Genomic DNA, 67,364 nt, shown 5'->3' with positions numbered 1-67,364 from the left:
CCTAAATTTGTTTGTGTGTGTGTATGTGTGTCTGTGGGTGTATATAAGCCTGTTATGGGATGTAGTTGTTAGTGAGAGTGGGCCGCCGCCACAGCGCCTCACCAGCCCTGACCGCAGGCAGACAAGAACCCCAGCAGCCAGGGCACCCTGCAACCTTCCCAGAGTGCAAAGGACTCGAGACCACATACCCCAGGGACAGACTCGCCCCGCCCAAAAGGAGAACAGCAGAGAGCCTCCAGGGGCAGAAAATGGGGCCAATGAGACCCCCCTCACCCTCAACCCCTCTGCCCACCCGTGTAAATGTATTGAATTGTGTTGGATGCATGTAATGGTTTGTGTTGTATGGTGGAGTGGAGATAAGGTGTGTGTTAACTAAATCCTACTTTAATGAAGGTCATAATGATCACTTTGATTTTAAACAGTTAGAGGTGTAGATTCAACTCAATAATAATATTGGATGCTATGTTATTTATTGCTAGTAATGCAAAAGTACAGCTCAAATCTGTCAAAATGAATCATCAACTCAAACTACCTTGATTATCTATTGTTTAGAGACATAATTGTCTCTGTGATTATTTGTCATTGAGAAACTGATCAGCATAGAATTTTAAATGGTGCTTTAAAGTAGGGACAACCCAGCAAGCTAAATTATTTTTTCCTGTTCTAATACACATTTATCGGTGTATTAGGTATAGATAAAATCGAATGCAGTTAAATAAGACAGTGCTGCCATTTAAAAAACTCCTTTCACTGAGGTTACAACAGAGGTGTGGACTCGAGTCACAAAAATGATGACTTTATCAAAGAAGACTTGCGACCATACAGTCCATGCTTGCGACTAGACTTTGAATTTAACACCAATGACTCGCGACTTCACTTGGACTTGAGCGTTTTGACTTGAGCTGACTTGACACTCCCCACGCCCAAAAATAAATTATGATATTAACTTGCGCAGCGCATCAACATAGCTGTGTTCAATTAGACTGGAGCGTGTGGCTCCCTCCAGCAAGAGGGAACAATTGCCGGCTGCCGCTCCGCGATCTCCTGTCCCAGGCCCTGTACGCCCCAGTGACCCACTCCCTCTCCGGTGCCTACAATGGGTTGTGTAGTAGGCCTACTACCGGCGCGCTGTGAACCGTTCCTGATCGGACCCTATGGCTGGATGAATTTTACGCATAATTCATGCACAACAGCTGGGGGCATTTCTAAACTTTCTAAATTCCTCCATCTCACGGAGAAAAGAAAAGAAAGGTCAGGTCGAAACAGAGAGATTGCCAAAACTGTTGCATGAAGCTGCTTCCACCAATTATAAAAAAAATTAATTAAGATAAAACGATAATAGCGCCGGGTGCTGTTTCACAACGACACTCGTTTTGTTTTATAAATCCAGCGCACCTCTTTCCTTTACAGCTGGGCTGCTCGTCCCTGTCTAAAAGGTGTGTTCAGTGTTGCTTTACCTGATCGGTGCTTGTAAAATATCCACGGTGTCTGCGTCTTCTAACGTCATAGCGATTTCTACACAAACATACACACAGAGACCCCTCAGTGACCCATCCGTCACCCAAAGCTGTCAACTTGGGGGAAACTGTGCTGCTGTCGTTCTCTTGCACCATAGATGCTGCTTAAAGTTAACAATGTTGGATTATTGTTTCTTATTTCATGGGCTATATGAGATTTTGGAGTAATGCATATATAATAGTTTTTAAAAAGAAAGTATTACATTTTAGAAGTTCAATAGTTTGTTTCCTAAGGCAATGAGTAATCCTGTTAAATAACTGTGATCTCAATATTGACCAAAATAATTAGCAGCCCTACATGAACATTTACTTTAAGTCATGAAATTTGTGGTGTGAAACTGCACCTCTGCCTTCTTTCTGTACAAGCTAATGCTTCATTCAATAAAATTTTTTATTTTGAACTTTTGAAATGGTTTTACATTTGTTGAACAGCACATTATGACTTGTTTAGGACTTGAAACTCAAAGTTTAAGACTTGGACTTGACTTGGACTTGTTGGTCCTTGACTTGAGACTTGACTCGGACTCGGACCAGTCATGATCGGTCTGGACTTGGGACTCGACTTGGGACTTGATTGCTAAGACTTGAGACTTGACTCGGACTTGTAAAACGATGACTTGGTCCCACTTCTGGGTTACAATGTTCTGTCTTTGTTGAAGCTGTTTTACAGAGGTGCTGAGGTGTTAAATCCTTTCATGTAGGTTATAAATGTGATGAATGTGCAGTAATTAATGATGTACCGTATATTGAATCAAGACAAACCAATTTAATTGGCTAGCTGTCACATCTTTAGCCATTAATACCTCTGAGTTATCACTCCACCCAAAAAAGCACCATAGATCCATACTGATCAGTCTCTAAGTGACAATGGATGACAGGCAATATGGGCAAATTATGTCATTATCTACATGACACACAGTAATTATCAAGGAGTTGAGTTAATAATTAATCTCACCTTATTTGAGTTGGCTGTACTTTGCCTCATAAAAGCAAATTTCCATATAACTTTACCCTGTTTGTTTCACTTTCAGTTTGAGTTTAATGGGTCTGTCCAGTATTCTCCCCCTTCATCTGATTCAACTCCCCACCAGCTTAAGGTCTATTAAGACTTATGACCACAGATCTGATGATATGACATGCCTGAAAGCAGTATGCAAAGCCAGGGGTCAGCACACTGAGATCCCCGTCTCTGCCTTGTTGCCCAGCTGGCAATACATCTGACCACAATGCCTAAGTGGGCCCACGGGGTAGCAGCTCCATATAGCTTTTTTGGACTGTTCCCGACTGGGCCCCATGGATTTAGACTTGGCCACAAGATGCTCACTGTTACCTTCCATTCCAGGTCTGGCTCCACGAGCAAGGCCACAGTTTTCCTGTTGCAGGTGACATGCAGCACCTCCTTCTTGGCCAATTCATGGGGTCTGTGAATTGCTCTTAGCCTGGCCCGTCCCCTGGGGCAGCAACGACTCATAAAACATTAAAGTACAGGTATATAATAAATACTAAAAAATCTAAATGAGTTTAGGTTTGTACAGCCGAGGAATAGGAGAGCTAAACATGTAATCCAGACCTTATTTCAGTGGCCTTTTCTTACAAAATCAATTTCAAATAAATTTCAGAAAAGCTATGTTTCATTAATTGGTTGAGAAATCAATGAGATGCCAGTCACAGACCCTCAGTGGTCACTAGACTCCAATCTGAAATCCTCTTAGTTAAGGATACTGCTTATAAGAAACATAGAATATTGTTTCTACAAAACACACAGAACTATCATTGCATCACTTAAATTCACCTCCCTATGCATCCCTATGGAAGCTCATTTTTAAGTTTACAACTCTTGTAGGGCAATTCTGATTTACATTGTTTATGCATATTATCCGGATTAACGTGAGACAGATCATAGTTTTTCGGTCTGTATCTCTCATTTTATGCATTTTTAGTGAGCCAAGCTGTAGAAAGGTAGCTAGAGTGTTCTCTTCAACCAAACACAGTGCTTCGCCCACTGCCTGGTTTGAAGCCCAGCTCCATTGTATTTTGACAATGTCCTTACAATGTTGATAACCCACATAGTTCGCAAAATATTTTTTGACAAAGAGCTTAATTTTGTGCTTAAAGTTGCAAAAGTTGTCTACTTGCTAAAACGGGGTAGTGACGTATGACTAGTAATTCCACAAGTCATATGTCCTCCATTAAATATTGAACTAGTCAGTAGTGTTGTAGTACTCGAGACCGGTCTTAAGACCACTTCTTGATGGTCTTGGTCTTAACTGCATTTGTACTCGGTCTTAACTGCATTTGTACTCGGTCTTGTCTCTGTCTCGGACATTGAGGACTCGGGATTTTATTTCAAGACTAGTCAAGACCATAACTTTGGGAATATCAATAAATTGCTTTTGCATTGTCTGATTTATTAACATCCTAACTTTGATTGGAAGTAAAACAAATTGCTTCAAATGCAACCAATAACCCTAATTAATGACTGTCACCCCTCCCTGCGATGCTTACGTTAATTTCAGCTCTTAGTGTTTGTATGTAGGTGTTTTAATGGGAATGTGGATCTTTCAGATCAATTTGAGAAGTACCTATGATCTCGTTCCACATTTTATTGCGTGCCATGCAATGCAGGGAACTGGTCTTGGTCTTGACTCGGTCTCGCCCTCCTTCGGTCTTGGTCTCGACTGCTCTCAGCCCCTAAAATGCTTGGTCTTGTCTCGATCTCGATAAACTCCGGTCTTGGCCTTGACTTGGTCTCCGTTTGGGTGGTCTTGACTACAACACTACTAGTCAGTCACATCACTGGTCTTGTGCTCTGAAGCAGCTGTGCCAAGGTAAACATTGCTATCGGAAAAGAGGTAGTCCAGAATAGTTTTGGATCCAAAACCATGCTGCACTACCTCTTTTCTGATAGCAACAAATTGACAGCTAGTGCACCAGGTATTTTATAGGCCTTAGTGTTCCTGTGTTACCTGTTCTGTTAAAATATTTAAACACTTTGGGCTACTGAGTTGTTTTCTGTTCTTTGGGCTACTAGTAGAGGTGTTGTGATTTATTTCTGAGATGTGTCACTTATACTCAAGTCTCCTAGTATGCACAGTAACTGGGATAGGGGGATGTTGTATCCAAAGAACAGTGCTAGCTTAGTGTTTTTTTATTTCCAAAAGTGTTGTTGTACTGGTGAACAGAGCCTGAGTGCATGGTAGTAATGGTCAGTCGTGGTAAAGGTGCAGTGAGTGCATATGTGTGAACCGGTAAGTCCCATTATATCCATCTTGTGTTGTGTAATATGTGTTCTGTGAATGACTTTGTATTGACACAGTCTTGTATTGGTGTTCTTGGACATGCTAAAGGTGTTTTTGCATATTTCAGTCCAGAATTCATTATTAGTGCTGATGTTAACATCTTTTTGGAAGAGGTATGGTGGATTCAATGGAAGATAAAAGTTTACATACCGTAAAACTTTTATTAATAGCCCGGGCTATAATTTGCAGGATGAGAGAAGTGTGGCAGAAGTTAGCAGACAGAGGGTGATGGACTTCACATGACATTATTCACAACTTGGATTAATTTTTATGAAAAGTTGTTTTGATTGTTTTGATCGGTGGACCCTTACAGACTAAAGGAATACAAACAGTCAAGGAAGGGACACATTTGGACTTAACAATTGCTTCAAAGGTAACAGGAGTCAGCACTTTTTTTTTTTTCATCTCTTGTACCATGCTGGTTACACCAATAAATCTATATGAATTAGACTGTGGCTCATTTCCGTTAAATTAACTGAACTGAATTGTGGAGAATCTAACGATGTGTAGCATGTTCATATTGACATATTGATCATAAGTTTAAACATTAATATTTGTATTAATGATCTAAGCAGCTTAGAAGCAGCTAAAGTGGGCAACCCGGCAGCATTTTATGGTTTTATACATCCAAAGAACTTCTATAAAAACCAAACCAGGCGTTTAATGGAGACCTGCATTTATTTGTCAGAATGTGTTCCCAAACCAGGCCAGTAAACGGGGTAGATGTCATATTTGGGACTCAGTTATTAATTGAAGTTTTATGGTAATTTTGACTGAGGTTTGTTTGAGAAACAGTTTGATGTTGTTAAATAGGGGTGATGGTTGAAGGTTGCTATTGGATGTGTTTTTTCATCACTTTTTAAGTAGAGTTTTAAGCATTCTTAGGTGCACCTGTCCTGCATTAGATTATACTGATAATTATACTATTGGATGAACTGGCTCAGTTTGGTTGCTTTGTTCACTTTCTTATGGTCCAACATTAGCTAAATCGTTAACCACAGATACAGACACTTAAGAGTCACAATCTACCTCACTAACATGTTTTGCACACACACAAATGTAGAAAGAACAAGAAAACTGCACATGTGCATGTGCACCTTTAATTATTTTTACTTAAAGCTACTTAAAACAGCAAAAGTTAAAGATAGAATTTCTGAAACTCCGGTGCCAATTATATTTTTGAGAAAACTACAAACACTAGGACAGCTGAAATAAACAAATAATAACCCTGAGGACATAGGACTGACATTTCCAAACAATTCCAGGGTAAAGGTGAAATAAGGACATCATGTGAATACACTTTTTGCCAAAAAAAGAATGCACATTTAATAAAACACAATCACTCTTTGGGGAACAAATGACCTGAAGGTCTGAAACTGTTACTTTGTTGGACGGAAGTAGAGCTTCTTAGTGAGCATTGAAGCAAAGCAAGGTACTTGCTTCTTCCCAATGGCATTACGGTCCCTACTGTTCCCAACACTCCTCATCGACACTTTCCTGTTGACCAGCGTGAGTAATTCTGTGAATTCAAGAGAGTCCCCATGCTTTTTAAGCAGCTCGCACAGATCCTGGACATACCAGGAGCCGTTGATGGGGTCACGGTGAGAAAAGTAACCTTAACAAACAAAAGAGGGGACAGTGCAGGATAGTTATTGACTGAACAGCAAAAACAAAAGGACATTTACAGTGACTTCTATTTCTAAAATAATTCACTATAGTTTCGAATTACTGTTGCACTGTATTAATGAATAAAATGAAGTATGAATCTAACCATCATGCTGGAACAAGAGCACATTAAGAGTTCACCTTCAGCCACAGAGTAGCACATGATGAAATCAGCCCCAGCAGGGAGGGTGTGTACAGCGCTGGCGTCCACCACCACCTCATTCTCCTCAGTCACCAACCCACCGCCCCCGGCTACACAGGCAGTCACTGGGTCATCATGCTTGTCTCCACGGCATGCCTAGTGGCGGACACAGCCACACACATTCACTTTTACTTATTTTTAAGAGCCATGAATTTCCAAGTAAAACATAAAAAAACAGGTAATACTGTACATTCCCATATTCTACCTATCATAGTATTATTTTGATTGAGCTTTGGCTTTTGTTTGTATCTACCTGTAATATGAAGATCTTTGGCTTTCCCACAAGGCTCCTACACTTGTTTCCTTTGAACAGGGATGTGATATCCTGAATGCTGATCTTGCCATCGTAGGTGTAGACGTGATCATTCTCGCCGTGGCTCAGGAAGACGAGCAAAAAGCAGTCTGAGTCTGAATGGTCCGCCTCTGCGGCTGATGGGACATCAGGTATTTGTTAAACTTGCTACTGAACAAGTAAAAGTGACCTGTACTACAGCCTTTCACATGTTGGATCTGTTGTTTAGGACAACAAGGAAACAGCTAATTACAGTAACAATGTTGTAGTGCTACCTCCTGAATATATATTTAGTCATGTATGTGTTATAAGTTATCCTGCACATGCTTACCTTGCCTAATTTTATCGAAGACTTTCTCCTGTTTGTAGTCATTGTAAGTCTTCACTTCAAAATTTAGCTTATTCAATCTAAAAGAGAGGTGATAAAAAGTTCTGCATGTCATGAAATACACAGGATATTCTTAGAAAATCTTACCACAATGTTACAGTCACTGTACAAGTACCGACAAGTTCTTAATCACTAAGTTATCCCAAATACAGTTTTCCCTCACCAGCAGCTGGCTGGGAAGTGATACCTTTTCTCCAAGTTATCCCGGTCAGCATTGGTTCCACGTCTGTCCTTCAACTGTGTGCGCCAGGAGAAGCTCTCCTGATTAAAGATAAGTGCAAGGCCTCGTCGTTTGTTGTCCATTTTGTACTCCTCTGCAGGATCCAAAGGTAAAGAACTGTATAATGAAAAAGAGCACAGGAACAAAGACAATATTATGTGGAGTGCTGGACCAGAGAGAAGTGAGATTTTTCAGCTTTTACAACAACACAAACAAGAAGGAACAGTTTACCTGGCATAATTGTCTGTCAGGTTCTCCGTGCATGCTACAAAAAAAATACACTCAAAAGTCAGGCTTTGCTGTTTTTTTATATCAAAAATAGTCTGAACATGTGATTGAAGTTGCCAAAATGCAAAGGGTGGTTAAGCTTTTCAAGATTTTCCTTCTTTGTTAAGCAGTACAACTACAGGTACATAAAATGCTCCACTGCTGCTCAAGCAGCCACTGTTCCACAAGCATAGAGTCCTCATGGTCTTCAGTAGCTGGGTGACAGGTGGAGAAAGATGGCAATGGCTGCTAAAAGAACAGATGCCAAAAGTGGTACCTCCATACTCCACCAGATACAACAACAACTTAGGGTGTTTGATGACTAGGTATCTGACCTTTAAAAAACATTTGGTTTCTGGTTAAGTAGGTACACTTAGCTAAAACTAATTTAATTCAATTCACAACAAAAGTTATCTCATTGCACTTTTCATATACGCAGTACGTCAATACGTCATACGACGTATTGACGTACTGCTGACGTATTGCGGTAAGCGTGTCGACTCATTTCCGTTTCCGGTGCTTGTGTGTTGGTACCGTGTTGTGCTGCTCTCGCTAAATAACAGTTACATTTGTTTGATTACAGCGGCCAACTGTTCGCTAAACACTTATTCTTTACAGTAATTTTGCCTAAGCACTCACAGTTCTTTCCATCTTTTAGTGACTGCTGTTCAATCTCATAGTTGCTCTAAAGTTTTGGTAACTGACGCTACAGTACTTTAGCTTAGCCGTTAGCGACTTTAGCTTAGCAGCTAGCGATGGCTTCTCCTTCTCCCTCTCTCTCTCCTACTTTCTCCTGCTCGGTGTGTCAGATGTTCAGTTACTCCTCTGCCTCCTTTAGCGGTAATGGTACATGTAATAAGTGTAGTTTATTTATAGACATGGAGGCGAGGCTCAGTGATTTAGAAGTCCGGCTCCGCACCTTGGTAGATCAGTCTTTAGCTACTGTAGCTAGCCAGTCCCCGGTAGTCGGTGCGGAACGGCCTGAGTTAGCCTCTGGTAGCCGTCCTCCGGCATCCCCTGTGCAGCCAGGAAAGGGGGGGGGGCTGGGTGACTGTCCGAAGGAGGAATAGTCGTAAGCATTCAAAGTCCACGGGGCACCATCAACCTGTTCACGTTTCTAACAGATTTTCCCCACTCAGCGACACACCCGCTGAGAAACCAACTCTGATCATTGGCAGCTCCATTTTGAGAAACGTGAATTTAGCGAAGCCAGCGGCCATAGTTAAGTGCATCCCTGGGGCCAGAGCGGGCGACATTGAGTCTTATTTGAAACTGCTGGCTAAGGATAAACGTAAATACAGTAAGATTGTTATTCACGTCGGCGGTAATGACTCCCGGTTACGCCAATCGGAGGTCACTAAGATTAATGTTGAGTCGGTGTGTACATATGCAAAAACAATGTCGGACACCGTAGTTTTCTCTGGACCCCTGCCAAATCTGACCAGTGATGACATGTATAGCCGCATGTCGTCATTCCGCCGCTGGTTGTCGAGGTGGTGTCCAGCAAACGATGTGGGCTTTGTTGATCATTGGCAGACCTTCTAGGGAAGACCTGATCTGATTCGGAGAGACGGCATCCATCCCACTTGGGAAGGAGCAGCTCTCATTTCTAGAAATCTGGCCAAGTTTATTAGTGGACCAAATCCATGACAACCCAGAGTTGAGACCAGGAGGCAGAGTCGCAGTTTAACACACTTCTCTGCCCTTCTTTTTCAGCAGTTACCCACCCAAAACCCTACGCAGAGTCGCAGTCTAACAACTTCTCTGCTCCTCCATTTCAGGAGTTACTTAGTGAAAATCCTATAGTGACGGTGTCTGCCCCCGACCATCGAAATTATTTAAAAAGGTAAACAGAAGAGGAGCTGTGCATAAAAACCTCATAAAAATTAAAACCACAAGAGCAATAGTGCAAACGAATAGGAGAGTTAAATGTGGACTCTTAAACATCAGATCTCTCTCTTCTAAAGGTGTACTAGTAAATGAACTAATATCAGATTATGATATTGATTTATTTTGTCTTACTGAAACCTGGCTGGGTGATGGAGAATATGTTAGCCTAAATGAATCCACCCCTCCCAGTCATATTAATACTCACATTCCTCGAGGCACAGGCCGAGGAGGTGGAGTTGCAGCTATCTTCGACTCTAGCCTATTAATCAGCTCTAAACCTAAACCAAACTATAACTCATTTGAAAGTGTTGTTCTTAGTCTTTCGCACCCAAGTTGGAAATCACTGCAACCAATTCTTTTTGTTATAGTGTACCGAGCACCTGGCCCGTACTCTGAATTCTTATCTGAATTTGCAGAGTTTTTGTCAACTTTAGTCCTTAAAACGGACAAAGTTATTATTGTAGGAGATTTTAATATTCATGTGGATGTTGAGAATGACAGCTTTAGTACTGCGTTTATCTCTTTGTTAGATTCCATCGGCTTCTCTCAGAGTGTTCATGAACCGACTCACTGTTTTAACCACACCCTCGACCTTGTTTTGGTGTATGGTATTGAAATTGAACATTTAGTGGTGTTCCCACAGAATCCCTCTTTATCCGACCACTGTTTGATAACTTTTGAGTTTGTATTGCTGAACTACTCGCCATTGGGCAAAAATTTCTATACAAGATGTCTGTCTGATAGTGCCATAGCTAAATTTAAGGATGCGATTCCATCAGCTCTAAATACATTATCTAGTCACAAAGTAACGGAGCTAATTTCAGTCCCTCCCAAATCGATCATCTTGTTGATAGTGCTGCAGGCTCGCTGCGAATGACACTCGACTCTGTAGCCCCTCTAAAAAAGAAAATACTAAAACAAAGATGGTTAGCTCCATGGTATAATACTGAAACTCGCAAATTAAAGCAAATATCACGGAAACTTGAGAGGAATTGGCGTTCCACCAAAGTGGAAAATTCTCGTTTAATTTGGCAAGATAGTCTTAAAACTTATAGGAAGGCCCTCCATAATGCTAGAGCAGCGTACTACTCGTCATTAATAGAGGAAAATAGGAACAACCCCAGGTTTCTTTTCAGCACTGTAGCCAGGCTGACAGAGAGTCACAGCTCTATTGAGCCAAGTATTCCCATAGCTCTCAGTAGTTACGATTTCATGAGCTTCTTTAATGATAAAATTCTAGCTATTAGAGACAAAATTCACCAAGACCTGCCCTCAATTGGCACCGACTTATCTCTTAACTCAGGAACCTTAGAAACAGCTGTAGAACCAGATACATGTTTAGACTGTTTTGCTTCCCTCAATCTTTACCAACTAACTTCAATAATTTCTTCATCTAAACCATCAACCTGCCTCTTAGACCCCATCCCGACTAGGCTGCTTAAAGATGTTTACCCTTAGTCAGCACCTCTATACTAGATATGATCAATCTATCTTTATCAACAGGCTATGTACCACAGTACTTTAAAGTAGCTGTAATTAAACCTCTTCTGAAAAAGCCCAAACTTGATCCGGATGTTTTATCAAACTATAGACCTATATCTAACCTTCCATTTCTCTCTAAGGTTCTGGAGAAAGCAGTTGCTAAACAGCTGTGTGACTTTCTACAGAGCAATAGTTTATTTGAGGATTTTCAGTCAGGATTTAGAGTCATCATAGCACAGAGACAGCACTGGTGAAAATTACTAATGACCTCCTTATTGCATCAGACAAAGGACTTGTCTCTGTACTGGTTTTATTAGATCTTAGTGCTGCATTTGATACCATTGACCATCAGATCCTATTGCAGAGACTGGAATATTTCATTGGCATTAAAGGAACCGCTCTAAGCTGGTTTAAGTCCTATTTATCAGATCGATTTCAGTTTGTACATGTTAACGATGAGTCCTCCATGCACGCCAAAGTTACTCATGGAGTTCCTCAAGGATCTGTCCTTGGACCAATCCTCTTCACTTTATATATGCTTCCTTTAGGCAATATTATCAGGAAACATTCCATAAGCTTTCATTGTTATGCAGATGATACTCAGTTATATCTATCGATCAAGCCAGATGAAACTCATCAGTTAGCTAAACTTCAAATGTGCCTTCAGGATGTTAAAACCTGGATGACCTGTAATTTTCTAATGTTAAACTCAGATAAAACTGAAGTTATTGCTCTGGGGCCTAAGCACCTCCGTGACGCATTATCTAAAGATATAGTTTCCCTGGATGGCATCGCCTTGGCCTCCAGCACCACTGTGAGGAATCTTGGAGTTATCTTTGATCAGGACATGTCGTTTAAGTCTCACATTAAGCAAATTTCAAGGACCGCCTTTTTTCACCTACGTAATATTGCGAAAATCAGGAACATCCTGTCTAAAAATGATGCAGAAAAACTAGTCCATGCATTTGTTACTTCTAGGCTGGATTACTGCAATTCCTTATTATCAGGCTGCTCGAAAAAGTCCATTAAGACTCTTCAGCTGATCCAGAATGCTGCAGCACGTGTTCTGACAGGAACCAGGAAAAGAGAACATTTCTCCTGTTGAGCTTCTTTGCATTGGCTTCCAGTAAAATCCAGAATAGAATTTAAAATCATTCTTCTTACCTACAAAGCTCTTAATGGTCAGGCACCATCTTATCTTAAAGAGCTCATAGTACCTTACTACCCCACCAGAGCACTGCGCTCCCAGAATGCAGGGTTACTTGTGGTTCCTAGAGTCTCCAAAAGTAGACTAGGAGCCAGAGCGTTCAGCTATCAAGCTCCTCTCCTGTGGAACCAGGTTCCAGTTTGGGTTCAGGAGGCAGACACCATCTCCACATTTAAGAGTAGGCTTAAGACTTTCCTCTTTGATAAAGCTTATAGTTAGGGCTGGCTCAGGTAGTCCTGAACCATCCCTTAGTTATGCTGCTATAGGCCTAGACTGCCGGGGGATTTCCCATGATGCACTGAGCTCCTCTCTCCTCTACTTTCTCTCCCTCTGTATGCAATCTTATCCCATTATTGCATGTTACTAACACAACTTCTCCCCTTTCTGGTAGTCTTGTGCTTTCTCGTCTCTCTCCTTCTCCTATCACTTCCTGCAGGTTTTCTGGCTCTGGAGCTGTGGAGTCTGGAGCTGTGGCTGCGGGTCACCTGCTGCCCCTGTGTTCCTGCTCGACACCTCTACTGCAACGACTATTGTTGCTAGTCTTATTGTTATTATTGTTATTATAATCATTAACATTACGATGGTTACCATTAACACTATTATAAATATCTGTACCATTTTTCATTTAGTCTATAGCAACATTACCTTCACTGTCTGTACCTCTGTGTGTATATTGTGTAGGCTGCCTCCCTCCCCTCTCTCTCTCTTACATCTCTCTCTCTCTCTCTCTCTCTCTCCCCCAACCGGTCGAGGCAGATGGCCGCCCACCCTGAGCCATGGTTCTGCTCGAGGTTTCTGCCTCTTAAAAGGAAGTTTTTCCTTGCCTCTGTCGCCTAGTGCTTGCTCTTGGTGGGAACTGTTGGGCTTCTGTAAACAACATCACAGAGTACGGTCTAGACCTGCTCTTTTATGAAAAGCGCTGTGAGATAACTGTTGTTGTGATTTGGCGCTATATAAATAAAATTGAATTGAATTGAAATTGAATATAGAGCAGGTCTAGATCCTACTGTTTGTGATTTTATCTACAGAGACCCAAGACCCAACAATTCCCACCATGAGCAAGCACTTGGTGACACAGGCGAGAAAAAACTTCCTTTTAAGAGACAGAAACCTTGAGCAGAACCATGGCTCAGGGTGGGCGGCCATCTGCCTCGACCAGTTGGGGGTGAGGGAGAGAGAGAGAGGGCTGGTGGGGAAGGGGGGGAACAGCCAACACAATATCCACATAGAAATACAAACAGTAAAGATAGGAGTGGTACAGACCAGTAGTGCTCTAGAGCTGTTTGTGCAAATAGGAACAAACAACAGTCATAGTTCCTCTCAGCATCTCGTAGTTACACAAAGGTGACCCTCTCATTCTCCGGGGAAAACACAGTTTCTACAAACATGTCTATGATGACAACTGACACAGAGAACTATCAACAAAAGCTTGTTTATTATTTTTATGACAGTTTAACACAACGAGAGAGAGCTGGTGGGGTAGGGGGGAGCAGCCAACACAATATCCACACAGAAATACAAACAGTAAAGGTAGGAGTGGTACAGACCGAAAAGGAACAATGTTACAGATAATTATAGTAGGCTTACTAATAATAATAATACTAATAAGACTTGTAATAATAATTGTAACAAAAGGTGTTGAGCAGGAACATGGTAGCAGCAGGTGACTCATAACCACAGATCCAGACTCCACAGCTCCAGAGCCATAAACACATGCAGAAATCGAGAGAGGAGAGGGATGAGAAAGCACAAGACAATAGGAAAGGAAAATAGTTGGGTTGGTAACGTGCATTAATGGGATAAGGTTGCATACAGATGAGGAGAGAGGAGCTCAGTGCATCATGAGAAGTCCCCGGCAGTCTAAGCCTTATGCAATACAATTATCACAGTCCAGAAATAATCCTACTTTAACAAAGTTTGTAATGTTCAGCTTCCTTCAGTTTCATAGAGGTTTAGATTAAACTTGTCATTTTGGACAATTTATGATTTTTTTGCCAAAGAAGCCAAATTACAGTCAGCAGTCATCAACTCAAACTGCAGTGATTATTTCTGTCAATCATGTGGACAGGGTATAATTTCCCAATCAAGGAAGTTGATCCACTGGTAACAAGGCCCTGTTTGTTTTACTTTTGATAAGAACAAACACTTCTCCTCTCAAATTTGAAACTTTTATAGAAGTACACAAGCTTTAAAAATAGTATGTAACTTAGTGTACAGCAGCTACCAGTCCGGTCTGTTGCTGTTCTGCTGTTTTTAGCACCTCTTCCTGGGAAAGGTAAGACAAAGAGACAAAGTCCTGACATTAAGAATGGTTTAATGATAATAAAAACCTGCCTCACATGTTAGCTTATGATAACTTGGTGACTAACGCAAGAGAAAGAAGACTTACAGTAAAGGCGTGACAGCACTTGTGTAAGAACATAAACGAAAGTAAACAGCGTCACAGGTGATACAGACTTTAACTTTGGACATTTAAAATCATTGCATTTATTTTTCTAATGTTTAAAATGCCAAACACAGTATTCTACAACTTCTCCCTACTTTTCATTAAAAACACATAGTCAATGTTACGTTTTTACCTCCGCAGCGGTCTGTAGTCGACATGTTCGCAGGTTGTCTTCACACCAATGACAAATGAATTTGCTCTGCCAGCCAGCTTTGCAATAAAACAGGATTTACCGGAAGGTTACTCAATGTCTGTGACTGTTTTATTAAACTTGGCCTATTTATAGTAATTATTTGTATTTGATTGATGGTACTATGTAGGGCTATTATTAAACTTGTAAAAGGTATTTAAATTAAAATGACTGATTAATCAACTGAACAGGGAGCAGGCTAAGCAATGTAGTCCAGACGTTCTCTGCCAAGCAATGTTGAGACGCCGCGGTGGAGGCAGTGAGCTGAAGGTAATGTTTTTAACCAGTTGACTACAGCTCATGTAAAAAGCAGAAAAAGTAGAAAAGCAACAGGGCCTACCTATTTTCACCTTCTTTGTCCACTTTTTTTGTATGACTTAACCACGGCACACTCGTTAAGTGAATTGTTACAATTGTCTGTATTTACCCTGTTTGCCTTAGTTTGCCATGTATTTTATAATTTGTCATATTCATGAAATCTTAGCACAGCAAACTATAGGAAAACCCCATAATGTGTTTATGATTCAACTTCATTCTTAAAGATCAACCTCTAATTTTTTTTTCTCAGAAAGGAGGCCTACAACAGACTGATCCATTTCATTTTAAAATGTAAAAACATTTCTCCTGGGGGAGAATGTCCCCGGACACCCCAGAGGGTCCGAAGTCCACCCTCCACAATCTCACAAAATCCTGTGGGAAACACTGGTCACCCCCGCCATCTGATCCAACGCACCACCAAGCGGTGATCAGGATAGCTCTGCTGCTCTCTTCACCCAAGTGTCCAAGACTTACGGCCACCGATTCGATGACTTGACCACAAAGCCGATCATCCATTGTTAACCTATAGCCTCCACTTGACCATGGTGTTTCTTATGGCCAATTCCATGTAGTGCTCTAGAGCTGTTTGTGCAAATAGGAACAAACAGTCATAGTTCCTCTCAGCATCTCGTAGTTACACAAAGGTGACCCTCTCATTCTCCGGGGAGAACACAGTTTCTACAAACATGTCTATGATGACAACTGACACACAGGACTATCAACAAAAGCTTGTTTATTATTTTTATGACAGTTTAACACAAGTTTCTTTCCCCACGGTGTTAGCTTACTACAGTTGGATCACTTGAGTTCACCAGTACATTCATTTGATATCTTACAAATATTTCACACATTTTATAAAGAGAAGACCACAAATCTTTTAGATGCTTTAGAAACAGACATTGTTGACTTTGTTATTTATCACGCCAGTGATGGGGGGGTCATCCATCCATCGTCAACCGCTTATCCTGCGTACAGGGTCGCTGGAGCCAATCAGGCGAAAGACAGGTCACCAGTCCATCACAGGGCCACACATAGACAATTTAGGGTCACCAATCAACCTAGGCCGCACGTCTTTGGGCGGTGGGACGAAGCCGGAGCACCCAGAGAGAACCCACACAGACATGGGGAGAAGAGGCCTGGGCAACCGGGGGTTTGAACCCACAACCTTGTTGCTGTGTGGCCACAGTGGTGCCCATTATATCATAATCATTTCTTTAAAGTTTCCTGGAAAGACCTTATGTAAATTTGGTGCTGTTTACAGGGAAAAGTCCTCAAAAGAAGAACTCCATTTACACACAAGCAAATAGCTACTCATCATTCATTTATTATTAGAAACATTATGATTTGTTTGCCTGTGGACAAATCTCACATTTTTGGCTAACCTAACAAAATAAAAGCAACTCCTGGTTTAGCTAGTTTAGCATTTCATTTGATTTAATCAATTTAAGAGTACAAAATAAACACTCTCTTTTACCTATAATCAGTGCCAAATTCCTTTTTTTTCATGAAACGTCTTAAGACATTATTAGGAATTTAAAAACCTATAAAATAAAGTAATGGGTGCTACCCAAGCATCCAAAAACAAGGGAAACCCTGAAAACCGTTTCCAGTCCATCACAGGACAAACACATTACATAGTATTAACAAAATATAAATAATTAACTGCATAGAAAATATATTAATTGTCCACTCTAAAACTATTTTCACTATTTTTTCTAATAATTTCAAAACTCCAATAAAGGGAGGCAACGGACACAAGTCAGTGCAGGGCAAAGAGGCTCTGTCCCTGAGAAAATCTACAAGTCTAAAAGAAAAGTTTATTGCTGGCATCCTTCTGTCAGTGTTGTGCTTTTTGAATCAGTCCGTTCCACAATCTTGATCGTCACAGTTCCCTCTTCACTTCATACTGACACACACAAGAATCTCTCTGGCTGTCCAAGTATGGTTTACATCCCAAGTGCATAACAGCGTCAAACAGCAGAGTCACTGCTGACTCACAAGCTGCCAAGGAGAGAAAAAACAAGAGGACGAACGTGAGCAAATACACAACAGGGGAAAGGTGAGTTGGTTTGAAAACGGGTACCTGCTATCACGTTACTGGAAGTGAATCAAAAATGTTTTTATGTGAATCTAAATACAGCTTAGTGAGCGATACCGATTTTTCATTGTAGATTAAAATCTCATTTAGGGTTTACTTTTGTTTTAAGAATGAAATTATAAAACACCTCACAGCAATATTCACAGGTAGAGCATCATAGAGAACCAGGTGGCAAGACAGGTTTGATTAAAGTCTAAATCTCGATTCTCAAATATAGAACATGGAACATTTTCAAAACCTTAAACAAGATTAGAACAATACATATATTCTTAATTCACTTATTACAGTGAATTAAGAGTTAACAGTGTGGTAATGAGTCAGTCTTGATGAACAACTGTTAGTTTTTGAATCCGACAACAATATTCAGATTCACAGTGTTTAAAAATTTACATTATCTTGCCCTCTGCTGGACATATTGTGTTTTACACTTATTTACTTACATGCACAAGCGTGCTCTATAACTTTCCTTATTTATCCTTTAAGTACAGCAGAGATTAATATGTTCATTTTATTAGATGTAAATGTAAACTGTTTTACAAGCATAGCTTCTTGCCTACATTTTGTGGTAAAAATGTTCAGTGCATCACTTTTTAAGAAGAGTGCATTGTCAGGCGCACACAAAACATGAGATTACATTGTACGCTATTGTGGAACACTAACTGTAAATATACAGTATTGAAATACACAGTAGTACTTCGGAAACTGGTCCTGCTGAGTGACTGCTAACCCTGACTCAGTATACACATCTCAAGGGAGGGCCACGGTATACAGAGTACAAGTAAAAGGCTTTCTTCACAGCAGACATCTTGACTTGTCATGACAAGAAAAGTGTTATTATTCAAATGTCATGAAAGTGATCCAGCATTCCACAGAAACAGGGCCCTGAAACTGGAGCAGCCAATGTAATTCAGCCACCAGTGTCTTCTTATTTACACCTGTGCTTCCTCACCTACTGTGATGTGTAAATCTCTTCATTTCCATTATGGGTCACCACTAGGAATGAAGTGCTGTATATACCCACACAGTAATAAAACATCACACAGTATTAACAAAATATAAATAATTAACTACATAGAAAATATATTATGATTTTTCTAGTGATTATTGATTGATATTAAACAGATTTTTGTATTTTTTAGTATTTTGAATACTAAATGAATCTCCATCTCATCCTCAGCCTCTCACCTTGGACACTCTGGGCCAATCCCAGAGTCCTTTGCACATTCCTGCAGATGGTCTCAAGACAATCCTGGAACTGCTCATCGCAGTCGTGTTTCTCACGGCCGCAGGTATCATAGCAGCGGTCATGTTGGTTACAACACTTGGTCATGGACGGGATGCCTATGTCAAACTGCAAAAAAAACCAACAAAAAAAACAGGTTTGTCACTCTTTATAATGGATTTTCAACTGACATTCAAATTATACTGCCTGCAGGAGACGTGGATTATATTAAATATTATGATAAAATGACGTGATAATGGTCCAGCGAAATATAACAATGAGTCACAAAAAGAGAGCCCTTCATGTTCTACTTTATATCACATGATCAAATGTGTGGAAAAAATCTGTATCTAGCTAATTTGGGTCTAGCATTTAGTATTTTTTACTGAAGCCCGATTGCAATAACAATGTATTGGCTGATATCAGTTTTTTTTATGTTAATGCATAAGATAACTAAACATTTTTAAAAATGATCCCTTAAATTTGGTTATTAAAGAGGTGTGTTCATCTCATAGTTGAAAATAAACTTAAAAACACTCGTGGGTGGACAATGGTATGGTAAATGATCTATTAAATCCAGATGCTTCCTTGCACTCACTGAATGGTATGTTGTATGAAAATGATGTAAATAAAATGCTATAGCCTTTACAGCCTGACCGCTTAGGTCATCCTCACAACAACTAGTACCCTACTCACCTCTTACAACCAAAGGAGCCTTTTCTGTTGCTGCCCCAGACTTAGGAATAGTCTCTTGTCCGACATTAAGCCCCCACCATTGAGAATTTCAAATCTAATTTAAAGACCTTCCTTTTTTCTCCAGCTTTTACCTCATTCTGACTCAATGGTTTTTGTCAGGCTCACTTTTGAATTATTTCGTTTCATTAAACGTACTCTCACAGTGTTTTAATCTGACGTGGGTCATATTGATTTCCTTTTAGTTTTTCTTGAATTTGATTTTAACCGAGTACTCCTTATTCTGTTTAATAATGTGTACATTTGTACACATACACTAGTGTTTGTGTATACTGTGTACCTGGACACACAATTGTATATACTCTTTATTCCTTTTATTCGTGTATACTTGTATTTGTGTATATTGGATTTGGAAAGCACTTTGGGTCAACTCCTGTTGTTTTTAAATGTGCTATATAAATAAAGTGACTTGAATTGACTTTACAGTTACCATATCTCAAACCAGTTTCACACCTATGGATGATTTTGGACCAACATGTAAGACAAAGTTAGGAAGCAATGTTAAAGTCAAGCCTTATGTTGAAAAGAATGATTCCCAGTCTCTTCCTCACAGTGAGAAATACAGCTTATTCATTTTACACTCGTATCCGATCAGTACTCAGCATCAGCCGATACCCAAAGTATCATTGAATTGGTGCATCCTTACTATAGATGAGGTAATATCTTGTAGAGGAACTGTGTTCATCCCTCCAACAGAGTTCCATGAAGTTGGCTAGGAGCACAGAAGCTGTTCTGGAGGCTCGTGGTGGCCTGGCTCCATAGTAAAACACTTAATGTTGATTTTTACTTTATTTCAACACCCATCTGTATATCTGGCATGACTGTATTACACTAATACCAACCTGGACCAATATAACAGCGAGGCTCTATTTTATTTTGTTGTAATATGGACTAAACTTGTGTTTTGAATGTGTTTACACATACAGTACATTCACAACGTAAAAAATCTTCACATCCTACTTTAAAAGACAAAATATTAGGAAACATTCAGTGCACAAGGATACTGCAGTTTGCATTGTTCTCTACGTCAGGAATCACATGGTAAACCAATTTTGCTTGTCTCAGACATGTAAAAAACCTCCACCCTCTCAAACTATGTTAGATTACCTGAAATCCAAACAGCGGGGAGCCACATCCGTTGGGTGGTGGTTGCTTGTACCCGGGACGAGGCACCGGCTTGTAACCTGTGAGAGAGGAGCAAAGATGAAGATGTTTCTTGTTCTGGCACAGTCAGTTATCTTACTGTCAGAGATAACCAGACAGATCACAGAAGACTTAATGGTTTACGGTGTTCACTCAAGGGGCGTAATGTTTATCTTCTGGCTCCCAAGTTTAGCAAAAGCTCTACTTTTATTTTGACTTGACACAGCAAGGAAAAGCACAGGTATGAATACTATCCTTGGTGTTTAGGTGTGCTATCTTAACATAGCATGCTGCATGATGGTACAAGGGGTCCTGACACACTCACTAAATAAAACACAAACACTATTAGAGTTATTAGTTACACATGTGTCTGACAAATCAGTTGCTCACTGTGAGAAAGGACCTGAAAGAAGAAATAAAGAAGCTAGCTTACCATCACTGCACCTATAATGACAAAGTCCGTCATCGCCACCAAACAAATCCAGTGCTGCATTCAGGTACGTGTCAATCTTGTGTATTCCGTTACGGATAGTTTTCAAAGTCATCCTCCAGTCTGGAGTCTCTGGCTCATGTTTGCAGGCAGAGACACATGGGAGACATCCCCAAGAATACAAACCCAACAGGAAAACACAGATGTAGCTGTGGTAGTGCATAGTCCACTTAACGTCGAAGCCAGAAAACAGCGTTTACCGGCACAGTGGTTTGATTTAGGCGGATTTAGTCCTCAAAATGTTGTCGCGATGGCATCTCAAGTTTCACTTCTGCTTGTTTTCATTTCACTACCTGGACACATAGGAGGCAAGAGCCTACCTGCCGCAGCTGTGGCTATAGCTTCCGGGTTTCACTCTGTCATGTGACCCCTGATAAACCAATGAAGATGATGTCACAGGATGCGACAAAAGTAAAGAAAAATGGGTTGTTGACGTGACCTGGCAATTTCACTGTCACAGAGGATTAAAATTACTAAAAATTATTTTGTCGTGATTTAAAGTGCAGTAAATGGTTAAAGTTTTATTTGTTTCGCAAGGACCAGCTTTGTTACATTTTTGAGCAAAACCTCAACATTGTCCAGTGGTGTGACTGTCTCAAGTATGGTTCAATAAATTACAACTTTTATAAAATAAAATGACACGCATAAAAATGTTGATAAATACCTCAGCAGGCATAATGTTACAAGTGTCTATTTTAGTAAATGGCATTCATTTATGTCATGTATATGTAGAAATATGTATATTTTCTTAAAAATCTGATTTTACACAACATATGTTTTTCTCTTTAAAAATGGTGTTTTAGAAGAAAATGTTTTTTTACTCCATGTTTTTTCAACTACCCAAATACAAGTCCGTGATATTTAAAAAATGTATTTCATCCCTACACAAAAACGCAGTTTCGATGTATTTTGCCAGTTTACCTTTCTTGTTAATAAAACAGCAACATTATGTCATTTATTCAACATTGCTTAACTCCACAGCTCACCTCTGGCCTCATTTCCAACAGTTCAAGGCACAGATGAATACCACCATCCTGGAGTGTAGCACAAAATTCTGGGACCTATACAGAAGCAGTCTCTGTGGGCCCCCTTCCTCTCTTGGTCCATGCCTCTAACTTTTTTGAAAAATGTTTACAAATAATAACCTAAAAAACTTTCATTCCAGGCTTTTCAAAGGCCCTCCCCCCATTGGGGCCCTGGGTAATCAGCCCACTTTCCCCCGCTGCCACCATCAGTCCCAAAATTAAGTTTAGCATACAGACACTTTTTAAATACAATTTAAAAATAGTTCTGATAAATCACATTTTGTGTATATGGCTGAAATTAAAATGTTACAATTAACTGTAATCGGGTCCACATTTTGGAGCTGAGCAGTAATAGCCTTTCAGTAGGCTAAGAACTACAGCTACAGACATTTCCATCTGCAGCTTGTTTTTTTTGAGTATTATATTTTATGCTACTTTACACTTGCACTCCACTACATTAAAGTTATATAATTATACCACCACCCTGACCAGGTGCAACATTAGGGCACCTGTAAGCTATTACGAAAACAAGAATTTAGCATTCTTTGTGGAGTCAACTTCCAGGTTGAGCACAACGCCCGTCACATGGGCTGTGTCCGAAATCACTCACTAGTCCTCCCTAGATAGGGAGACAAGATTTTCAGACGCAGCCATGTCGTCACATGTATTATATCAGTAATTTTGGTCAGCACCAGTTGCTTTGGCCTACATTTTTTAAGGGCAGAAGTACAATACTGTCCTAATTTACCTTATGTCCCAATATATCTGAATTCCACCACACAAGTGAGAAAAGGGTTCTTTTTTTCATTTTGATCATTAGACATCTGAATCAGAGACACAACTACATCCAGTCTATGGTAATAATTTTACTTTATTTAAATGATTACGCGAGCATTGAAGAAAAATGTTATTTCTTCTATAGTTACTTAAATAACTGCATAAACTTCAAACATTCAAAATGAAAATGTACAACCATTTATGAATAACAGTTTCAATGTCCTGCCATCTTTAGTCCCAACAAACTTCACATCTTGAAGTGTCATGTCAAGTAAATTTTTTATATATACCCCAATGTCACAAATTTACCTCAGGGGGTTTTGAACGACATAAAATGTTCTCTAGTAGCAAAATTACATGTATCTCTTCATGATCCGCCGATGTTCACTCATACTTGGAAGTGAAAGCTAAAAGAAGCATTAATGTCATTTTATTTCCATCTTTTGTTCCGGTGTTCTTCCAGAAATGGATCTGGCTGGAGGACAGCTCCTCCAGATGAACCTACGAAGTCTCCCATCTTAGACGTCAAGCATGATGATGCCAAAAGCCGTGATTTGTTTGTGCAGAATGCCTCGAGTTCTCACTATTTGAGGTACATGCCTTTACAATCAAGCGTCCTTGTCCTTCTTGTTTCCACGAAAACACATGAAAAGCAGAGTAAAAAAAAAGTAACATAAAAAACTGTCTGGGGCTTTCTACAGTGCGTGTAGATTGGTTCATTTAGACGTAACAAGGCGATTCCTGGGGTTAGGTTGTAGCGAGGAAGGAGAGGAGTTGGTGTTGGTGAGGGATTGAGGACATTTTAAAACTTCAACAATAGAGCTAATTTATTTCAGCAAGTTTTTTGCTCCTAGTGTAAAGACTTTCTTTTTTAAAAAAAACATGAACATACACATCTATTCAGACATTTACATGATCTAAGAAGCATCCAGCTCATCCGCCTCTGAATAGGTTATTTAGTCTGTCCAGCTCCCTGCAGTTATCCATGGTCATGAGTTCTGCCTTCTTGCGCATTCGGTCATCCCTGTATACCTTAGCAGCATACAGCAGGTCTGTTTCTGGATGAGACAAGCAGAAAAACAATGTGACTGAGAAAAGCAAAGACTCCAGGAAACAAGAGTGCAAAGCAGAAAATAATTACTCAATTCAGTTAGCTAGCTCTGAGGGTGTATTAAATACCATGGTTACTCACTTGTCTGTCTCTCCTTCCAACAGTTATTTCGGACATTAGATACGTAGTCCTCCTCCACATTTTTCTCAATCTGCTGCAGCGCTGAGCCCTTAAACTCTGACTTGAAATCTCTGGAGACGTAGTAGTCGACATGCAGGTTTTCTGTCTGCCGTTTTACAGTCTGACCTGTGGACCTGCAAGAGATGGAGGAAGTACAAGCTGTGAAAATGGTGACGAACTGTAGTAATTTCCCCACATACGTTGAATCCTGAATGTATTTTATATAATTGAAATTGTAGGTGACATGGAGAACTACTGTGAAAAGACCACATTGTCAGTGAATACAAATGTTAGAAAGGTGGAATAAAACCACCACCAGGGATCCCAGAGATCCCAGGTCAACATTTCATAGTACATGTCAACAAGGTAGGAGGAGGACAAAATACTTTCTAGTTGTCAACCAGCCTCTTTGACATGCACTAAATTCTTAAGTGAATGGAACAGAAAAGTTGTGATTAGCTACCTAAAAGTTTTCCTCAGCGATGAAAAACAGAAAAATGTGTGTGCACATACGGTCTAGTGTACAGGCTGTAGGGTGGAGGGGACACCATCATCTGGCTCAAAATTGACACTAAAATCAGGACCACGATGGGCATCAGCTGGATAAAATTGAGAAACCACCCTAGAGGAAAACACAGTACAATGACATATGTCATATAAAGTAACACAAACTTATGGTAATGTACAGTCAAAGAATGTTGTTTCTATGGCTGCACATCAATTGAAATTATAACGTATATTTGCTCGAATAAAAAAATATTAATTTAATTAACATAATGATGCAAAATCTGAACTCATCTACGTACATCTCCCCTTTCTTCTGTTCTCTCTTGTCGATAATCCGTCTGATGGCTGTAGCTTGTTCTGCTGTTGGTGAAGGTGTGTGCACTTGCTGTAGACAAAAATATTATGACTGAGGTCAGATATGATGCACCAGTCATCCTTTAGAGCCACATTCAAGTGCATTTGATGAGTGAATTCTTTGTACCACATGATGTAGTCCATTGACTGAACCCATAAAAGTTATTATCTGAGGATCTAAAGATTCACCAAAAAGCCTAAATAACATGGTTATATTTCTGACTGACAAAATCATTAACTACTAAATTGATAAGATAAATCATCACTGTAATATATGAATAAAATCAATACATTTTGATGATAAAACACAAAATCTGGGTATTGAGGAGTCACGTTAACTTATCAGTAACCTTGAACCTTGTGTGTTTGAATCTATATGCACACAAGTGCTCACTTACAGGAGGGGAAGCCACCTCCAAAGAACATGTTGAAGAGGTCCTCAGGAGTAATGTCAGCCTCAAAGCCCCTGTGGAAGTCAAAGCCTCCTCCGTGTGAGTGACCCGGGCTGCTCGGCTCCTCCCCTCCTGTCAGGTCATACTGCCGCCTTTTGTCTGGGTTGCTCAGCACTGCATATGCATTACCAATCTCTGGAGGAGGACACAGTTGATGTATCAAAGAGGGGAATAAGCTATGGACATAAACTATTTCAGACAGACTTTTGTTTTTTTGAAATACCATGCTTAAATATTCAAAGTTTGTGTTATACACAGTATTTGTATATCACATGTGAGGTAAGTTCCAACAAGCTTAGAATAGATATTATCTTATTTGTTACTTTTAAAGGCCTCTGTTGCTCCAGGTGCATGATTTTTGTCTGGGTGGAACTTGAGCGCCAATTTCCTGTAGGCTTTCTTTAGCTCCTCCTCATTGACTTCTTTACTGACGCCCAGTACTTCATAGTAGTCCTTACACCGCTTTATTCTGAAAGACAGGGACAGAGAGTGAAGTAGGTGAAAACAATCCAGTGGCTCATTTTTGACCTATCCTACTGTGAAAGGCACGTGGGGAAGTTCTCCTCGAGTTTACCTTTTAGTAGTGATGGCAGTGCGACACTGAAGCTTCGATACATGCTTCAAACCCCTGGACTACAATCCTATTGAACCACTGCTTCAAAGTTTGCTTTGGTGTGAAAAAAAATAAAAATAAAAAATAAAAATCACGTGACATCCAAAGCAGCAACTGCTTAAATTACTGAATGAATCACCACTGGTTCGCGGTCCAGTCACATGATTCACTGGCACTGCCTCGATCGTCTCGAAAGTGAGTGTTGTGCACCCCATCGAACACATTCACCCCCTGTCATAGTTACACAAGCACATCCAACCTGTGCCATATTTCCCAGCACTCTCCCCTCAATAACAAAATACATGCATTCATCAATCTTTATTTGAACATGATGTTCATCTTAATGTGTGTGTATCAAAGAATTTTCAAAGTAAATATACTTTAAATCCAAGGGTGATTAAAGCAAAGGTTCTTTATAACTAATGGTGTTTTCTACAAAAGTAAAGTAGTTTCTCCAGCACTGCTCATCGAGGGGCGTGCGGGTATGTAATTAAAAGCCTCCTGTCCAGCAGCTAGCCTGTCTAATTTGCCTGCAGCCTTGAACTTCGCCAGGAGAGGTCACTGTAACTGAAGCTTCGAGTAATGAACCCATTTTTGAAACAATTTGCTCAGGTGGTTCAGTGCTTCACAAAAGCTTCATTTGCCCATCACTACCTTTTAGTGTTAGATTCTCTTTCCCTGTCACCTTCTGATCCACAACAGGTGCTTGAACTGATTATCATGAAAAAGTAACTTGTTGATGGCCCTGGCCTCACACAAGTAACTGACATTCAAGCACAACGTTCGAGCAGATCCCCCAGAGAAAATTAGTTAATAGTTTAACGAGCTGACCAATCGTTACATACCCTGTGGTTTGCTAATCTGAAGTTTATACTCACAGAAAATACTAAGCATTCAGAAAATCACGTACTGTATATGTATCTAGCAAGACCCAGATAGATTCTGAAGACTGTACACACTGTATATAGGATATTTTATTTCTAGCACTTGACATTATTCAAAAAAGGAAGACAAAAAACAGGAGAGTCTCTATTTCTGCGTTTCTTCCAGAGCAATGTTGACTCCATAAAAAGGTCACATACAGGAAGGAGGGAATCAAGCATCTATACTTTATTACGTACGGTAGATCTGCACATACACTGGCCTGTGATGTATATTCCAGTCAGTCATTAGGGCTGGGCTATATGGTTGAAATCAATATTACAAAAATTAATCTCAGTATTTTTCATGTATTGATATGCATTACAAGATCACAAGTAGAATAATTAAACTGATGTTCAATTACATGAATTCTAAATCAACATTTGAATATTGCTCATACTGTAAAAAAAAAAAAACATCACAACATTGCTGCCTCCAGCAGACCAAGTAGTAGGAGTGGTGGATCACAATAATCAGCTTACAAGACAAGACACAATATAGCACAACCATGTAACTACACTAAACAAAACCAAAAAAAGCAGCTATTAAGGCAGTGTTAACACTGTGAAAATAAGAAATAAAAATAGCAACAGGTCAGTAATTACACTCTAATAATGCTATATAACATTAGCTATGTTTATAGGAAGTAATGTTAAATAGCCTCATGTCATTACTACCTACTTGGTTGGATCATTACAAACATTTTGCATTAAACGTTCCAAGTAGTCACACAATGAGAAAAATAAATCTTTATCCTAATCATTTTACAAACGCATTGTAGCCCTCATAATTGTAAGGTGCCTAGAGAGTACCCACCCCTAGAGGTGATGCACCGTGATCGTTGACAGGATAATCGTATTCAAATCGAATCGTGAGTACTATAGGACACGCCGTCTAAATGGTCGCAGTTTGGTTAGGTTTAGGCACCATAACTACTTTGTTAGGTTTAGGAAATGATCATGGGTTAGATTAAAATAAGTACACTAACCCCTAGAAGTTATCTTAAGGGGGAACGGGTGATCTTTAATGTAAACATAACACAACCCGTCTTACTTTTTCCTTAGAAGAAGATGCCATTTTTAACCCACTGAAGCTTCCCCAAAAGATTTAGTATAAAAACACCAAGGAATAGACTGACTGCCTACATTTAGTGCAATATACTGGTAGGATTGCGTAATAACAAGCAGCATGTTTATCCTATAAATTAACTCAAGGCACCATCTGTGGCTTTCTGATTGGAGACTGTATGCTGTGGACAAAATGCACGGATTGCCTCCCTCTCTCTCTCGTGGTATAAAATTAGAGCATGTAGTGGTTACCTGGCATCTAGTTCACACCGCTAAATGTCTCTCACTTTCTCCCCTCATTGGTATGTCACCAAGCTGAAGAGGTTCCCATGGCAATAGCTGTATGCACAACACTGTGGCCACAGATGAAAGGTCTAATCAAGATGAATAGAAACAGTGCTGCTGTCACAGGGCCAATTATCAGAGAGCACCAAAAGAGCCCACTGAAGTGGGACAGATACAGTAACAAATGGTGGATAAAGAAATGCAGCATGAAAAGGAAGACCTAGTCAGTGGTAAAATTCTTACCTTTGCACACCTTCGACCTGCTCTTTGTTGAAGCCTTTAGAAGAGTCGCCTCCTCCTGACTCTTGGCTGTCCCTTTCTGGCTGGGCACCGGTGCTTTCTGAGCTTTCTGCTGGTCTCCTACGATATGCCCCGTTACCCGCTGAGCTCCCATTCTTCGTTAATGCGTCCAACAAAGCTGAAGAGGAGAAGAAGATGCTTAAGATAAATTAACTGACCAATTATTACTTTCACTGTCTTACAAGTGTCCAAGCTTTTGACAACTTCCTTATGTGAAAAATTGTCACTTAAGATGTTAGATGAGTCTAACATGAGACGCAAAGAGCAATCAGATGGTTTGTTTACACAAATTTACGTTGAATAAAATCGGTGGTAATGACACCGTTTGATTACGATTTTAGATTTTAAGATTGTGATTCAATACAATTGATACACTGCTCTAGATTTTATAACATGTGTCTGCTCAGAAAAACACAAGGTACTACAGTTAATTACATTTGAAAGATTTTCAAGTAACCCAAGGTAGAAAGAGAGCACACAGGTAAAGTGTCATGACTTGTTAGGGGCACTTTTACCCCCACTCAGACCTTTAAATAGCTCTTAGTCGACCTCCCTACCAAACACCTCTGCTGAAACAAATAGTTTTATCATCCTAATGCAGATGAAAGTACCGTGTACAGTGTTTTTTTTTGTTTGTTTAAAAAACAGACCCAGTTTTGCCTTCCATAATCAAAATCACTTAAATCCAGTTGCCAACTGCTAAACTAGCAGGAAGTTAGCTGACCATAACAAAAGTTGTCAATGATCAATATCAATGCTGTTAAACATTAACTTCTTGATTAAACTTCTTTTCTTCAAGTCTTCATATTTACTAATTTAAACCATTCGCAGTACCCCTCCAGTAGTCTTAAATCCAAGTCTCAAGATCACTATCCCTGTAGGAAATATGACCAGTGATGCAAAAATATACACTCAAGGACAGCAACAGTAGAGCGGCCCAATGATCTCTGACTTGGCAGCAGAAATGTTGTAATGTTCCTTATCATTTATCAATGCATTATTCATCATTATAGAGTTTGTTCTCATGTAACATAAGCACAAAACTATTGCCTCTTGCACACCATAATCCATCTTTCCCACAGCATTCTAGGGTACTCAACATGTTGTGATATAGGTACAGCCTCTATGTGGCTGCTGGGAGTAATGCTGGTGTATAGGTGCTGCCTTGGCCTGCCTCTTTCTGTCAACCCTTTGTGTTGACAACGCTCAATCCTCTCTGCAACCATGATCGCAGATTCAGAGACTTGCTGACTTAAGTGACAGAACTGTCAAGCATTACATAGCTGCAAAGGTAGATATACAATGTACTGATGGAACCGGTGATAATGTCCCGTTCTTGTTTCACTTCCACTGTTTTTTAATTAGTCATTTAGCTATTGCTATACATGTCAGAAGTCGCACCCCTCTGGACCAACTAGGGGTTATGTGTCTTGCTCAGGGACACACTGGTGGATTTCACAGGGGGAATCAAACCCAAGTCTTCCACAGCAAAGGCACGTATATTATCCATCGCCAGCCCCCATTTTCACTGCTTATTTACTTACTCATGTTTTTATCCTCATTATTTTTTATATATATATATATATATATATATATATATATATACACACACACACACATACACACAATTACTTCTGCCAATGAGGTTATTTTTCTGTTATTATGTCTGTTCGCAAGATATCTGCAATATTATGAATAGTTACAAACTCCCCTTGCTCTCACACCAGCACACAAAGACACAGAAAGAGCTTATCTTGCCAGGGGAACCAATAATGGGAACCCACACTCCCTGTACGCCTCTGCTCCTTTCAATACACACTTAATGTACATATTTTTCTTATATTGTATTTTTCCCCTCCCACTGTATAGCCCCCTTCCTCTTAGCTATGTACTTTAAAACAGTTTAATGGACATTCTTGTAATGCCACTTTACATGTCAGTTCATCAAAGATTTGCTGAAATATCTGAAACCGATAAGTGGCTTATCTTAACTGCAAATTGGTGGCCATATGTGATGTTGAGCTCCAGCCTTAGAAAGCCATTTATCTACTAAACCAGTTTAACAACTGAGAAGATTCGGGTCATCAAAGTGCAAGTTTATCTAACGTTATTCCTTAAACTGTATAAGAGCCTTTTATAACTAACATTACAAACCAAAACACTTTTCAGTCCCACCCTTGCTTAACACCGGTTTAGAGTCATCTCACAGACGCTTGTGTATCCAGGATTAGCCTACACTTCGAGGCTCTCTCCGGGTCAATCATTCAATTAAAGGATTGGACTAGAAAGGACTATAGCTCCTACTAGCGCCACGTTCCTCTACTCCACTTGTCTGTTCGGTCCTCACTGAAATCCCTACACAGCAGCATTATTAATAACGTAGGCCCAAGTCTATCAAGTTTCTTGAAGTGAAAATAAATGCTTTAAAAAGGTCTTAGTGAAGTTGTTACAGCGAGTGACAGCTAGCATGAACTACTCAATGAAGATGCTCGATCATAGATTGACGTTTACTAGTATTCTGAAGCACTACAACACTTCACACTTCACTGAGAGTCATCTAAAGGAAAGACTAAGAGTAAAGACACGTATTCACGTAACATCGCCCCAACTTACTGAGTACTAACGTTACTACAGCGCTAGCGAGGTTGGTTAACATGACGCGGGGCCCACAACTTAGCTGACGCTAACTCGGATCTGTGTTGCTTAATTTCCTGTCTTTAAGTCATAGTTTACACTTGACTAACATTAACTAATCATACAAATATTTGTAACCATTATACAACAGTGAACAGGTGACCTGCTGTGAGCTCAAACCGTGAGTGATGTTAACAAACGTCAGTTACTAGCTAGCTTAACACTTGGCTAGGTTAGCCCTGGTCGGCTAAACAGACAAGCCAGTCACACACGGTCTTACCTTTTGCTCTGCCTGTTGGGTACAGCTTCTCTGCTTTGTTGAGAAACTTCACAGCTTTGTCTTTATCTCCGGCTTCGAGGGCTTTCGTCGCTATATTTATACATTTTTCTGCTTCGTCCCTGTTCCCTTCCATCTTCATTCCTCTTCCTCCTCCGGCAGTCAGCTGATCATCTCACACACCACGTGGTCACCAGCACTGACAACAGCATATTTAAACCCCTCTAGCTACTGAGGATTTGTGGGATTTATAATTTAATTTCCTGGCATTATGTTTCCCCTTCTTTTTGCTATAGACTGCATGTTACTCTGTATGTGTTTGATTATTTTAACCATTGGTGAAAGAATCCTCAGATCCTTTATTCAATGTAACACAATGTAAAAAATACATTACATTAAGTCCTTAATTTAAAAACGTGATTAAGTAAGCATACGGAAGTATTACCACTAAAACGTTTTACATCTCAAATGATAAAGTACATTTCATGATGAGAATGGTAGCATATATTAGTACATATTAAATTGAAATACTGATGCTTCCATGTGTAGGATTCTACTGTTTTGCTAGTCAGTGCAGAGCTACTTTGACCTACTTGACATAAAGTAAGGTAGTTTGGTTCTCAACCTATGGGTTAATTAATGCAATAGTAAAGACAAAAAAACAAAGTTGTGCTACACACATCTGTATTCATTCTTTGGACTTTTCTCTAATATTTTTTGTGAAATCTTGGATTATAAAAAAAGTTTGTGACTCCAACAGTTTAGAGGGGGAAATCACACTTTGGTGGAACTCAAACAACTTGAACTGGTAAAGGGGTCCCAACTAGCTGCAGAATGCTCTGTATTTTACAAGCTTTATGTTTTTTTAATGTAAGCTGTTATTCTGAAAGTAACTATAGATGTCAAATAAACTACTAAATAGACTACTTCTGTGACCTGTTCTAAGAACTAAGTTTATTATCTGGATTGCTGTGCCAATTAAAACATGGATCCCTCTAAAATCTGGAATATGGACTGTAAAAATATTTCCTCCAGGTTTTACCTTTTGTCTCTTATCCTCAGGTGTTCATCCCAAAATAAACATAGCACTATGGAATTTCAACAAGTTGCACACCTTCAACCAGAGAGGAAAGAACTAATAAGTGACACTAGCAAGACCTCCACCGTTGCATTTTCCTGTGTACATTGTCATTATCAAGAACATACAGCGATGGACACTGGGCAAGATGAAAGTCAGTCACGATTCAATCAAAACACAGTAGGGATGTTTTGTTTTGTGCATCAGTGGTAGTCAAAGAATCAACTCATAATCAAAATTATATAATTCCCATGGTGCTGAGGCAAATATTAACTTCTTGTATTTTACAGATTTACCCTTACACAATTTTCATAAAAACAAAAAGGGATAATTACTATCCCTTATATGTGTAAATCTGCTAATAAACAGGATGAATTTTGAATCAGGGCTTTTATGTAACTGCTTGAAGAACATACATTTATCTTACAGTACTGATGAGCCTTCTCAGAAAGCTGTTGAGGAATCTGTATTTGATCAAAGTTTATTTCAAATTCAGTGATCAAATGTACTACAAATACACCAACAACATGCATACCTTACATTTTGTGTCACCATTAAAAATAACACATCATTTGATAACTTATTTATTAAGTAAATAACATTTAAGCATACTGATTCATTCTGCACAGAAAGAAGATGACGCAAATATTGTTACATGTAAAACATAACTGAACTGCAGGCCATGTTCAACGTCTTTTTAAATATTACAACAACTTAATCTCATGAACAAAAGCAAACAAGTGAAGTCTCAAACTGGATATTAAATTATTTGAGACTTCAAAAGAGCAAAAGGTGTTAAGTCCAATGAAACCAAGAATTTTTCTTTCTTGACTAATGCATTTAATTTATGTCCTGTTTATAACGTCTTCCTGGGTTTATGTTGCCCTGGTTCTGACAAGCTATAGTTTAATTCAGTGGAAATTACCAAGCCACTCAAACCAAGTAGTCGACAGAGTTTACTTCTCTGTTCTTGCTTAAATTCAGAATTAAGTATGGATGTATTGTATACCATTAAGAAAGGGCTGTCAGCAAGATGGTCCATCTGGAGGATTTCAAGTACAGTCACAGAGTTTAAAGCAGCAAACAGGGTTGAGGTCAGGTTAGGTCAGGTTTACCGCTATGCTTTTTGTAGAGCTGCCTGTCTTTGGGTTTTTTAAGCTGGCGTACGTGAAGGGGGAAGTTTGGCTGAAAAAGAGCCCATGGTGTTGAGTGCTGCATGGATGCGGAAGTGTAGCCTCGACTCCATGCTGTAGCCTTTGTAGTTCACCCTACAAATACAGATCACTTATTAGCTCTTAGTGTAATATTGTAGTAAAAAAGCAGAATGTTAAATTTACACATCAATTTAAGTTTTTTTAGGCAGCATTTGCAATACTGGAGCTACAGCATCCAACCTACGCAACAATCTTGTTGCAATTTTCTGGCTCATGTCACTTGGAAGAACTTTTAGAACTCATTTAGAGAATTTCTGCCTCAGTTTAAGGGAAGACAACATCCAGAAGCAAACACCCCCACCCCCAGATACAAAATGTGAAACCAAATGTAACCCAGGTCTGTGTATGGGCTAAAAACACTTACTTGACATTTTCTATCATGGTGATGGCCGTGTTGATGTCACCTTTCTGTCTATGCAACAGGCCCAGCTCCAACATGGTAAACGGCACCAGGTAGTTGTCATGCTTGATATCATTTTCACTGCAAAACAACAACAAAATTAAAGTCACTTCAGTTGAGAAACTACTACCTACACACTTCAGTTGTTGACCAACTTAAGTTGAGGTACACACACACACACACACACACACACACACACACACGAAATAATTTCATTTGTAGATAGTTTTGGCTCACATCCATCAGGCAAGAGTGTATTCTGCATTTTATGAATTTAAAGAGCAGAAAACTGTTGGATTTATATAAACATCATGGAGTCTGTTTTGCTCAAGGTCTCTGCCTGTTAAAAAAGTTTCCTTGCCACTGTCACAAACTGTAACTGCAACCTGTAGCCACAGGGAAGATAACTGAGGAGGATGGGGGTGAGGGGTGATCCTGCCAGAAACTCTGCAAGATAACTAAATAAAATGGACATACACTCCTGAAAGTGGAGTTAACACATCTGTTTTGAGATTATCAAGTGTTTAGCACATGAGATTCAATCAGTGTGGCATAGATGTTAGAAACACAAATATCAAGTATTTCACAACTACAAATAACATGGCAGGGCCAAGCATTAAGAATATCCTTTATTGAGTTTAGGTTTTCCTTCTTTGAAATGTACAATAAAACATTTAAACGCATAACAGAATTGGTACTGCATTCTTCAAACGCCGCGTCAAACAGATGTTGACTGCTCCTTGTCTTAGCCTCTCAGCAGCTTAGGGTAGTTGCAAGAAGTTGCAACACTTTCTACTGAAATTCTCTTTATGATAACACTATTCCAGTTGATTGTTGTAGCTGAATAACTTCCTACTGATAGCAATCAAATTATTACCATAATAAAGTAATTTTATGATGCCAACTGAGTGCTTTTATTGAATTTGTGCATGCTCTGTGTTTGTGTGTGTGTTGCAGTAGTGTTAAGATGGCCACACCTGGAAATGACATGATTGAAGCAGAGCTCAGCCTGGACCAGACGCCCCAAATGTCGTAGACACAGGCCCTTCAGCAGCTGGACAACACACTGGTCATCTATGTGATACTCTGATGGGTCTACACGTTCAATGAAATGCTGTTAGTTTTATGCTGGTGCTAAAAAAACAAACATGTCATGTCAGTGCTCTTAAGTTCTCCTGTTTCGCTCACTCGGATCATCTCTGAGCTGCTCATCTGCTTTCTCCAAGATGGTCAAGATGTTTTCAGTCAACTCGGGTCTTTGGCCAACTATTGTGAAGCCATTCCACACGTACATCATTTCCTGCGGAAAAGAGATAGTTGTTTGAAAAGGACTACTAGCTTGATAACAATGTTGATTCATTGAAAGTAGTAGAATATGTGCATCCTCACCAAAGCAGGGACGACTAGTTTCACAGGGTTAGATGACTGGTATCGCTGCGCCTTCTTCGCCGCAAACTTCTCCGTTGGAATCGACTTCCCAGCGATCCTCAGTCTGAGACCATCCACCTGCCTACAAGCCACACATTTATAATTATTACAGAACTTACCACAGAGTTGCATACACACATGTATGTACAAATCATGGTTCTCTCTAGCACACCTGAATAATTCAACCACATTTTCTCCCAGTTCAGTCACTTCTTCCTCTGGTAGCATGGTCAAGATGGCTGCTTTCTGGAATACATAGACGGCCTGCAGGAGAAGAGCAATCAGCTTGTCATAAGAATCTCAACACATCAGCAGTTTAACAACAGGGTAAAGACAGAAATGGTTACACCGGTTACCTGCGACCACTTGCTCTCTTTGCAGAGCAGGTCAGCGTATCGATACGCCTTCCTCCAATTTAGTTCGAAGGAGTAAGCCCACATTAGCTCCCAGTAACACAGGTGGTGAATCTGACGCCACTCTTCCTGTGCTGCAATACATGCCAGGAACTTCTCCTGGGCCTGCAGAGAAACACTCATGGGCTTTCGTTCTCCTTCTCCTACTCCTGACTGCTACTACTGTATGAGCTGAGATTGCATTTTAAAAACATTGGGCTATTGTAGGCACGTTACTAGTACTCACAAATGTGAAGTTTCCTTGGAGCAAAGCAATTCTCGCAGTGTAAAAAAGAATAAGGGCTCCCTGTGGACAATATACAAACACATTCATTCAAAATCATTTCACTAAGAGGGGCACTAAAACAGTTACATCTGCAATCAGTTAGAATCAACAAAAAGCACTGCTCACATTAGGGAACTTTTCAACGTAGGGCTTCAGCAGAGCTTCCGCCTCAGTAAGGTTTCCTTCACCAGTACCTGGGGAAGAAGATGAGAGTGCAGAAGAATTTTCTGACTAAATTGAGTGATTTAATATAATTTCGCAGTAGACCCAACCCAAAGGTGTTCTCACCCAAAATCACTGTAATGTAGAGATGAAATGTCAGCAGAGTCACGGTGCTGAGGAAAGAGCGCAGGTTGTTGTTTGCTGCTCCCTCTCTCAACTCCGACAAACCCATTTCCTGTAAGATTATTAGCAAATTATACTTTTTATTGGATTAAAAAAAACATTTATTATAGAAACACTGTTAGTATATCATGAGTTTTACTGAAGAAAAAAGAAAGACATGGGCTTCATCTTTGCATGTGGACTCATGGCACCTACCCGGTCTCCTGAGAAACCCAACCACTCCATCAGTCTGAGGACTCTGGATGGAAGCAGTGACAGCATCTGATAACAAAAAAGTAGGTAAAAATGTAAACAAAGGCTACTGACATGTTTCAAGTGCAAAGATTTGTTCAGGAAATAAAGCACATACATACTACATGGCTCTACGATTTGGCATGAATATTTTTTTTTTTATGAGGCCTGTTGTATGACTGTCTATCTCGCTCACCAGATTAAATGATCCAATACCCATGTTGACGCCGCCCCTAAAATGAATGTACGTGCTCTTATGTTGTTCCATGTCTTTTGTGATGTTTACCAAGGCCTGGCAGTCCCTGGTTTGGAAGACAACATATCATTTTAAAATAAACTTAAATATGGTGACTCACTGTCTGGCTGAGAAATATAATGTCATATTATGTCCCCAACAAAAGCCCCCTTCAAGCTTCTTACTTGTAAATCTGGTAACTGTTTCGGATTCTCATTCCTCCTTTGATGAAGCAGAGTATACTCTCATCCAGGAATGTGAGAGCAGCTTTCTGCAGCAGAACTTCAGCATAGCACAGCTCTGCATGCATCTCTTCTGTTAAGGGTTAAACGTCACAGTTTTTTTTTCCACCAGACATTAATTCTGGTCATTTCTGTCTAAATTTGTACATCACTGCTTAACTATCCAAATTTTCTTGAGATTCATGTCAACATGGTGATCGCCACTCAAACAGGATAAAGTGTGTATATTTACTAAAGATGTATAGTCTGGAGATAGTGGAAGCTTGTCACTTACCTTCTGTCAGGTTGTCAACTGGTTGTCTATACAATAGGCTGGTTAAAGTCTCCACTATTCCAGTTTTCTTCCGAAAACTAAGTTAAGGAACACAGGTATAATATACAGGAAAAAATAATGTTAGCAATACAGTATCTCGACTGATAATTCATCTGTATACAGTATTTGACTGTGTCTTCCTTACTTTTGTCCCAATATTGAAGTGGGAACTTAAAAACAACATCCTAAACTGTTAAGCCATACCTTTGGCATGTCTGCAGGGATTCTTTCAGTGATGTCATTGCAACATCCATGTCCTTTGGGTCAAAGGTCATGCCTGCCTGCATCACCAAGATGCTACTGTAGCCGACTGCGTGGTATATGCTTTGACTCTTCCTGAAGGGGACAGATGCAAAAAAAAAAAAAAATAGTGTTTTAAACAAAATGCAAATAACTAAAAGTTTTAATACAACCAGTAGTGTGAAACAGCTGTACACCACAATGCAGAATCAGCTACAGATTGTTATTAGAGTCTTTGTGACTTACCAGGGTTTTAAGAGGGCCAAAGAATCAGCAAACCTGTTGTTCAGAAAAAGACCAAGGGCGGTGGAGCACCCATCCAGTGCGGTCCCTAAATCCATTTTAGGTGACCTGAATGAAAAACTGGAAAATTTATTTAAGCATCTACACCCCAAGAGACATGCAATGCATCTGACAAGTTATACATATATATATCTGGGAGCACAAGAGTGTCAACGCAAACACGCCTAGACAAGTGTAAGACTATTCTATTACTAACAGTCTTGATTTCCTAACGTTAACCCCGATGAGATTTAAAATGTACAGCACCTGTTTGAAGAATGAACAAGTAGTGTCAGTAAGATGCTGACCTCTAGTGTGCAAATACTGTATTGCAATGAGTAGCTTTTATCATGTGAGATACCATTTGCAGTGATAATGAATATAGTGGTATGATTCGCTGTAATTTACAACTATGCCTGAATAGTAATTTCAATAAGTGCTAATCACTGACATTACATGCACAAATTTACTGTAAAACAGATAAAATAAAGAATTTCACTTACTCTTCATCCTCACTGTGACAGCTTAGGTCCACCTGAGAAGAGGAGGGGGGGATGGATATAACTTTAAGCCAGGTTTTCAAGTCAAACAGGATGCTTGTGATCTTTCAAATGTGTGGTGAGAGTAATTTAACCTGCCGAACCCTATTTTATTCAGCTTATTTTTATTATTTTTTGGATCTGATCCGCCAAGTACTCAGATCTTTAACTTTGGTCAACGTACCGATACAACGATGTAAAAATGGTCCAACACAAGCAAAAGTCCTGCATTCAAAATTGTACATATAGAGTCCAGAAGTATTATCTGCAAAATGGCCAACATATTATGTGCCCAGTAACATGAAGCGATGCATCGATGTGATAACACATTTGAACAACTTAACGTCCTTCCTCTGACACTTGAATGGTAAGATGAAAGTGTAGAGACAGAAACAGCATTGAACATTTGTTGAAATTAATTAAACAAGGTTGTTAGAAAACTCTGGTCAATTAAAGAAGTTGCAGTAAAACATGACGTAGCCTACCTGTTGTAAGGAATTGTCTTTCGTCTCCATTTGATCTTGGAATTTCAAAACAAGAGACTTGATGTCCTTCCTTGTCAGAAATTAAGCAGTCTCTGTAAGAGAAGCGCTCGTTTCTCTTGCAGGCAAATCGATATTTGGCCTCGATCGGCTATATTTATAAGGTAAGAAGCCGGGAGTGGCCTATTTGCAAATCTAGCTCACAAACTTCTCCCTTCATCTCATAGGACGTCATTGGATGGCTATATAAATATATGTTGTCATTTGAAGTCAGCAGTGCCTTTAGGGTAGTTTACGAGCAACCTTACAAGCTGGTGCAATTGCTAGAGCTTGAAACCAATGTATGTGTGTAAATTACACACAGCTAATTTAATAGGGATAAACAAAGTATAGGCCTGATGGTAGTTCAGTAGCCTAAATCTCATTGTCTTGTCAAGAAAGTTCAAAAGGAAATTTCATAGAATTGAAAATGCAAGACAATGCTCCAACAAAGACAACTCATATGTTTATCTTTATCTTATCTTTAGCTACATTATGGTAGTTATGATTATGAAGAGTTTTGCCTGCCTGCCGAGAATTGCATGCACCTCCAAATACTGCTTTTAAACGCTAATAATATTCTTTGTGGGGTCGAAGTATATATTTTATGAACGTTTAGAGTCTTTAATATTTTAATACACTTAGTAGAAGTACCATTCCTTGACATTCACTAAATATATGTGGTGATAACGCCGTTTGATCAATGAGCACAGCAAAGTGTCTGAAAAGGACCTAAAGAGGTGGATGCAAATCTCGGCAGGTAGCCTACAAAATTTGATCTGCCGAATTATGCATAAATGACCGTTAACACCTGCGAGGTGTATGCAATTCTCGGCAGGCAGGCAGAATTCGGCACAACGCCAGCACCCCTCCAAAGGGTCACAAGATACATCTGGGGGGAGATACTTTACATAGTGACAAATCCCTCAAGCTGCTACATTTCCTGTCAATAATTGTTTACGGTTTAGACATTAATGGCTGTGTGATGTGTTATTTTGAGGGGACAGCAAATTTACAAGCTGTCCACTCACTACTTTACATTGTAGCAAAGTGTCATATATTCAGTGTTTTCACATGAAAAGATATTATGTGAGGGGTCTACTCACTTTTGTGAGATTATCACAATGTATTTGTAATTGTGATTTCTTGCTGTTCTAAATCAAGTGCATTTTGTAAAAATCAAGAGGGGAAAAAAAGTTGAAAGAAATTTTCTCTTTTCTCTCCCTGTCCTGGACCCAACAATGACCTAAAAACTACATTACCCATGAGACAGCGCAGTTCGGGAAAACATGGCGGCGTCCAAGCTCTCGACAGACCCCAACACAAACATCCCAGATTATGAATATACTGGTGTGAACACCAATCCATTTCACGTTGGCTCTTTTAAAAGCGAGTGGCTGAACAGACTGAAGCCGAGTGACTACTCCTACCAGCCGGAAGACGAGGACAGGTTTGACGCTAACTTCGCGAAACAGATGGGGATCGGTGCGGAGACCATGACTGCACTGAAAACCGTCTGCAGGTAAGTTCAGTCACACCACTTTCACGTTCACGACGTTCAGCATAGCTAAGGGGGAAAAAAAGAATTAGTAGAAACCAATCGACTAAAGCTAAGAAATCATGAGCAAACGTAAAAGCTTCTATGTATATGTACAACACCGGTGGATTTATGGATAGAGGTAACGTTAGTTATTGCACAATGTGTACATTTGACTGTGATATAGGTATGTAAGAAGCGTAGATGTTGTGGTATTGCAGGGTTATTGCCCAGATCTCGTGACGTAGAGCTGGTTTCCTCCTCTGTTGATGAAGACAGAGCATGTTGACACTAGTACAACTTTTATGCATCTTATATTGTTTTACAGTTATTTATAGTATGATTGTATAATGTTACAGTGTCATAACAACGATAATGATCTTTAGCTCATCTGTTATTTGTTCCTTTGCCCAGTTAAACCATGTTTGCAAACTAAAAAAGTCTTTGTTATCATTTTTTCCCCCCCTTTCAAGTCTTGATTCACTCCGATGCCATCCTGAGGACCAGCAGCCTGATCCAGACGTTGTACCTCCAGACCCAACGCTGAAAACACTGGTGTATGACTCCTCCTCATTTTGAATTGTGTCTTGGGTAAACCAACAGCGTGTAAACAAATTAAAATTCAATGATCTGCGATTTGTTTTTAACAGACAAAGAAAAAAGAGGCAAGATCACAAAGCTTCTCTAAAAATCACCAAGAACAGACACGACCTCTATGCGGATGAACTGGTGGGTCCATTGGAGTCTTGCTGAAATGTTGTCAGTCAGTATGATCATAGGACTGGAATAGTACAGTAGATCTGAGCAATCATGTAGGCTTGTGAATAAATATGTGTTCTGTTTGATAGAGGATGCGCCAGACATGTGTAACCTTTCATGCACCTTTTAATAATACACTACCATTCAAAAGTTTGGGGTCACTTAGAAACATTTTTTGTGTCATTAAAAACACATCAAGTTGATCAAAAATACAGTGTAGACATTGTTAATGTTGGGAATGACTATTGTAGCTGGAGACGGCGGATTTGTAATGGATTATCTACAGAGACCCATTATCAGCACCCATCAGCTCTGTGTTCCAACGGCACGTTGTGTTCGCTAATTCAAGTTTATCATTTTAAAAGATTAATTGAACACGCTAAAAATGGTTGTGTTGATTAAAGAAGCAATAAAACTGGCCTTCTTCAGACTAGTTAAGTATCTGGAGCATCAGCATTTGGTGGTTCCGTTACAGGCTCAAAATGGCCAGAAACAACAAACTTTCTTCTGAAACTCATCAGTCTGTTCTTGTTCTGAGAAATGAAGGCTATTCTGTACGAGAAATTTCCCAGAGACTGAAGATCTCGTACAATGCTGTGTACGACTCACAGAACAGAACAGCTTAAACCGGCTCTAACCAGAACAGAAAGATGTGTGGGAGGCCGCGGTGCACAACTGAGCAAGAGGACAAATACATTAGAGGGTCTAGTTTGTGAAACAGACACTTCACAGGTCCTCAACTGGCAGCTGTGCAACCATGATTTCAAACGGGTTTTGTAATGATCGATTAGCTTTTTAAAATGATAAACTCGGATTAGCAAACACAACGTGCCAACACAGGCCGATGGTTAATGATAATGGGTCTTTGTATACCTGGGTACATATTCCATTACACTTTAGCCATTTCCTGCTGCAATAGTCATTTACAACATTAACAATGTCTACACTGTATTTCTGATCAATTTAAGGAAATTTCCAAGTGACCCCAAACTTTTGAACGGTAGTGTGTAAAGTTTGGTTCTCTGTGGGATTTCCAGGAGCGCTTAACTGTCTCTAGGAAACCAGAAGCAGTGGCTAACATGATCCCTGAAGGAGAAGTCATTCTAACCATCAACGTCTACTACCCGGCTGTTATTGAGAAAGTGAGTTTTCACTTTTCTCAGTGTGCCAGAAGCCCTCCAAATCCAGGCAATTATTTCTTAAATGTTATTCTCCATGGTACTGACATCCCCCCTCCCCCCCTTCAGTTTAACTACATCAGACCCCACATGACTCTGCTGATGACGGGCTCCCACAGCTTGGCAGAGCTCAAGGACGCCATCTGCTGCGTCAACGACCTGCAAGTGTGCGGAGAGTTCAGCCACACGCCAGACATAGCTCCAGACTTCATCAGCAAAGTAAGCGCACATACAGTTCATCTGTAATTCCAAGCTCTCTGCAAGATCTGAACAGGTTTATTTTGTGACTGTGTTATCCACAAGTGACCTCTGTGCATTTACTGCGAGTGAACCTCTCAGTTTAAGAATTTTATATTAAAAGTTTCTGTTGTGTGTAGGGCTGGGCGATATGGCCAAAAATGTTATCACGATAAAAAGCTTCATATCTTTCGATATCGCTAATTATTATGATAAGTATCAAATCGTTATTTCTTTCAAATTTAAGGCTGATTTCTGCTCCTGAGTGAAAGTTGAAGAAACCTGATGGTTAATTGTAGTTTAAACTCTTCTTTATGGTCAACACTTGATGCCATACAGTGAATCACTTCAGAAACCTGAGGTAGAACATTCATAACAATTATGATAAAACCTTTGTCAACAAATATGCATGAGTAAAATTAAGTTTTCAGTCCCTCTTCCTCAACAAAATAAAGTCCTAAGTCGTGTATGATTCAAATGGATAAAATCAAACATTTATTGAATATTTCTTGAACATTTGTTATATTGTTATTGAAAAAAATGTATTGCAATAATTATTGTTTTATTGTGCAGCCCTAATTGTGTGGTATTGTATGTGTGGATATATACAGTTAAGCCCAAAATTAAACCTATTCACAATGAATCAAAATTTGGCAAGGGTATGAATAATTTTGGGCTTAACTGTATGTCCGATTCTGTCAAAATTGGCGCACAAGACCCAACTGATAAAACCTAGGGAAAATAATGAATTTTCTTCTATTTCAGGATCATTTCAGGTCAGCTTTCTTTTTCTTCGAAGGAGTGTTCTATAACGACATGCGATTCCCCGAGTGTCAAGACATCAGCATGTAAGTTTTACCGTCTGATTAATTGGATGATTGGTTAAGATAATCTCCTCTCTTTGTCAACAGCTGCTAAGGTACACCCTCTGCCTTGATTGTTTGACTGAAATTACAGTGCCTTGCGAAAGTATTCGGCCCCCTTGAACTTTTCAACCTTTTGCCACATTTCAGGCTTCAAACATAAAGATATAAAACTGTAATTTTTTGTGAAGAATCAACAAGTGGGACACAATTATGAAGTGGAACGAAATTTATTGGATATTTCAAACCTTTTTAACAAATAAAAAACTGAAAAATTGGGCGTGCAAAATTATTCAGCCCCTTTACTTTCAGTGCAGCAAACTCTCTCCAGAAGTTCAGTAAGGATCTCTGAATGATCCAATGTTGACCTAAATGACTAATGATGATAAATAGAATCCACCTGTGTGAAATCAAGTCTCCGTATAAATGCACCTGCTCTGTGATAGTCTCAGAGGTCCGTTTAAAGCGCAGAGAGCGTCATGAAGAACAAGGAACACACCAGGCAGGTCCGAGATACTGTTGTGGAGAAGTTTAAAGCCGGATTTGGATACAAAAAGATTTCCCAAGCTTTAAACATCCCAAGGAGCACTGTGCAAGCGATAATATTGAAATGGAAGGAGTATCAGACCACTGCAAATCTACGAAGACCCGGCCGTCCCTCTAAACTTTCAGCTCATACAAGGAGAAGACTGATCAGAGATGCAGCCAAGAGGCCCATGATCACTCTGGATGAACTGCAGAGATCTACAGCTGAGGTGGGAGACTCTGTCCATAGGACAACAATCAGTCTTACACTGCACAAATCTGGCCTTTATGGCAGAGTGGCAATAATAAAGCCATTTCTTAAAGATATCCATGTGGAAGAAGGTGCTCTGATCAGATGAAACCAAAATCGAACTTTTTGGCAACAATGCAAAACGTTATGTTTGGCGTAAAGGCAACACAGTTCATCACCCTGAACACACCATCCCCACTGTCAAACATGGTGGTGGCAGCATCATGGTTTGGGCCTGCTTTTCTTCAGCAGGGACAGGGAAGATGGTTAAAATTGATGGGAAGATGGATGGAGCCAAATACAGGACCATTCTGGAAGAAAACCTGATGGAGTCTGCAAAAGACCTGAGACTGGGACGGAGATTTGTCTTCCAACAAGACAATGATCCAAAACATAAAGCAAAATCTACACTGGAATGGTTCACAAATAAACATATCCGGGTGTTAGAATGGCCAAGTCAAAGTCCAGACCTGAATCCAATCGAGAATCTGTGGAAAGAACTGAAAACTGCTGTTCACAAACGCTCTCCATCCAACCTCACTGAGCTCGAGCTGTTTTGCGAGGAGGAATGGGCAAAAATTTCAGTCTCTCGATGTGCAAAACTGATAGCGACGTACCCCAAGTGACTTACAGCTGTAATCGCAGCAAAAGGTGGTGCTACAAAGTATTAACTTAAGGGGGCTGAATAATTTTTTAATAATTTTTTTTATTTGTTAAAAAGGTTTGAAATATCCAATAAATTTTGTTCCACTTCATGATTGTGTCCCACTTGTTGTTGGTTCTTCACAAAAAATTACAGTTATTTATATCTTTATGTTTGAAGCCTGCAATGTGGCAAAAGGTCAAAGTTCAAGGGGGCCAAATACTTTCGCAAGGCACTGTAAGAGATTCCAAGATGAGAAGATTGATACCACACTCTTCTTTGTTTAAGCTGTAGCTGCAGGTAGGAGGTGATTAGCTTAGCCTAGCACAAAGACTGGAAGCAGAGGGAAACCGCTCGCCTGTCTCTCTCCAAAGTTAAAAGATATGCCTACCAACACCTCTAAAGTTCACCAATTACTCTGTTATATATTGTTTGTTTTAACCTGTGCACAAACAGAAATGTAAACTTTAATTTAAATTATGATTCAGTGTAGGCAGGGTTTTCTTTATGTGGCACTATTTAATGCTGCATTTGATCAAATCAGTTATTATTCTGAGGGAATGGAGTATTGTGATGTGTGGTTTTACATGGCACTTTTTTATGCCTACATTATAACCACAATTTCTAAAAGCCTTCTCTAGTACTTTACTTATTTTCTCTTATGGTTTTGTGGGCAACCTAACTGTGAAAGACGAACGTGGCTTTCTTTTTTTAAAAATGTTTTCATATCGTGTGTCAAGAACCCTCATCCAAATGTCTTAACGGCCTGTTACTGTAGGGCCATGAATTCCACTGAGAAAAGTTCAATATATTTATATTAAGATTTCTTAAATAATAGGGGTGACAAATCTTTTAAAATATCAAGGTGGTGCTAATGCTTATGCAGTCAAATACTGGTCGTTGTAACGAGGACATTTTGTGATTGCTGTTCAGATTAAGATGCCAACTTGAGTTAAAAGGCACAGTCACCCTCATTAGCAGGCAAGAGACAGTGGTTATAAATATTTGGTACAGAAGATTGCAATTGACCTGTGTCTGAAATACTCTGGGAAAGAGTTGTTGGAGATTGATATGGTGCAGTTACCACATAACAACCAAAACATTTCTCTCACATATTCCTCCTCGTTCACGTAAGTTGAAACCAAAATCACACTCTTGCAGTCGTCATTCCCTACAGCCATATATCCAAATCAAAATGATAGCCTAAATTTCATTTTTGACAATCATTTGAGCATTTTTAAGCAGATAAACATGGAATCTACCAGAAATGTGATGTATAACTTTAAAATGAATATACAAGCACTTAAAAGGACATTTTATGATACTCAGGAGCTAGAGCAGGTCATCAACTAATCAGAGACTCGGCGGTTTGATCTCTGGCTCCTCCAGTCTGCTTGGGCAAGATACTGAACCCCAAATTGTGAGTCTGTGTGAATGTTAGTTTCATCCTTTCTGAGGAGCAGTTGGCCACTGCCATCAGTGTATGAATGTGTGTGTGTGTGTGTGTGTGTGAGGATGGGTGAATGTGACATGTAGTGTAAAGCGCCGTTCATTTACAGCTTACTGTACCACCTGTGTGTTTACGATACAGGACTACCATTGAATGGGCAAAGGCCCATGGCTTCCCCCCCTACAGCCAGGCCAAGATGGAGGACACACAATTTGTGGATCTGAAAGTGAAAGTGGGCTTCCCGTACCTATATTGTCATCAGGGAGACTGCGAACACCTGGTCATCATCACAGACATCAGGTGAGTGCTGTGTTCCTTTTCAAAACCCACTCAACCTCTTACTGAAAGGTGTAAGTATGAATGGAACAAGATTCATTTCAGATATGGTTGGGGGGGGGGTTGAACATACAGTGGGTACGGAAAGTATTCAGACCCCTTTAAATTTTTCACTCTTTGTTTCATTGCAGCCATTTTCCAAAAATCAAAAAGTTCATTTTATTTCTCAGTAATGTACACTCAGCACCCCATCTTGACAGAAAAAAACAGAAATGTAGAAATTTTTGCAAATTTATTAAAAAAGAAAAACTGAAATATCACATGGTCATAAGTATTCAGACCCTTTGCTGTGACACTCATATTTAACTCAGGTGCTGTCTATTTCTTCTGATCATCCTTGAGATGGTTCTACACCTTCATTTGAGTCCAGCTGTGTTTGATTATACTGATTGGACTTGATTAGGAAAGCCACACACCTGTCTATATAAGACCTTACAGCTCACAGTGCATGTCAGAGCAAATGAGAATCATGAGGTCAAAGGAACTGCCTGAAGAGCTCAGAGACAGAATTGTGGCAAGGCACAGATCTGGCCAAGGTTACAAAAAAATTTCTGCTGCACTTAAGGTTCCTAAGAGCACAGTGGCCTCCATAATCCTCAAATGGAAGACGTTTGGGACGACCAGAACCCTTCCTAGAGCTGGCCGTCCGGCCAAACTGAGCTATCGGGGGAGAGAGCCTTGGTGAGAGAGGTAAAGAAGAACCCAAAGGTCACTGTGGCTGAGCTCCAGAGATGCAGTCGGGAGATGGGAGAAAGTTGGAGTAAGTCAACCATCACTGCAGCAATCCACCAGTCGGGGCTTTATGGCAGAGTGGCCCGACGGAAGCCTCTCCTCAGTGCAAGACACATGAAAGCCCGCATGGAGTTTGCTAAAAAACACCTGAAGGACTCCAAGATGGTGATAAATAAGAGACCAAGATAGAACTTTTTGGCCTTAATTCTAAGCGGTATGTGTGGAGAAAACCAGGCACTGCTCATCACCTGTCCAATACAGTCTCAACAGTGAAGCATGGTGGTGGCAGCATCATGCTGTGGGGGTGTTTTTCAGCTGCAGGGACAGGACGACTGTTGCAATCGAGGGAAAGATGAATGCGGCCAAGTACAGGGATATCCTGGACAAAACCTTTTCCAGAGTGCTCTGGACCTCAGACTGGGCCGAAGGTTTACCTTCCAACAAGACAATGACCCTAAGCACACCGCTAAAATAACGAAGGAGTGGCTTCACAACAACTCCGTGGCTGTTCTTGAATGGCCCAGCCAGAGCCCTGACTTAAACCCAATTGAGCATCTCTGGAGAGACCTGAAAATGGCTGTCCACCAACGTTTACCATCCAACCTGACAGAACTGGAGAGGATCTGCAAGGAGGAATGGCAGAGGATACCCAAATCCAGATGTGAAAAACTTGTTGCATCTTTCCCAAAACGACTCATGGCTGTATTAGATCAAAAGGGTGCTTCTACTAAATACTGAACAAAGGGTCTGAATACTTATGACCATGTGATATTTCAGTTTTTCTTTTTTAATAAATTTGCTAAAATTTCTACATTTCTGTTTTTTTCTGTCAAGATGGGGTGCTGAGTGTACATTACTGAGAAATAAAATGAACTTTTTTTTCTGCAATGAAACAAAGAGTGAAAAATTTAAAGGGGTCTGAATACTTTCCGTACCCACTGTATAAGACTGTAACAAAATATAGTTGGTGTCAAGGAATGTATTGTATTTTAATGTAAATGTATAAACCAGCACAAAAATGACAATTACCAACATAAACCACCATGTTCTAAACAGACAAATTACAAACATGTTTTTGTGTTTTGGCATTTCGGAACATAAAACAGCAACTTTACAAACGACTCGGTCCAGCACTGCATGATGGGCAATGTTAAATGAAGTTAAAAGGACCATCGCCTTGTGTGATGATTAGATTTTACGTTCTCGATCATGCTTTGTTACTCAAATGTATATTAGTATTGTTGTTTTGTTTTTTTTAGGTACTCGGTTCTCCCTTTTAAAATGAGGTTTTAATCTCTATGGGATTTACTTGATGACACTTCCTGTAAACCATAAACAAGAGTGACATCGAAAAAGTATTATGAAACATGAGTTAGCAAGAAAGACAAAAGTAAGTAATTGTCAAATTAGTTAATTGTGTTTCATGCCAGGAATAAACCAAGAATCACAAATGAGAGATCATTGTGTGGTCTCTACAGGAAGAAACAACACTGTAATTAATCTAGTAAACACACACAAGGAGCACACAGGAGTAAAATAACATCAACAACATCAACAGTTAGCCCGATAGTTACTTAGGATGTTAGCAAGTAGCAAAACATTAGACTCAGATGGTTAGTATAATGGTTAGCCTGGTTATCACTAAACTAGCTTACACTAAATCACAAATGAACAATCACAAAACAGCTGTAATAAAGACTGCTACAGATAACGCTCCTGCAAGGGCATTTCAGAAGTAGCTATAAAATATCAATATTTGCTTGATCACAGATATCACAAAATGGTGGATGTAGCAATGTCAGCTAACCTGCAAGTGCTATATAGTTCATTTCTATTTGCAATAATAAAAGCAGTAATAAACAATCAAATGCTTCAAATTGCGCTTAAACATACAAGTTCACTGAATGACAGAAATCAGAAGTCTGCCTGTCACAGCTTGCTCACCACGCCTCTTGTGTGTTTTGCCTAACTTGGATTTTCCAGCCACAACTTGTTTCAGCTTTAGAATCCTATAGGCCACATCACAGACACTTCCTCTGTTTTTAGCCACACTACATCTAATCAGTCACCTTTTGTCTACACTTAAATGTCCTATAAACTGTTGGACTGCCGTGACGTTTTGTACAGAGGTTCATTATCCCCAGAGGATTAATCCTACGGACTTTGGTCATCCTCAACCTCTACTGTAATGAACTGTCTTCTTACTATGCAACTCTGAGGTGCTTTGATTTGTCACAAGTCTCTGTATCATTACTACAAGCACTTCGTTGTTGGACAAGATCTGATTGCTCTCACAAGACTTTATAGCTAATTTGGTTTCATCGCACTATGGAATGCGTAATAGCAGATGAGTCTATGAACTTGTTTTATGCTGCCGTGAGCAGGGTAACTACTCAGTCACCATGAATGTGAGACAAATGTGTTCTCACACTCTTAAAGATTAACAAAAGGGCCATTTCTTATCTCTTTTTACACATTGCAGACTGGCCCATAAGAACGACTGCCTGGACATGAAGCTGTATCCACTCCTCATACACAAGCACAGGGTCGTCACCCAGAAGTGTGCCGTTTGTCACGTCTTCATTGGCAGGTGTGTAAAAATCAGCAAAAAACTGCGTTGCCGCCTTTTTAAAGCGCAAATACAAGTTCAACATCCCTTCCTCATTCCAGATGGTTTACCACCAATGACCAGTTTGCTCCGAGTGACCCGTGTCTGTTCTGTGACAAGTGCTTCCGGATGCTGCACTATGATGCTCAAGGCAACAAGCTGGGAAATTTCCTGGCCTATCCTTATGTGGACCGTGGTGCATTTAACTAATGCTTTTCTTTGGTGAACTGCTCACATCAATGGCTTAATGCTGTATAATACAGTTCAGTGTTTTATATTTCAGAAAGAAATGTTTGGCTATTTAGTATTTTTTGCTTTAAAAAAAAAACTTTTATTTATATTTGGACAATGTTTTGGTTTTATAGACTTGTTTGAAATAACTGGAACGTTTACTGGAAAATGTTTTACTGGGCTTTTCTCCTGTTGAAAGCTTTGTAGCAAATCATTCATTAAAAACTGATCCAGTGAACTGCAATGTAATCTTTAATCTATGTGAAATAACCCCCATCATTCACAGTGAGATGCTTAATGAGGAAATTGGTTTTGTCTTCATTAATTTAAGCTTACCTATTATACACCCATTATATATACAGCAGTGTTTGAGATTACCACGATTTATGTTCAATCAATGTGAAAATATGATAAAAGACAAAGGCGTACTTAATGTACTACTTTATTGTTGGATGCTGAAACAGGTCATCAGACAGGCACAAAAATACTCTTATTTACATCTATGTTAAAAAGAAAACCAACTTTTAAAACAGACACTTACACATGGTTGAGAAAAACTAAATAATGGCAAAATAAACTTTGGCAAACTTGCAGACTTTTCTGAAGAGAATATGCAGCTATAGCATGTTAATCTAACCAATATTATTAGACATGGTGGTGATGCTGCTTCTAACTACAACTACGCCTTTGTACTTACAAAAATTTGTAAATCAAGATAATATCAAACCATTGATTTTGTAAATGTCAAAAAAACAAACTATCTCAAGTGTATATGAAATAATTGCGTACAATAAAACCATCTACTCCAATCAAAAATTGGACCAAATAGTAGTAACCTTGTCTCTGTGAGTGTGCTCAGTAAGTATCTTAGCATTACACTGTCATTACTCAAATTCAACAGATGAGACGGTGCATGTGACACCAGGCATCTAAAAGGTAAAGATTAAACTAAGTAACATCAACAACAAAAAAAATATATATATTCAGTCAGTCTTTGTCTGGGCAGCGGAGGGGTTTGATGTACTGTAACCTTTGAGTAGCAGCACTGACGGAAACGGTCAGTAAACTGGAAACAAGTTATCAGTCATCAAAAGGAACTGGACAGGAGATCCCAGTTGGTCAGCCCAGTTGTACAGCAGCAAATGTCTTCTCTTCAGGCATGTACGACACTTAAGTGGACTCTTCCTGAGCTTTTGGGGCACTACAGTCAAAAAAAAACAACAAATGGGTTAAGACAGTACTGGCAGTGTTCTTCTTCCTCTGTGCCCCTCTGTGATTTTATCCTTTATGGTGTAGGTTTTATACTGTAACTGTTATTATCCTGTCATATACTAAAACAGAGACCAAAATACATTTACACCAGTGCTTTTCTTCAGTTTTTCTATAGACAGTTAAGGCATCACAATCCTTTCACTGTTGTCTGTATATGTGTAAACTACCTGTGATTTTCTCCCACTGAGGCGTCCTCAGGAAGCTTCTCTCTCTCCGTCTCCTGCTTCTTCTCTTCAGGGCTGATATCACCATTTGTCATTTTGTCTTTAGGTGGTGCACACACATGAGACACAGACTCACGTCAGATAAAACATCACTACACAACCTAAACCACCGCATAGAGGAGAACTCACAGGAGCATGTGATAACACATGCCCAGCTCCAGATCTTACCAAAATAAATACAATTTTCCATCCATTGGGCATGCTGTGCTGAAAGAGACCTTTCAATTTAGTTAGTTAAAAGAGCAAGGATGTGGCTGCAGAGCTCTGATTACAGTCACTGAGAATGTCAACCAGAGGTCTTATGACCCCCTCCTGTAAAGGACAGAACAAATGTTATCTGATTTGTTTTCATAATGTGACTTAGCTGATCATAATTAATTTATAACCAGTGGACTGTTACAACTGTGCTGTTATATTAAAAGCTTCAAAATAGCTCACCCGCAAGATTCCTTTTATTCTAGCAGCAATTCCTAGTAATATCCATGTGTAATAATAACAATAGTTAGTAAAGTGCTCCCCCTGCATTACAATGAGACCTCAGCCAGTGCGTCTGTTAAAACAATCTCAGTCTTCTTTGGCTGAGCCCAAAAGAAACAGATATATTATGTGCAGATGTACTCAGTGTAAATACTCTCACTAGTGCATCATCCAAGGTCACATCACATAGGTAGAGATATTGTGATATATAGAGATTCATTATAGTGATTTGTGGGGCTAAGGATTTTCAACTTTGCTCTGTCAGGATCTTAGGTGTGCGTGCTTACTCTTTGATTAGATATTTCCTGATTTATCCAAATTTTTAACAACATTTTATTAAGTTACTTTTATTTGACATATTTTGTTAATGAAAACATGTTTTTATTCCCCAACAAAATGTATAGTTTGACATATTTTGCCATCGGTAACAATTGTAGGGCACTGATAAGGACATTTCCAAACTATACCAAGCCCTTGTGATGTCGTGTGTGTGTGTGTGTGTGTGTGTGTGTGTGTGTGTGTGTGTGTAATGCAAGAATCGTGCTTGATAGTTAAACAAACTGACAAAAACACCAACAGAATAAAAATCCCCTAAAAACTCCACAGAAATACTGTAGCCATACTCCAGCTATAGCTATACTCCAGCAAGAGAGTGCTGGTAAAAAAAAAAAAAAATTAGTAAGATTAAGAGCTGCAGGTGCTTACTTCAGTCTGGGTGATGTCGCACCTCCAGCAATTCCTCCAAACCCTGAGTACTAATCAACCTTTAACCACTCACTCCGTGCTCAAATGTGCAGAACATTTAACATTATTTAGACAAATAATCAATGTGAACTCCAGAAGACATTATCTAATGTGTTCAGAAGCATTATAAGTCGATACTTCCACATTTATTGTATTCAATTCAAATTTTTTGGAGAAAACTCATGTTTGTGGGTTTAAGGAGAAAAGGAGACGTTTGTATAGAAATTACTGAACAAATCACGTGTACACCAAGTGTCCTCGCCTGTCTGTATGCGTGTGTTCCAGCCAACTGAAACAGGCACCATGGACGAACTAATAACTTCCTGTCCACGCTATGTGTTATATATTTTCTAATGATTTTACTCTGAAGTGAGTTAAAAACATCTTACAAGGAAAATGATTCAATTTGTGATAAATAGTACCTGAGTTGTTTTCCTTGACTTGTTCCACCCTCTTCAGTGCTCCTTTCTTGGCTTCCTCGTGCTGCCGCTGTTCCGCTAAAGACTTGTTGAGCACCTGGCTAAGCACGCAGTCACCTTCTCCAACCAGAAACATACTCTTAAACTTGTTATACAGCATGGTGGCCTTGTCCATGATGTCCTGGCTGGCCTTGAATCTGCGAATCTAGAAGACGGATAGAAACATGCATCACTACTCAACAAAGTGCTTAGAAACACACCCTGGGGTAGTTTGTGTGTTCAGTTTCAAACTGTCTTACTTTAAATGGATTTTGGATGAGTGAATCTACCTTTTTGAGCGTGCCAATAAGTTCACTGTGTTTATGCAGGTGCTGAGTTGTGACTTGAAGGGCACCAATCTCATCTAATGCTTCCAGACACTTCTTCACATCCTAGTGGGGTGGGGGCAGGACAGAAAAAAAAGTGGCATTGAAGCAAGAAAATATATGAAAAGGCATTTAGAAGTCAAAAAATAAAGAAAGAAAGGAAACCAAGTAAATACATAGAGCAATAATGAAGAAATGTAGCTAATGTTAATTATCAAACTTAACCATGGTGTTATATAGGGTTACCAGACCCAGATCTTGGTGAGAGACCAGGCTTTGAGACATTATATGGATCCAATAGCAGCATTTACGTTAGAAACATGGAATATTTTAGTAGAAAAAGACAAACAGGTTTACATAGGACTCAGAGTTAAAGCCATATATGTTCCAATGTTGGATGCAAAAATGGGCACAAATACGGCATAACGCCAACGTGTGTGGTTTTAGAAAATTATGAATTGTTGACTTTTTAAGATTTAAATGCAAAGTATAGTCTCAATACTTGCAGTTAAGAGACCACTTTACAAAAGAGATAACGTCGGAACAAGATGAAACTTCCCTGCTTGGGAGGAAGCAGAAGGAAACAATGCTCTGCATAAAAGCAAAATAGGAAGCAGAGTTTAAGATTCAAATAACAGAGGAAGAATGGTATCAAATGTGAGAGACACAATGTACTTCCACAAGCTCACTAGTATGGAGGGAATTCTGCTGGAAGAATTTAACTCGCACCCAAAACAAATAGCAGGAAACTTGCTGCACAACACTGTTGGAGACAGGGAGGTGGAGGCTGGCCACTCGCTTATTTTCTGGGATTGTACAAAGATACGGCTATATTGGGGCAATGTTAGTTGTTAAACATATTTTGGGATATGAAATCCCAAATACCCGCCTTGTGATGTATGTTGGGAACATTGAAGATGTGATGAGAGAAGACATCTAGTAAGTAATTAAGTTACCAGAAATCCAAGTAAGACATTTTTGTTAAGTTTACATACCTCTTGAGTTAAAGAGAATACATTTAAAAAGAACTGGGAAAAATAGAGCTAATTAATGCATTTGTACAATATATTTGTATGAATATTGAAAATTTTCCAGACAATTATTAAATTTTTATTTGTTTGTGTATCTTATTATATAGTTTGTGCCGGGGTTAATACTGAGGTACAAAACATCAAAATCACAGTACCCAGATATAGCAAAATAAAGCTTGCCTGAGGGAGGCATGTCAAACAGTGTTCAAAAACTGTCCTAATTCAGGACATAACTCGAAAGTCCCTGACTAAAATAATGGACACTTATTTTTGTTTTAGATCACACAAGATGAACATTGATAGTATTTGCTGTATCTATTTGGCTATGGTTGAAAAGAGGGAGTTCATTGCCTTCTCTTTTCTTTAAAATGTTAAAACATGTCCATGGGTGTCACAGATAACTGCGCCTGGCTCTGTCTCAGTAAATTCACGACAATGACCAGCTGCCTGTGTCAAAGCTATAGAAATTGTTTTGTCATGTAGACAACTGAGTCTGTGTTTCACTTATTTTACCCTGGGATACATGAAATATTGCAATAAAGTTCTCTGTGGAGAAAGATGGACTTGTATTAGTTGTGATGTACAGTATTAATGATCTGACACAGACTTACAGGGTTGTCAATTTTCAGTGAAATCTTGATTTCACTGTGCAGTCTCTGGAGTTTCAAGTCAGTTGACATTTCTGTGGAAAAGGAAAGAGATGTGAAAACATTATGATGAAAATGGTTTGGCTTCCGTTACTATCTTTAGAGAGAACTTGAATCAAGTTTGAATGTAAGAATTATATATGTTTCCCCTGCCTGAAGATCAGGCGCGACCCAACAGGGAGGCCACCTTTATGTAGTCAGGGAGGAAAAAACCTCTGTGAAGGATCAATTATGAAATAATGACTTTAAATGACATTAGTTTACCACACTTTAAAGTTCAATTCCGTAGGTCTGATGGTCATCTAATCACTTTGCTTTGTTTGACTTAGCTGTCTTTGAAAACCGCAAGCTTCTACAGGAGTTCCAAGCTAATGACAAAGGGTTATTATAAAGAAACCTGGAAACTGTACCCATGTGCCCCGTATCTGCACAGTATCATGGTTTTACTTCTTTTTTGCACTAAACTAACTGTACCATGTTTTTTGCACATTAGAGCAATATCCTGATTCCCACTACTACCTTTATTTTGATTCAGTTAAATCATATAACTTAATTTATCCCTGTAAGGGCAATTGTATTGTATACACACACAGTAGATAGGAAGAAAGAAATATACTCAGTGTTTCCCCCCAGGATTTTTTTTTTCAGGGGTGGGCGGAGTGGGTGTGTTACGGAAAGTGGTGTCGTTTGCCTGTTTAAAATTAAAACAGATTATTAGGCTACTTGACAGCCTCCATATGCTGCTCAACACACAGTATAAGGGGGTCTGAAAGAGACTACTCTCACATGGGTAACCTCCTTGTTTACAAAGCTTGACCAGACTTAACTTCATTTTTTTAAGTTACAGAATATCTGACTTCGCCCAAACAGCCACAAAATCTACATCGTGCTCGCATCTTATATCTGCTGATGTGGTTTCACTTCTGAGAGTTTGTTTGAAGTGATGAGCTCTTGCTAGCGTGCTGACTTCAAAATGACGGTGTGTGTGTGTGTGTGTGCGCTAGAAGAAGCCGCAAAGCCCCGCCCTCACAGAAACACAGACAAAGAGGACAGAAGCAGCACCTGTAAACACCAAATCACAACAGCATAGTTCTTCTGTTTGTTTGGCTTAAGTGCTGTGGGCGAAAATTCTTATAATGCAAGGTAAAATCCCGAAGAAAGGGGATTTAAGTGACTTTGAACATGGCATGGTTGCTGGTGCTAGATGGGCTGTTCTGAGTATTTCAGTAACTGCTGATCTACTGGGATTTTCACGCACCACCATCTCTAGGGTTTACGGAGAGCAGCAGAAGACCACAGCGGGTGACACTCCTGTCAGCTAAGAACAGGAAACTGAGGCTACAATTCACACAGGCTCACCAAAACTGGACAATCGAAGATTGGAAAAATGTTGCCTGGTCTGATGACACTTGATTTCAGCTATGACATTCAGATGGTGTAAACCACATGAAAGCATGGATCCATCCTGCCTTGTCTCAATGGTTCAGGCTGGTGGTGGTGTAATGGTGTGGGGGACATTTTCTTGGCACACTTTGGGCCCCTTAGTACCAATGGAGCATTTTCTATAAGCGACAGCCTGCATGCACCAGGTCACAAAGCTCAAATCATCTCAAACTGGTTTCTTGAACATGACAATGAGTTCACTGTACTTCAACGGCCTCCACAGTCACCAGACCTCAATCCATTAGAGCACCTTTGGGATGTGGTGGAACTGGAGATTCGCATCATAGATGTGCAGCCGACAAATCTGTAGCAACTGCGTGATGCTTTCATGTCAATATGGACCAAAGAGGAATGTTTCCAACACCTTGTTGAAAGTATGCCACGAAGAATTAAGGCAGTTCTGAAGGCAAAAGGGGGTCCAACCCGGTACTAGCAAGGTGTACCTCATAAAGTGGCTGGTGAGTGTATAGATTATAGTTAACTTTTTTATTTCTTATTTAGTTTAATACATACATATTAAATGCAATAGTGTTTTGTATAATAACAAAAAAGCTTCAACTTTCCCAGTTTTTCTATTCAACTCAGCTGCACTGATGATTGTGACATCAGTCACTCTTAACAATATCTTTCATTTTATTGGCTTCAAATAGTTTTATGTTAAGATAATCTTATTCTCATTCAAGTATTTGAATTACAGTACTCACCCTTTTTCTTGACTCCTGTCCTTTCTTCATTTTTCTTCCCATCATCTTTGTTTGGCCTGCAAGACAGAATAACCACATGTTAGAAATCTATCCATTCCTCTCGTAACGATTTTCTACAATTAAATCTCAGTGTCATAAACAGGGCAACATGAGTAACTGATATTAAATGAAACTTGTTTAGTTAACCTATTTAGTAATCTAGTCATTCCTCGAGTTTAAATACCATTAATTAACATTTTCTGGTTATTCCTTCTCAAATGTTAGCTTTGCTTTGCTCTTCATATAATTGTAAATTACATACTTTTGGATTGTTGGCTGTTGGTCAGATCAGAATAAATACTATGAGGACATAATTTTGTCTCTTGGAACTTCTAATTGGCATTGTGTGTATACATACTCTCTTAGTTCATCCACTTTCCGCCGCCGCACATCTTTGTCCACTTCTGAGTTTTGGTGTTTCTTTCTGCCTTTGTTTTTCTGAGATTAAAAAAGAACAAAATTGTGTACATGAAAGCATCATCCTGTTCAACAAGATACCTTTGTCTGGTGTGTCACACAGACAAATTCAAACTGTGAAGATATTTGTGTAGACTGGAAACGTGCCTCTTCATTGTCAGAGCCTGATGAACTGTCCTCCTTGTTTGGCTTTTTCCTCTTTGCTTCAGGCTCCTTCCCCTCCGCATCCTTTCCTTTGCCGTCCTCCTTCTTTCTCTTCTCCTCATCTCCACTCTTGGACTTGTCCTCTGGTGCCCTCTTTCTCTTTCTGTCTGACTCAGCAGTGTCCCTAAATGGGAGAGAAAAGGTATTTTAAGAGGCTTAGAAGATAAGTTAATGTCTGAACTACAAACTACATTCACCTCACGCTAGAGATTATGAGAATGTAACTGTAATGACTAACAGTTTAAATGTAAAGCTGAAAGCGCCCATAAGCACAGCCCACTCCCATTTCAACTAATATTGTTTATAAATGCAAGTTTAGGGCAAACTTAGTTTAGAGCTTTGCTTTGGTCTGATCGGTTGAACTAGGAGCACTTCTATTGGTCTTTGCATCTTGACACGAGCATTTAAGGGTCATTATCCTATTAGTGATTAATTGGGTCATCGGCCGATACCTGCACTCTCGAGGCCAATATATCACCCTAAATGACAGCAAGTCTAATCTAAAACTATTACTGGCTAGTGTTAAAAATATATATTGTTATACTGTAGAGAATAATGCAGCTGCATGACGTCACTTCTGACAAACTGTACCCCATTCTCTCTTAAACACTAGTCACGTTCTGAAATCTACAGCATAACCCAATGTGTTTTTCTATTTGATTCATTAATAGTTTCCATCTGAAACAACAAGTTACTGGCTGAGATAACCATGCGTATTAGATTGTACTCTGCATGGAATTGAATAGAACACAAATTTATTGTTCAGACGAGGCCGGAAAATCATCTCACTCAAGGTCTCACCAGACAAATAAACACATCCTATAACGTCAATCAATGCCGCACTTCTCAACACATCACTACAGTTAACACAACGTACAAACAGTGTACAATATGCTTTCTGTGCGGAAAGTTGCAGGTAAGTCCAGTTTGTTCATTAGGTTTATTACACTAGGTAGAAAGGATCTCTTATACATCTTTTTGTTTGCCAGAAGTACTCAGACTCAGTATGGGGGTGGAGGGTGTTTAGTGTCACCAATTATGGACACAGCTTTCCTATGTGGAGCTGTACTGTAGAAGCCATCCAGTGACATTTGTTGCTGGCCTATTATCTTCCCTGCTGTTTTGACGATCCCGGACAGCTTGTTTATTGTTTATAAGTTTTAGATGTCCAAACTAGACAGAGATATTTATCATGAGAATACTCTTTAATTAGGCTGACATACACTTTGACTCAAAACTCCTTCAGTTTCTCCGTCTCTGACTGGCTATTTTACAAATGGAATCAACATTTTCAGTGAAACTCAATTTCTCGTCCATATGTGTACCTAAATACTTAAAACAACTGACAATGTCCACTGATTGACCACGGAGTGAAGGCAACGGGGCGGCTCTGCATAATTTAAAATAAGCTGCCCCTGTTGCTTAATGAAATTATACATGACTTATTTATTTGTTATCGGCATTATGTATCGGCCATCGACTTCCCTGCTTTCTAAATACTTGCATTAGCTATCGAAAAACTCATATTGGTTGACCACAGTTTCTCTATAGTGCTTTGCTAATGTGACAAACCTAAAGAATTATAGCATTATGTTTTCCTTGCAGAAACAGATCGTTGTGGGTCCGCAGCCCAGGCAAATGCAGGGTAAAAGGTAGTGGATTTTGCACTGTGTGTTCATTTTCATTTAGTTACATTTCACTTCCTGAGCCTTGCTTCTCCTGCTGCTGGAGCAAAAGTAACTTCTCACTTTTGGGCTTCCTGCCTCTTCGTTTAGGAGCCTCTGCACCTGCTCACATGGACACAGAAACACCACACACCCAGTTTATGCAAAAGGAGAGCTGAATGCCAAGAATTCCACTTACAGTTAAAATAAAATTTGTATTTATCTTCTTAAGAGCAGAAAGCCATAAACAGCATGACAAATACCCACATCACAGGGAATACAGCTTACCTGAGGGGCTAATAGGACTAGCACCTGCACTGTCTTTTTCAGTCTCCTGGTCAACATCACTCTATAAAATAAATGTATATAAAACGTTTAATTTTATGAAACACATTTGATAGATTATAGGATAACTAAAAGTAAGCCCACTAAGAAATACTACCAACCTTTTTCTTTCTTCCTCTCTTGGATTTAGGAACATCTGTGGATTCTTTCAGTGCCGAGACCTAAAATGCGACACTTCTTGTTAATTTTATTACAGAATACAATACTAACTTTTTTTGAAGTTCACGCAGGGGCTGCTAAAAATGAAAGTCAGGTAAACATGTCATGTGGACAATTTGATCTTTTTTTTTTTTTTTTTAAACCATCCTCTTGTAGTTTGGATCAATAGCACCATCTAGTGTATAACTGTGATATTACACTCTTTACTGTAATAAATGTTCCAGTGTTTTATTAACGGCTGTATCCAGATTCCAAACACACTAATTGAATACAGTATACTTATATTAATATTTAAAGTATACAGTTTTTGTCTACATCATCACTGTCCTGTGAAAACCAACTATACATCAACTTTGCACAAGTGAAGAAACAAGAAACAAGTTTTCAGCTGACAATAAAACCCATAAAAAGGAACAAGTAATCCTTCAGTTTGTCAAAAAGAATATACATGGCTTTCATTGGACCAATGTGACATGTGCCAGCAGTCGTCAATCAAACTGACTTTGGAATGGCATAGAAATTAAACTACAATACATTTCTTCCTCAACTGTGAGCAGCTCCTCCATTTTCTTTATACACTGCTTCTGGAACAATAGTATAAATTAACAGCAGACTCAAAAATCATTTAATATTCATTAACTTTTTGGGTATACTTATATATTGGGAATTGGGACACAGCTTATGACAGCAGAAGAAATGTTGAAATACAAAACTGGGTCACAACTTACCTTCCTCCAAAGCACACAGAAAGCCATGCAAAAATAAAATAACATCAACCAGTTGCAAACAATAGTTTTATGAAGGAATAGGCAGGAAATGGAAAGCAATAACACATGTTGTCAGGGTGGTCTCAGAGAGGTTAAACAGAGAAGAAGAAAACCCACTTTCCAATTGTTTTTGAGATGGTCACACACAGAGTCAATATCCCATACCTAAATCAATTTGAATCCGAGCCAGCTGTGCTTACCTGATAACATTTTAACATGTAAATTATTTTCAGTGGCAACGCGGGGGCTGTGTCCTCAAAAAAAAAAGTACTCTCTTTATAGGTAATTTATCACCTCAGAGGCATTAACACAGCAAACCCAGATAAGTCACTCTAATCAAAAAATCAAGCACCAATGCAAGTTTGTGGCCGCCAACAAGAACTCTGAGTCAAACAGAAACAAACCACCAACTGAAAAACCACCAAGTGTCACATGCTTTCCCACGGGGAAGGGATGAGGCGCCCTGCACCAAATTATGGGACCCCTGCATGCAAAGTACGTACATCCTGGTTCTGAGGACTCTGCTCAGAGATCAGAGACCCTTCCTCCTCCTCCTCCTCCTCCTCCTCCTCCTCCTCCTCCTCCTCATTCTCATTCTCCTGCTCAGCCTCACTTCCTGGAACCTGAATGCACCCAAGACACAGCATAGGACGCAGTGTGGTGGGGTAAAGCGAGTCTTGAAAGGGAGAAAAGTTAGCGAGTATCCTACTGTTCCACACACTACTCTTAGCGTGCAAGCCTTTTAATCTATTAATACAGAATTAAACCATCAATTTGTAGGCTATTGCCTGCACTGATACGTAAATCAGTGTGAGGCAGACACACGTTACAGAAAGATAAGAGAAAAACAGCGACAAACAAGCTGACAACACAGGAACAAACCAGTAGCATGTCAATGCAGTGAAGCAACTGTGTTTATTTACTAATGAATGACAGATTTGAAGAGTAAGAGCTTACTTTGGATTTTATTCCCTTGTCATCTGCTTCATCTTCTCCCTCTTGGCTGCTGTCCATATCCTTTTCAGTGAAAGATTCTGGGGGGACCGGCTTTAAACATAGAATAATTCATTGGTTAGATGAAACAAACTGGCAAAAACACAATAACTAGGACACTCTAAACCAGCTATGTACAAACAATAATATCAGAGGAATGGACATGAGCATACATCAGGCGTTCTTCTCCTTGTAAATACATGTGAGAGACCAGTGCTGACAAATTTCCCTGAAAAAATAGCCCAGTCAGGCCAGGCCATCCTAGGACATGACAAACTCAAAGCCAGGCTTACAATAACAAAAAAGTATTACGTTAAAAGTTAAATCTGCTCATATAAGTGAATACTTAAGTCTTTTATCACAAAGCTATGACTAAATAATCATTTGAATTGAAAAAAAAAAAAAATTATTCATTCTAGTTGTAATAAACTGAAATGACATTTGGTTTTGCTGAGCCTGCTGAACGCTGTGTCAATGTCAATCATCCTATTCAGAGGAGAAAACGGGTCGATTTATTGGAATGTCTCTTTCTCTCTTTGATAACTTTCTTCAGGACGTAAAACGTTTACAGACTGACCAAAACGAATTTTATCCAGCAAATTAAGAATAAAGTAGCCGACTGGGCAGAAAAGTATCCGGCAAGAACAGATACAAAAGTCTGCAAAAAATTTTATTCAATGTGCAAGGATATTTCAGGGTAAGCCCTTTCTCAGCATTTTTATGTCAGCCACCAGCTGGTACACGTTTCAGACTTTTTAGTTGTTGAAGGTTTTCTAGTCCAACATGTAGCTGAAGAAGTAAAACTTGGGGTGTCAGGCAAAACAAGATTTTATATGGTAAATTATTTCCTACACTCCTCCCTAAGCTGCAATTACAAATGCATCAATGTTGTGTAATTAGCACAACATGTTTTGGCATAAGATTCGTGAAAGGGGCCAAACCTAACATGGACGAACCGAGAAATCTAATTTACTTTTGTGTGTTTGAGGTTCCTACATGCAACTTTTCAAGCAACAGTTTATTAGCATAGCAAAGTAAATGTTGGCTGCTAGTTTTTTTCTTCAGCAGAACTTTGTCCCCAAGCAATGCTAGTTTTTGTGTAACCCAATTTCTCTCAGGTATCTCCAAACTACTATTAATATAAAAACACTTTGGCGGGCCACTTAATGCAGACTTTGATAGCCAGGATAAAAGTAAACACAAGTGACAATAAAACTGTCAGACTCGGGGATATAGCAGGATCTGAGGTACCGTCAGTCGAAGCCTGAAGCCAACGTCGGGAGGATAAATACTGAAAAATGTCTATGGAGGAGACAGAGAGGAGGAAGATGTACCTTGGGTGCAGTGAGCTCAACTTTGGGGTTGTTCTCAATCTCCCACAATCCTTCATTGAAGCCTTTCCTCTTGTTGGGCTTGGCGTACTTCTCTTTGTTGGGCAGGTACGGAAAGATATCCTTTGGGCCGAGAAAGGCACTGTTTGAAAGAAGATAATCCAGAATGTTTCATTTAACACTTTCTGAAACATAAAAATGTAGTGTGTGTGTTTACTGTGAAATGGAGCAGCAGCACACAGACAAAAAACACAGGTAACTCTATTCAGCCACTGATAAAACATTTATGTATTTTAAGAAACATTGTCAGTAGAACACAATGAGAGCTCAATAAATAAAACTGAATAAAAGCTCTCAATAAATGCAGCCATTTAAAATCCTTTCTATGTCGTGAACTCACTATACTACAATCTAAAAACTCCAATATAATATCAAAATGTACACTTTCACAGTTTATTGGAGACAAAAAATGTTCCATTAACATTAAATGAATTGCTCACCCGCATCAAGGATAAGATACCTTGACATGGTAATCCTATTGGAAGGCTGGTGTGTTGTGTAAACTTTCACACTGACAACTCAAATTAAGCGCGGAATTGACTTTTTCCCACCATTTTTTTTTTTTATTGGCAATACAATTTCCTACATCAGTTTTACCTGACCACAAAATAAGTGATTTAAGTTTTCCTGCATTACTTTCTATTTCTTCTGACCACTTAGACTTAGGGAAACATTAAATGCTACCTCAACTAAGTAGGCACAATAAAGCCCATCACACTAAAGCAAATAAAGACTGTTAGCAGTCGGGTACTAACGTTTCATGGGTGCCAAAGAAGAAAATGGGGAACTTGATATTTGATGGCTTCACAGCACCGTCTGGGACTTCATCGATCTGGTAGAGAAATTAGGAAAAAACAGGTATTTACTTACGTGTTCACATTCAAAGGCAAACGGAAAAGGTTTCTATTTTCTCTGGCGTGGGATTAGTAAGGTTTGTTTGTGTCTGTGGTTTGCTTCTGTGGGGTGGATGTGAGTCATTTGCTGTCTTTTGGTGGATGGGAGGTTGCACCTGCATTTTCATGTTAAGCACGTTGACTTAAATAGTAATTAACTGTTCTATATAAATACATTTGCAGGACTTTGCCCATATTTAAAAAAGGCCTAGACTTACTCTTGCAGGCCAGTGTGGATAGCCCTTCATCTTGGCAAAGATCAGATCACCAGGTTTCCAATCCGGAGCCATGCTGAACGTATTACCAAGCTGGAAAACGAAGACATGTAAACACACACCTTAACATATTTGCACGTATGGGAAGTCACATAAAACAATGTTATGGTAACTGACATATACTCAGGCATGTAAAACGTATGTAAACGTGTCCATGCAGTGCCCCTCCCCTGAACACCACCAACATCCTTTGGGCTCCATAGTTCTTTCAAACATTATATTCAACATTCAGTGTGACAAAATACTCCTGTCTCTCTCTCTCTCTCTCTCACGCACACACAGTGAATGTGCGCAAGCTAATGTCACTGACATCAGCGTCCTTAAAAGCTGAGCTAACAAGCGTGAACAAGATGAAAGCGGAGCAGAACGCCATATCAACAAACGGACGTGCTAGCCAGCTTGTTGTAGCTGCGTTAATGCTACCGAAACTGAAAAACTTCACTTCACTGACCTCTAGTTTGTGCAGACGTCTGTAAGAAAGCAGGATATAATTGATGTTTCAACAAAGTGTTGTAACAGCTCAAAATTTACCAGAAAAAAACACCGATCCTTTCGCTCCACAATCGGATGCACGTTTTCCGCTCCCGCGCAGGACGTCGACAGACTGTACCATTACATGCCAGGGCGGGGGGGAGTCGATTTCAATGACATGTCAATTGTATTTTTTGTTTTAGAGAAGCAGAGCTTAAAGCTTTATGGCACTTTAGAAAAATACGGAGTGCTTGTGAAGTTATAGTGGGAGTCATAACCACGCCAAATAGGGATTTAATGGGGTCAAGTATTTGTGCAACTAACCATGCTGAGCATCTCGCTGCTGTAAAGATCGTCTACTGCCACTACATTTAGGTTGACGGACGCGTCTGAAAAAAGTGGGCGTCGATTTACACGCATGCGCTCTCACCCGATCATTTAAATCTTGGTCGGACTTGGTGCCTTGAAAATAGGATCGGAGTGGGAGCTCTGCAGCTGCTCCTCTGACCTGCCTGGTACTGATGCTGAGGCTGCCACTCTATGCAGGATCCAGCAACATGTAGGATTATTCCAGGACTAATTTAGGTATAGATTTATCTTAGTGGTTATCAGTAAGACAAAGAACATGGCTTCCCTCCCTGTAAAATAAATAAATAAATCTTCTTTGTTTACTTTTGTTACACTTTAATCTCAAATCCTTAACAAACATTCAAAGAATTGTGTAGGTCTATTCTATGTATGAGTGTCCACCAGCGATTTATGGACACATTTAATGACAAAACAGAGCCATCTTTTTTTAAATACCTTGTTGACATCCTGACTGTGGTTGGAGATTCAGTGACCTCTTGTGGAAAGATCAGGCCTTACATGAAGTGTAAGCAAAAGTGATGTATTGCTGTCCAGGATTAGCTATTTGGAACATAAGTATTAGAATAGCAAGATCGCGTTATGCTTTGCCTGGTTTTTATTTCATTTTAAAATCAGGTATGGAATGCCCAAAACCCCTTATCTGGTTTTTGAACTTATTCAACTGTGGTTTTACTACTGCAGTGCATGTTCAAACAAACCACCAATGGAAAGAGGACTTGTTTTCATACTCTGCAAATCATAATGTATCTGTAATAGCTCTTTCCGATCTACTTTATTGTCTGAACTCGGGACCATCTTCACAAACTCATGTTATATGCCTTATTATTGTTATAACCAATTTATTTCTAGTTAGGCCTGCAACTTTAATTTTCAATTCATCTGACAGTTGTTTCCTTGATTTATCGTTTGATCTATTTAATGTCAGACATGACTGAAAAATGGCCATCACAGTTTTCTGGATCCCAAATTGATCTTGTCTTCAAATGTCTTCTATGGTCTGACCAACAGTCTAAAACAAAACAATATTAAATTTGCAGTGATATAAAACACAGAAAAGCGGCACAGTCTCACATTTGAGAAGCTGGAACTGGACAATGTCTGACAGTTTTGCTTGAAAAAAACTTAGATGAAATGATTAAGCAATTTTCAATCTGTTTTTTCAGTTCTAATCGCGATCCAAATCTTTCTCTTAATAATTGTTAGGTTGTTTGTTTGCCTAATGTTTTTTTTGTATTCAGACTGACGTTCATGGGATAATCAAGAGTCTTTCCATAAGTCCGCCAGGCTCTGAAGTGCTTTAAACTCATAAAACACTGCAGATGGTGGAAGCACATGAAGGTGACCTCAACAGTTGTGGCCATACAGATCCACATGCAAGCTTACATAAATCCAAGTGTGTGCGTGTGTGTTAAAGACAATACAAG

General features: G+C 39.5%; 6 protein-coding genes across 12 annotated transcripts; 1 reads left to right on the top strand and 5 right to left on the bottom strand.

The window, feature by feature from the left end:
* Positions 1 to 5,910: 5,910 nt before the first annotated feature.
* LOC119898913 (caspase-6-like) lies at positions 5,911 to 15,069 on the bottom strand. Of its 3 annotated transcripts, XM_038713238.1 has the most exons (8): positions 15,009 to 15,048; positions 14,654 to 14,695; positions 7,815 to 7,848; positions 7,551 to 7,700; positions 7,307 to 7,383; positions 6,937 to 7,112; positions 6,623 to 6,779; positions 5,911 to 6,431 (listed from the first exon to the last, which is right to left on the bottom strand). In XM_038713238.1, the coding sequence occupies exons 1-8, from the start codon at positions 15,031 to 15,033 to the stop codon at positions 6,196 to 6,198; spliced, it is 897 nt and encodes a 298-aa protein (XP_038569166.1). In that variant the 5' UTR covers positions 15,034 to 15,048; the 3' UTR covers positions 5,911 to 6,195. The 3 variants fall into 3 exon arrangements, with proteins under 3 accessions (XP_038569166.1, XP_038569167.1, XP_038569165.1); XM_038713239.1 differs by lacking the exon at positions 14,654 to 14,695 and having other exon boundaries at positions 15,009 to 15,069; XM_038713237.1 differs by lacking the exon at positions 15,009 to 15,048 and having other exon boundaries at positions 14,654 to 14,980.
* Positions 15,070 to 16,099: 1,030 nt separating this feature from the next.
* On the bottom strand, positions 16,100 to 21,453 carry LOC119898909 (group XIIA secretory phospholipase A2-like). The gene is made up of 4 exons (XM_038713234.1): positions 21,033 to 21,453; positions 20,564 to 20,640; positions 18,667 to 18,832; positions 16,100 to 17,384 (listed from the first exon to the last, which is right to left on the bottom strand). The coding sequence occupies exons 1-4, from the start codon at positions 21,250 to 21,252 to the stop codon at positions 17,266 to 17,268; spliced, it is 582 nt and encodes a 193-aa protein (XP_038569162.1). The 5' UTR covers positions 21,253 to 21,453; the 3' UTR covers positions 16,100 to 17,265.
* A 2,238-nt stretch (positions 21,454 to 23,691) lies between these two features.
* On the bottom strand, positions 23,692 to 31,712 carry dnajb14 (DnaJ heat shock protein family (Hsp40) member B14). Its single transcript, XM_038713233.1, is given in 9 exon segments — positions 23,692 to 23,949; positions 24,084 to 24,256; positions 24,636 to 24,732; positions 24,735 to 24,744; positions 24,929 to 25,014; positions 25,382 to 25,570; positions 25,759 to 25,904; positions 28,565 to 28,739; positions 31,536 to 31,712. Coding segments are annotated over 9 exon segments (1,140 nt in total). The 5' UTR covers positions 31,675 to 31,712; the 3' UTR covers positions 23,692 to 23,824.
* Positions 31,713 to 33,075: 1,363 nt separating this feature from the next.
* Positions 33,076 to 40,625, bottom strand: LOC119898904 (tetratricopeptide repeat protein 39B-like). Of its 2 annotated transcripts, none has more exons than XM_038713225.1 (19): positions 40,541 to 40,625; positions 39,243 to 39,312; positions 38,722 to 38,753; positions 38,183 to 38,299; positions 37,901 to 38,032; positions 37,658 to 37,734; positions 37,327 to 37,456; positions 37,103 to 37,208; positions 36,871 to 36,936; positions 36,619 to 36,727; positions 36,457 to 36,524; positions 36,292 to 36,351; positions 36,009 to 36,170; positions 35,825 to 35,916; positions 35,614 to 35,734; positions 35,413 to 35,524; positions 35,202 to 35,319; positions 34,189 to 34,305; positions 33,076 to 33,878 (listed from the first exon to the last, which is right to left on the bottom strand). In XM_038713225.1, the coding sequence occupies exons 1-19, from the start codon at positions 40,606 to 40,608 to the stop codon at positions 33,764 to 33,766; spliced, it is 1,872 nt and encodes a 623-aa protein (XP_038569153.1). In that variant the 5' UTR covers positions 40,609 to 40,625; the 3' UTR covers positions 33,076 to 33,763. The 2 variants fall into 2 exon arrangements, with proteins under 2 accessions (XP_038569153.1, XP_038569154.1); XM_038713226.1 differs by having other exon boundaries at positions 38,183 to 38,287.
* LOC119898907 (snRNA-activating protein complex subunit 3-like) lies at positions 40,552 to 50,871 on the top strand. 2 transcript variants are annotated; one of them, XM_038713232.1, is made up of 9 exons: positions 40,553 to 40,800; positions 41,289 to 41,372; positions 41,466 to 41,544; positions 42,612 to 42,716; positions 42,822 to 42,971; positions 43,755 to 43,837; positions 46,862 to 47,020; positions 50,271 to 50,378; positions 50,459 to 50,871. In XM_038713232.1, the coding sequence occupies exons 1-9, from the start codon at positions 40,568 to 40,570 to the stop codon at positions 50,604 to 50,606; spliced, it is 1,149 nt and encodes a 382-aa protein (XP_038569160.1). In that variant the 5' UTR covers positions 40,553 to 40,567; the 3' UTR covers positions 50,607 to 50,871. The 2 variants fall into 2 exon arrangements, with proteins under 2 accessions (XP_038569159.1, XP_038569160.1); XM_038713231.1 differs by having other exon boundaries at positions 40,552 to 40,800; positions 42,612 to 42,971.
* Positions 50,872 to 51,053: 182 nt separating this feature from the next.
* Positions 51,054 to 65,721, bottom strand: LOC119898906 (PC4 and SFRS1-interacting protein-like). 3 transcript variants are annotated; one of them, XM_038713228.1, is made up of 17 exons: positions 65,632 to 65,721; positions 65,044 to 65,133; positions 64,688 to 64,764; positions 63,876 to 64,014; positions 62,506 to 62,595; positions 62,052 to 62,171; positions 60,724 to 60,783; positions 60,566 to 60,626; positions 60,307 to 60,400; positions 58,557 to 58,737; positions 58,351 to 58,430; positions 57,954 to 58,009; positions 55,771 to 55,841; positions 54,093 to 54,194; positions 53,767 to 53,968; positions 52,067 to 52,163; positions 51,054 to 51,828 (listed from the first exon to the last, which is right to left on the bottom strand). In XM_038713228.1, exons 2-17 carry the CDS (start codon positions 65,113 to 65,115, stop codon positions 51,798 to 51,800), a joined length of 1,533 nt encoding a protein of 510 aa, XP_038569156.1. In that variant the 5' UTR covers positions 65,116 to 65,133; positions 65,632 to 65,721; the 3' UTR covers positions 51,054 to 51,797. The 3 variants fall into 3 exon arrangements, with proteins under 3 accessions (XP_038569156.1, XP_038569155.1, XP_038569157.1); XM_038713227.1 differs by having other exon boundaries at positions 65,552 to 65,709; XM_038713229.1 differs by lacking the exon at positions 62,052 to 62,171 and having other exon boundaries at positions 65,552 to 65,708.
* Between the last annotated feature and the right edge of the window lie 1,643 nt (positions 65,722 to 67,364).

Source organism: Micropterus salmoides, unplaced genomic scaffold (assembly GCF_014851395.1).
Source record: "Micropterus salmoides isolate LMB-PRFRI ecotype aquatic unplaced genomic scaffold, ASM1485139v1 Ms_hic_scaffold_12, whole genome shotgun sequence".
Classification (NCBI taxonomy): domain Eukaryota; kingdom Metazoa; phylum Chordata; class Actinopteri; order Centrarchiformes; family Centrarchidae; genus Micropterus; species Micropterus salmoides.
This window is presented reverse-complemented; position numbering and strand designations above follow the sequence as displayed.

Coding starts and splice junctions, on each gene's coding strand:
- LOC119898907 (XM_038713231.1), top strand. CDS start 40,568: ATGGCGGCGTCCAAGCTCTCGACAGACCCCAACACAAACATCCCAGAT. Junction 40,801..41,288: donor GCACTGAAAACCGTCTGCAG/GTAAGTTCAGTC, acceptor CCCCCTTTCAAG/TCTTGATTCACTCCGATGCC. Junction 41,373..41,465: donor CCAACGCTGAAAACACTGGT/GTATGACTCCTC, acceptor TGTTTTTAACAG/ACAAAGAAAAAAGAGGCAAG.
- LOC119898904 (XM_038713225.1), bottom strand. CDS start 40,608: ATGTTTGTGTTGGGGTCTGTCGAGAGCTTGGACGCCGCCATGTTTTCC. Junction 38,300..38,721: donor TGTCACAGTGAGGATGAAGA/GTAAGTGAAATT, acceptor TAAATTTTCCAG/TTTTTCATTCAGGTCACCTA. Junction 36,171..36,291: donor TCCAAGGAAACTTCACATTT/GTGAGTACTAGT, acceptor GTTTCTCTGCAG/GCCCAGGAGAAGTTCCTGGC.
- LOC119898906 (XM_038713228.1), bottom strand. CDS start 65,115: ATGGCTCCGGATTGGAAACCTGGTGATCTGATCTTTGCCAAGATGAAG. Junction 60,784..62,051: donor AGAGTCCTCAGAACCAGGAT/GTACGTACTTTG, acceptor GTCGCATTTTAG/GTCTCGGCACTGAAAGAATC. Junction 58,431..58,556: donor CAGGCTCTGACAATGAAGAG/GCACGTTTCCAG, acceptor TTTTAATCTCAG/AAAAACAAAGGCAGAAAGAA.
- LOC119898909 (XM_038713234.1), bottom strand. CDS start 21,252: ATGCACTACCACAGCTACATCTGTGTTTTCCTGTTGGGTTTGTATTCT. Junction 20,641..21,032: donor TCATTATAGGTGCAGTGATG/GTAAGCTAGCTT, acceptor CCTCTCTCACAG/GTTACAAGCCGGTGCCTCGT. Junction 17,385..18,666: donor ATTGGCCCAGAGTGTCCAAG/GTGAGAGGCTGA, acceptor TCTCCTTGGCAG/CTTGTGAGTCAGCAGTGACT.
- LOC119898913 (XM_038713237.1), bottom strand. CDS start 14,732: ATGTCAGGACTTTGTCTCTTTGTCTTACCTTTCCCAGGAAGAGGTGCT. Junction 7,113..7,306: donor CTTCGATAAAATTAGGCAAG/GTAAGCATGTGC, acceptor ATGTCCCATCAG/CCGCAGAGGCGGACCATTCA. Junction 6,780..6,936: donor CAAAGATCTTCATATTACAG/GTAGATACAAAC, acceptor GTCCGCCACTAG/GCATGCCGTGGAGACAAGCA.